The sequence below is a fragment of the Solanum dulcamara genome, chromosome 1 (assembly GCF_947179165.1).
Source record: "Solanum dulcamara chromosome 1, daSolDulc1.2, whole genome shotgun sequence".
Lineage (NCBI taxonomy): Eukaryota > Viridiplantae > Streptophyta > Magnoliopsida > Solanales > Solanaceae > Solanum > Solanum dulcamara.
Genome location: NC_077237.1, coordinates 82,205,516 through 82,277,604, shown reverse-complemented (window position 1 = coordinate 82,277,604; position 72,089 = coordinate 82,205,516). Strand labels below are relative to the sequence as shown.

At 33.1% G+C, this 72,089-nt stretch overlaps 6 protein-coding genes and 1 pseudogene across 8 annotated transcripts; 4 read left to right on the top strand and 3 right to left on the bottom strand.

Annotated features, from left to right (window-relative positions):
- The first annotated feature begins 2,378 nt into the window (after window positions 1-2,378).
- LOC129894818 (O-fucosyltransferase 7-like) lies at window positions 2,379-7,211 on the top strand (annotated as a pseudogene).
- A 39-nt stretch (window positions 7,212-7,250) lies between these two features.
- Window positions 7,251-12,219, bottom strand: LOC129880294 (cytochrome c oxidase subunit 6b-1-like). Its single transcript, XM_055954271.1, has 5 exons — window positions 12,057-12,219; window positions 9,442-9,759; window positions 9,265-9,347; window positions 9,080-9,161; window positions 7,251-7,588 (listed from the first exon to the last, which is right to left on the bottom strand). The coding sequence occupies exons 1-5, from the start codon at window positions 12,096-12,098 to the stop codon at window positions 7,535-7,537; spliced, it is 579 nt and encodes a 192-aa protein (XP_055810246.1). The 5' UTR covers window positions 12,099-12,219; the 3' UTR covers window positions 7,251-7,534.
- A 2,237-nt stretch (window positions 12,220-14,456) lies between these two features.
- Window positions 14,457-17,529, bottom strand: LOC129880287 (14-3-3 protein 2). Its single transcript, XM_055954258.1, has 4 exons — window positions 16,919-17,529; window positions 15,199-15,321; window positions 14,916-15,032; window positions 14,457-14,807 (listed from the first exon to the last, which is right to left on the bottom strand). Exons 1-4 carry the CDS (start codon window positions 17,390-17,392, stop codon window positions 14,754-14,756), a joined length of 768 nt encoding a protein of 255 aa, XP_055810233.1. The 5' UTR covers window positions 17,393-17,529; the 3' UTR covers window positions 14,457-14,753.
- A 6,583-nt stretch (window positions 17,530-24,112) lies between these two features.
- Window positions 24,113-27,954, top strand: LOC129880267 (serine/threonine-protein kinase SAPK1-like). Of its 3 annotated transcripts, XM_055954231.1 has the most exons (9): window positions 24,114-24,385; window positions 24,472-24,546; window positions 25,105-25,206; window positions 25,629-25,682; window positions 25,776-25,868; window positions 26,420-26,512; window positions 26,605-26,709; window positions 26,992-27,090; window positions 27,503-27,954. In XM_055954231.1, the coding sequence occupies exons 1-9, from the start codon at window positions 24,266-24,268 to the stop codon at window positions 27,767-27,769; spliced, it is 1,008 nt and encodes a 335-aa protein (XP_055810206.1). In that variant the 5' UTR covers window positions 24,114-24,265; the 3' UTR covers window positions 27,770-27,954. The 3 variants fall into 3 exon arrangements, with proteins under 3 accessions (XP_055810214.1, XP_055810206.1, XP_055810221.1); XM_055954239.1 differs by lacking the exon at window positions 26,605-26,709 and having other exon boundaries at window positions 24,113-24,385; XM_055954246.1 differs by lacking the exons at window positions 26,420-26,512; window positions 26,605-26,709.
- Window positions 27,955-34,043: 6,089 nt separating this feature from the next.
- Window positions 34,044-35,790, bottom strand: LOC129880260 (7-deoxyloganetin glucosyltransferase-like). The gene is made up of 2 exons (XM_055954219.1): window positions 35,181-35,790; window positions 34,044-35,050 (listed from the first exon to the last, which is right to left on the bottom strand). The coding sequence occupies exons 1-2, from the start codon at window positions 35,701-35,703 to the stop codon at window positions 34,113-34,115; spliced, it is 1,461 nt and encodes a 486-aa protein (XP_055810194.1). The 5' UTR covers window positions 35,704-35,790; the 3' UTR covers window positions 34,044-34,112.
- A 7,571-nt stretch (window positions 35,791-43,361) lies between these two features.
- On the top strand, window positions 43,362-45,583 carry LOC129880251 (7-deoxyloganetin glucosyltransferase-like). Its single transcript, XM_055954209.1, has 2 exons — window positions 43,362-43,992; window positions 44,541-45,583. The coding sequence occupies exons 1-2, from the start codon at window positions 43,467-43,469 to the stop codon at window positions 45,476-45,478; spliced, it is 1,464 nt and encodes a 487-aa protein (XP_055810184.1). The 5' UTR covers window positions 43,362-43,466; the 3' UTR covers window positions 45,479-45,583.
- Window positions 45,584-61,717: 16,134 nt separating this feature from the next.
- Window positions 61,718-63,789, top strand: LOC129880241 (7-deoxyloganetin glucosyltransferase-like). The gene is made up of 2 exons (XM_055954198.1): window positions 61,718-62,332; window positions 62,747-63,789. The coding sequence occupies exons 1-2, from the start codon at window positions 61,807-61,809 to the stop codon at window positions 63,682-63,684; spliced, it is 1,464 nt and encodes a 487-aa protein (XP_055810173.1). The 5' UTR covers window positions 61,718-61,806; the 3' UTR covers window positions 63,685-63,789.
- Window positions 63,790-72,089: the final 8,300 nt, after the last annotated feature.

Here is a 72,089-nt window from a genome sequence, read left to right as displayed (position 1 = left end):
TTATTTATTAAAAAGTATTTTTCCTAGTAATTTTTTCCACAAAAAATATAGTCCATTTACACAAAAAATGATCAAATAGGCCCAAGGACATAAGGCCTTTTTTTTCTTTTCTTTTCATTTTCATTTTTTCTTTGCAATGTTGATTTTTTTAAAAAAATAAAAAATTATTTTTCTGTGTTTTTTTCTGCGTTTTTTAAAGAAAAAATGTACTCTTTTTTTTTCAAAACTTTTTTCATGGATTTGTTTTCATCTATCTATATTTATAAATGGTGTAAAAATATGTATATATATAATATACAAACAATTATGTAGTGTATATATAATGTATCGATATTGTATAAATGATGTATAAACATGTATATGTGATATATAAATAATTATGTAATGTATAAATATTTATTTGATTATCATGCATTCCACCTTAATAAATAAAATAATAAACAAAAAAATAAGACAACATAAATACTCATTTTTTCCACAAAAGAAGTGAAACAATTATAAAAGAATAAATAAATAAAAAAGAAACAAATAAATAAATAAATTAATTGCAACGATTTTTTTTAAAAGAGCATAGCAAATTTTTAAAAAAATAAGAAAGCAAATAGCCCACTTGCTTTGCACAGCCGAGGGCCATTGGCCATTATTTTGGTAAGATAAAAAAAAAAGAAAAATTTATATAAATGTACTACATTAAGAAATATTTACTATTTATAGTAATAATATTATTTTCACTGAATACTTATAATACAATTTTAATACATATTATCGAGAATAATTTATAAAAATTATATAATATAAGTTTTATTCATGGATAATTTATTTATCACATATTTTAAAACACTTATAATACATTTATATTGCATGCATAATTCACTTTTAATACATAGTAGATATATCATAATATTGCTATAAATGATAATAAAAAAAAATATCTCTAAAATCAATAATTATTTATTAAAAAATATTTTTCCTAGTAATTTTTCCTAAAAAAAATGACTCTTTTTTTTGAAAACAAAAGGACCGAATGGCCACGGCCTGTAATTTGCCCCACTTTAAATCCCTTAAATTTGGACTATGCTTCCGTAAGCCCATTGACAAACTTCGTTCCAGGTTTTATATACTTCAACTTCAGTCAATGAACTTCAAGAAAATTGGTGGTGTGGCGTTGCAAATTCACATCAAATCAATAATTTGGATCGATAATAAAGGTTATTGGGTTAATAGTTTGAATTATTGGTTGATTTTGTAATAGTTCAATATCCTATAATTTTTGAGATATTGATTCGGGTCTCGATTTTTCATTTTCTTTAATGGATTAACCAATAATCCAATAAGAAAAATAAAGTTACATTTTCACTCTTATGTACATTTTATTCTTCTTATGAAATATATATCATGAGAATATTTTTGGTACTAGTAGTACTTACGACTGCACAAAATTGTTAATTAAATTTTTTCACTTTCTATCCATCATCTGATTTTCTGTTTTTAGTAAAAAAAAATAAAAAATTAACAAACTTATGTAGGAAATGATCGAGACGACCTTATTGGTAAACCCGATTATCAAAGCATTATTGACTGATAACCAATAACTCGATCATTAAAACCTTATTAATTTAACTATTCATTTTGCATACCATACTATAAACTCGATAATTGATCGATAATGTTTACATCCAAACTTACTGAACCAACTAATAAACATCCCTACTTGTGTCCTTGTGAATTTGATGTATGCATCTATAAGTTTTAGTATAATAATATTTCTTAGAAGGTTTCTTGTTGATCTGTTCCAAACATAGGGATGACAAATGGAGTTTTAGGTTTAATTTAGGTATGATAAAATAGTGGTGAATCATTAAACGAGTTATTGCTCAACCATGCCCAATGGTTAGTTGATTGTTTGGGTTAAGATGGGTTAAATAATGAGTCATAAGATAACTCGAAAGCCCGCCCCCGCTAGCTAACATAGAAAGAGATTCCCGGATAGCAGTAGTCTCCCGAAGACGAAGCGAGGAAGGCAGCTACTTTGATTCAAAAGAAAGGCGAAGGGTTTGGCATGAAGGCCCACATATTTTGAATCTCGGCTCCCCTCAATCGATCCTTGTTACCTTAACTCCCTTCTCCCGGGATGAAGGGTTGATGCTTTTATAAGCCTTGATCGGAGCCTGGTCTTCTCCGCCTCAGCTTGAGAGCTCCTTTCTTACCTGAGCCGCACCTTCGACATAAACTTGGCAACTAAGTCGGAAGGAGGGCTTTGGGCAAAGAGCAACTCTCGCCGTAACCACTGCTAGTACACTCGCCCACCTACTAGATCTCCTCTTTTTGGGTAAAAGTCCTCAAAACAGTGCATCTCGCCTCGGAGGTCCCGAGAGTACATGCCAGACGAAACGACGGTGGCTCCATACGGCTTTTCCATTATTTTGGATGTTCCTGCTCGTGCCCGGATAGAGAATGGGCACGACTCCCCCTCTCCCCGTTCTACCGTCCAAACAGGCCGGCCGCCTGCTACACTGGGCGGCATTCTCTTCAGTCTCCCGATGCAATTGGGCTATTTCCGCAGGAGAAAGGCCTACTGGAATCTCGTTGAGGTCTGGAAGCGCAGGTGCAGGATCCGCGCAAAAGGCTATTGAAGGGGCGGCGAATGCTGGAAGTCCATCCCTCTTGGGCATGGGGACGATGTTCGAAATCCAATCTCTTGCGCACCAATCCAGGGGCTAAGGGACCCAATTCTTAAGACTGAAGATGCAACCAATCTCTTTCTTCATATACGAGACCGTCTGGCTTCCCTCCAGTGCCTTTGACTATTGCTACGGTCATCAACCGCAGCATTGAATTGAGACTTTCCAGCTATCCTCTTGCCTAGCAGGCAAAGATTTACCTCCGTGGAAAGGATGATTCATTCGGATCGACATGAGAGTCCAACTACATTGCCAGAATCCATGTTGTATATTTGAAAGAGGTTGACCTCCTTGTAACTCTTTCAAATTTTGATTTCTTTATTTATTTTTCTTATAATTATTTAATTACCAAACAAAACTAATAAAATTCTATTTTCTCTATGATAGTTATATACAACATATCAAACAAGAAAGATCTATTTAAATATTTTGATAACGTTTTTCATAGGTAAATTTGGATGACATATTTAATCCTTATTAACACGACTTTCAAATATGTTAAATTTGAGCAGATCATGATATGCTGAGAGCTAATAAATGAGTGAATCGCTAATCAACTGAAAGGATTACATAAGTCATATTTTTATGGACTAATTTTACATTTCGCGCCCACACAAAAAGAGGGAAATTTTATTAGTTGATGTTGTGTGGAAATTACCACCATGTGTGAATGAAAAAGATACCATTAGTAATTGTGATCCATAAACTAAGTTCCATTTGGTGCTAACATGTTTGTTCTTAATTTCTTAGTGTTTTTAATAATTAGTATATAGTTTAGGTTAGTTGGATATTCTTGTGGTTTGAATTTATTCGATCTCCATATAATTAGCACTAAGAATACCAAACTTTCAAGTGCTCCTTAAATTTATTATAAGCTATGGAATTATGCATATGTTTCTGGTGAGGCTGTGAATTATTATTCTCCATCCTAAGCCTATTTGAGCGGAGAGAGAATCTTGACTCATCAACTTGCCATGCCCCATTATTTGTCGAAAGCTCCAGTTACTGCAAGCAAGGTTATATGCACTTACAAAACATATTTGAGTTTTCGCTATAGTAATTTTTCGAGTACAATTGATGTTGTCTAAGTGTTTTTGATAAAAAAAAAAAAGTAGTAGTTATATATCTTTCATGTTTTCACTACTTTTGGATTTGACAGAATTGGATTTTAGAAGATTTATGGAAACTGCCCCCATATAAAGACTATGTTCATTGTGTGGCACCAAGTTCATCATATACATGTAAGTGATTTCTTATGAATTCTTGAAATTAGGACTATTCTGTTGCTTATCTTTCATAGTGCATTTTAATCTCCAGCTCCTCCAGAGTCTCGAGGCTACTTGCTCGTTCATGCAAATGGAGGACTCAATCAGATGAGGGCAGGGGTCTGTATTTTTCGACTCCCCTTCCTCTATTAACCTGTCGATTTCTTCTTTCCAAAATTGAGAAGACTCGTCTTATGATCATAAGAACCAGTAATTATGCCTATTCTCTCTTTCCCTTCCCCTTTCTTGTCTTCTTTCCTGGTTTTACCGTGTGATATTGTTACGTTGCATATGTCCTTTTGAATGAATGGCATAATTTTGGTTAACAGAATATTTTGGTTTACGTTTCTTAATTCTTGTGGTATCGTAACATTTATTAGTTTCTATTTCAATTACTTCCCTAAGGTAACATCATGTCATAAGCCAGCTTACACATGCTTCTTCCTAATTCATATATTGTTTGGCTTGTCATTGTGTTAGCTGAAAGCAGCTATTGTTACTTTCCAGATATGTGACATGGTTGCTGTTGCTCGTATCATAAATGTTACTCTTGTAATCCCGGAGCTTGATAAGGGCTCACTTTGGAAGGATTCTAGGTGTGCCAAATGATAATTCCTTTGGCATTTCACGATATATACCGTCTTTTTCAATCTTTTTTCTCTTGAATTAATCAGCAGCATCTGCTGCAAAATTGTGTATGTTGATTGATACGCTTACGCCCTCCTCTTAAACTGCAGCAATTTCTCTGATGTGTTTGATGAAGACTATTTCATTAATTATTTGGCTAATGATGTAAGGATTGTCAAAAAGCTACCAAAGGAACTTGCATCTGCAACTAAAGTAGTTAAGCATTTCAGGTTGGTCTGGTGTAGATTACTATAAGAAGGAGATAGCTAACATGTGGGATGCATATCAGGTACAGTTAAACCTCTCTATAACGACAATGTTTGTTCCGATACTTTTTTTTGTTATACTGTAATAATGCTCTTATAGAGAATATATAATATAACATAACATGAAAAATCGGTTCACGAAAAACATAGTTGTTATAAAGCATCATTGTTATAGAGAGGTTTGACTGTATTTTGCACATATCTTCACACAAAAACAACACAAAAGGAAAAAGAAAATTATTTTTGGCTAATTTATCAAGCTTAAATTTTTAGGTGATTCGAGCAGCCAAGTCTGACTCAAGATTGGCAAATAATAACCTGCCTCCTTATATTCAGAAGTTGCGTTGTCGTGCTTGCTATCAAGCCCTCCGATTTGCTCCCCCAATTGAAGCGATGGGAAAGGTACTCTGACCATGTTGTTGACACTTATTTTTGTTTCAGTACTATGTCCGCTGGTTACTTATCAAACAGTCTCTTTTATTTGCAGTTGTTGGTTGATCGGATGCAATCCTATGGTCCATACATTGCTTTACATTTGCACTACGAAAAAGACATGCTTGCCTTTAGTGGATGCACACATAATCTATCCCCAGAAGAAGCTCAAGAATTAAGGGCAATCAGGTAGGTTATTATGGCCTGAAATTAGAACTCAAAAGCATATGCTTGTAGTAAATGCTTGCACTACTCACTATTTTTTCGTGTTGTTTAGTTCCTGAGTGACACAGTTTTCAAGTAGAATACTCAGATTTTAAGGATATGAAAACGAAGTAAGTTGAAAAGGTCCGTTAGGTGCCATTAATTATGGCAATTAACATCCCAAGTAAATTTTTACAATGTTCATCAATATAAAATGATCGAGTTCAGGATTACAATGCAGACCATCATGTTATACCAGTTTATGTTTACAGATTGATACTGAGATGACATACATAGAAATAGGTCATAAGTACCATATCTAGACTTTATATAGACCACTAAACTTCACATACTTTGTCATGTCTAAATCAATTTTTCGACAAATGAAGTGTGGACATACTTTTATTTGTACTGTACATTAGCTTTGTCAATACCTAGACTATTCGAATTTATAAGTGAGTTGCTTTTATTCATTGCATCTAACATTTGTAGGGAAAGCATTCCATGGTGGAAAGTGAAAGACATTGACCCTGTAATACAGAGAGCCAAAGGCTATTGTCCGTTAACTCCAAGGGAGGCCGGGTTGTTCCTTTCTGCTCTGGGGTTCACATCGAACACCCGGATTTATATAGCTGCAGGAGAGATATATAGGGGAGATTCTCATATGTCTGTTCTAAAGACGCGCTATCCCTTATTATTAAACAAGGTTTGCCTCAAATTTTTCCTCAATGTTTTGCCCCTTGAAGATGGAGTTTTTATTGAACAGTAATCATCTTCGTTACCTAATCTGATATTTTCCCCTCCATGTTCATGTCTACTACCTGCTTAAACGAACAATTTCGTGTCTTGTCCATCTTGCAGGAAAAGTTGGCATCTGATGAGGAACTTGAACCATTCAGAAAGCATGCATCTCAATTAGCTGCAATAGACTATATTGTGTCAGTTGAGAGTCACATATTCATTCTTCGTATTCAGGGAATATGGCAAGAGCAGTTGAGGGACATCGTCGGTTTCTTGGACACAGGAAAACAATATCTCCTGATAGGCAAGATCTTTTTCCATGAACATGCATTATGAATATTAGTATTTGGTCTGCTAGAAGTATTAGACTTACCTACTTATATTTGCCTTGTATCATCAGGAAAGCTCTTGTCCAGATTTTCAACAAACTTGAGCTTGGTATGATGAAAGAAGGACGAGAACTTTCAAGTCGTGTTATTGATATTCACAAAGGAAGGTATGTCATAGTACAATATGTTACAATAAGTTATAGTAAAACAGATTGCTGGCAACGCGATTGCTCTGTTGGTCATGTACCTTTTTCCTCTAGCAATGAACCAATATTGTGTTAATCTTGTTTCTTTGGTTTTTGTTGCTCAGGCAAGGATCGCCTAGGAAGAGAAAAGGACCTATTTCAGGAACCAAGCCAATGGAGAGGTTCCGTTCAGAGGAGGCGTTTTATGTAAATCCGTTGCCAGATTGCTTATGTCAAAGGGAGTTGTCATACACAAACGATTCTCATAATTCTCACACTTTATTGACCACTAAATCACACCCTTGGGCAAGATGTAAATTAATTTTCAGATTAATAGTGTCAGCATATATTCTCATCTGTTTGTTAAATTGCAAATGACATCAAGACTGACCCAAGGACAAAAATTCGCCGATATAACTTCCTTATGCAATGGAATAGTAGTACAAACAAACGACAAGCAGCATATTTTTGGGGGGATGAGGTGGGTGGTGTTGGTATATGAGGAGGATAAACAGTGTGATGGGAAAAAAAAGGCTTTATTGCTGGATATGTTGATCCTCCGACTGAACATATTTGAAGTGTACCAGATTGTACTGGATGATCAACAAGTATAAGAGTCGAGTAAAGAAATTTGTACTCTTTAAGTCATCATAAGGACTAAGGATCCTAAACAATTCACTCGTTACAACCTTACACTAGTTCCATTAGAAAGACAACTTTATTGATCACAATTTGTTCACAGAGAACACCCTTCTCAATTGAGAGTTCAGATGCAGTAGAGTTGGAACCAAAATATGTGGTGGTTTACAGTGGTCCTGGAAAGGTGCCATTCTCCCTCTGCTCATTCCATCTATCAATCTGCAGCCACGATTAAAGCAAAGCATGTTATCATCAAAAGGAAGGACCAAAAGAAGCTGAAACCATGAGGAGATTGTCATGAGCATGTAAAGAAACACATTATCCCATAACGTCTACGCCGCCTCTTGTGGACGGATGAGACTTGTGAAGTCAAATATCACACGGTGACTAGAATATATCAAAGTTGCCAACAATTCATTTGCCCCTTCAAAATAATAGACATACTGCTTTCACTCGTCTGTTTATTTAGGCAAGTTGGTTTCATTCGTTGCTGCCCCTTTAAGTAATACCCAACCACTTGCTCATAGAGAGATTCATATCTTTGAACTACTGTGGCATTGACTTGTTTAGTCTCAAAAATTTATGTCAGAGCAGGGATTTTAATTTGAATCACAGCTTTTATCAATGGCAACCACACAGCATGCTAAGCCAGATCTATCACAACCACAGCCCCAGCCCAAAAGTATGGATGGTACAAGAGCTTCAGAACTCATCTGCATTAACTTTGCCGTGCAATTGGAACACAACTCTGCTAAAACCCTCAATTTGTCAGCAAATTATAATCAACACCAATACAAAGCTCTAGAAGTGATCCCAAGATTGCTCTTAGACCAACTAAACCCCACACTACGAGACCACTATTAACAATATTAGACTCCACAGAAGTCAATACCCTACTGGTCTCTTTAGCTCTCCAACTTTCACCTTTGTACTTTCATCATCTGAAAATCATTCCAAATCCTTTTCGTCAATGTTATTTTATAGAGGGATTTGGTCTCGCATTTTAGGATTGATCTATTGTTGAGAAAAAAGCACAAAGAATCTTTCTGCTGACTTGCAAATACTAATAAAGCGAGTTTTGCATTCAGAATACTTATAAGAGTTAATGGTCAAAAACACACCTAAACTATCGCTTTTTTGCGAGTCTCATACCTCAACTATCCATTGTTCCATTTACCAACCTAAACTATCATTTTCTATTGTGTTAGAAAAAACTAAATGCTAAGTTGGCCTACGCGCACCTATTGTTGATTTGGAATAAATATTTGGTCAACTCAATATTGAGGCGTGTTTAGTTTAGGTAGGTAAAGGGAACAACAAATAGTTGAGGTATGAAACTCGCGCAAAAGTGTATTTTAGGGTTGTGTTTTTTACCATTAACTCTACTTTTAAACCAATTGAGACATCAACATTTCAAAATTTAGTGATTTCTGTTCTCAATTAATAACATTTATAAATCAAGACTGTTATTCCACTTTAGAACCTGAAGGCTTCTGTCCAACAAATCCTAGGAGAATTGGTATTATAAGTGGAGTGGTGACTTCTACTTTACCCCATATTTGCCCAACGTTTAGCTGAACATCGGGATTACAGCATATGTACAACCAAAAGCATATACACACATTATGTATATACATATTAAAATGTATATGGTACACACACACACACATAATCCAATCTCGCAAATGCAAAATACAAAACAAAACATACCCATTCACCAGGGCAAAGGGATCGGTAATACTTGGCAAACTTGTCACATTCAGGAGCACCTTCACCCTTTGCAGCTATGCATCTGAAAGATAAACCAACCAAATATAGTTGATACTTCTTGGATAGATTACAAAATTAGATACAACCACAAAAGAGCAACGGGCAGTATAGCTATGTCTACTGACCGATGATATTCAACATATCTTGTGAAGCAGTGCCTTGTCTGATTTGTAGTAGGGAAGCGGAAGTCAGCAGGCGCAGTCTCAAGCTAGTTGACAATCGTGATAAAAACCACAACACAATCAATGGATAAGATATAGCCAGTACATAAAAGTCAAAATTGATTGTCCAGTCAATCTAACCTTAATCTCAGGGGTCTCATCTGCTGATTCTTGATTCTCATTCCCAGAAGTATCATCTTCAGTACTTATGGTGCTTTCTTCACTGGCAGCCTCTACAGGAGGAGAGGCTTCATTGATTTCCGGTGTTGTTGAGTCAGAGGCTCCACTGCTTTCTTCAGGTGTGGCTGGCACAGCTTCACTACTCTTAACCGCTGGGGTTTCCTCAGTTTTGGAAGTCTCTTCCTCAGATGGAGCAGTTGAAGAGGTCTTAACCTCAGTTTCTTCCACTGGATTTGCCACGGTGGTGGATTTCTCTTCTTTCTCTTTCAGTAAATATTGCTGCACATTCAGGAGTTAAAGAAAAAATTGTCATTTTCTGGAAAAACAGCTATCAGGTAAAAGAGAATCTAAGAGGAATAACGAAGCAAATGGTTGTCGATGTGTCCTATAATATAGACCTATTAGAAATCCCACAGAAGTATTGTCATGAATCAAAAAAAATAATCCATGGGAGTACCCACATTATCTATAAATCCATTTAAAGGAAGACTTAAGGAGCTTACAAGCTCATAAATAGGCCAAAGAGACATGCCACGATTTGCAAAAAAATTTGTTTGTCATTTGCTGAAAAAAACCCTGTCAGGGAGAAGAAAATCTCTGTGGAAAAATAAAGCAAATGGTTTTAGATGTGTCCTGTAATAAAGATATGGGGAATCCCACAGAAGTATGGACAGCAAAATAATTTCCATAGGAGTGCCCACATTCATCTATAATATCCAAATAATGGAAGAATTGAAGAGCTTACAAGCTTGTAGATAGGCGAAGGGGATGTGCCAGGAAACCTTCTCCAAGTCAATATTAAAAAGTTCCTAAAAGAATCGTATTGAATCCATGGCTTTCTTTTGGGAAGGCCTATTGCAGCATAGAATGTTGTTACACGAGCTTTTATGTACCTTTTTAAAACAATAACTAATTTTCCAGCCAAAGATTCACAGAAGAATCTTAATGAAACATTGACATTAAAAACAGGATGAGAAACGGAAATGCAGGATTTGGAGAAAGATTTCATTACCTCTGGAATGCATTTTTTCATGTTAAACAGTTACCAGAAAAATATTGCATGTGAAGCATGGACGTGAAATTATCTTTCCTATAAGAAAACTAATTTGTGTTCCAGCTACCACCCAACATAGAAACCACTTTTCATCATCGGAAAAATCAAGATGCCTCCGACCGAGGGGACAGTAAACTTTGAACTTACATATGTTATAAGCAGTGGCGGACCCAGGAATTTTATGACGGGGGTTCAAAAAAAATTAAACACACTAATCAGAAAAAAAATGTGCTTACTCGGATTCGAACCCGCGAGCTTGAGACAAGCTAAGGCGAAATATTGAACCCCATTTGCCACTGAGCTAGTCCTTTGGCTTATGCTCAGGGGGTTCAATGTTAAATATATACACATAAATTAAAATTTTTATCTTATATATACAGTGTAATTTTTTAACGAAGGGGGTTCGGATGAACCCCCTGAACTTGCCTTGGGTCCGCCCGTGGTTATAAGCAGTTGTAAGAAAAATTTCAACATTAGTTTCAGTTACATCTTATACAACCAGCTTTTGACAAACTTACCAAGTAAATACCACTTTCTCTGGCCTTCCTTTTGAGTTACTTCAGTTTTTATAAAGAAACAGCTTTTTAACACAATTTTCCTAACAACCAACTAAAGGTATAATATGTCCTTAAACCAAACATACCCTGAAAATGATCCACTTTCCTTTTGCTTTATTTTTCTCCACTTTTGCACCTAGACACCTTAATAAGCAAATAACAGATTCCATTTTACTTTAGTTAGGGATGACAAATGAAGTGGCATGAGGCAGGTTAACCATTACACCACAAGAGTTTTAGCCTGCCCGTCCCTCTCAACATATTCTCTTTTTTTGCTCCACTGTCCTGTGCAGATCCGTTCTACCCCGCTTAAGTTCTCTTTTTTCTTTTTCTCCCACGGTTATTTAGTTACACCTAACAAGTACAAGATTTCATTATTCTCTAAAATTTCATTTAACCGTCCCAGTCCCGCCCTACCCTGTGATGCTTTTGCTTTTTTTAAAAAAAAAAAATCTTCTAACCCACCCCATGTTTCTGCATTGTCTTGCCTCACCCCCCCCCCCCCTGTTACCATCTCTAACCTCAATCACTTCATCGTGTAAACCAAAAATCCTGTACATAGATAGGAAAACAGCCAATCCAATAAACTAAAACTCTTATCAAATTAGAACTAGTAATAGCTGAAAAATCCAATGATCATCAGCTGATTATCTGCTCTTTTTTCAACAATTAAATTCTCGATCCCTCTTGCACCACTATCTATTAAAAGAAGCCTCATTTAAGATGCAAAACCGATGAATCTATATCGGATTCAACAAAAATCAAATTCGTCAGAAACCAAAAAAATTAATAAAATTCAATCAACTATGGCGTCAATTCCAATTAGTGATTTCGTCTCTATATATGTTCCTTTCAAATTAAAATATCATTGCAAAGATGTATCATCAACTATCAAATGAAGAAAAAAAACACAATTGGACGACTAAAGAGACCAAATCAATAGAAGATACTGAAAAAAGAAGTACCTCAGATAAAGATGGAGATTTTGAGTTGTCTATTTCGGCCATTGACAAGGAGATTAGCTGATGGCTTAGGCTTTTTTGGTAGAAAGTTGGAGTAAAGTGAGTGTAGAAGCTACGGGACAGTGGAGGCAAGAAACCGGGAGGCTATCAGTCGTTAAACACGTTGGAGATATCGGAGCTGTGGGCTATGGGCCTAATAGGTTCGCTGTCGTTACTGGGCTTAATTAGCTTGGTAAGTTGGGCTTTTTAGTTTGAAGTTGTTCCTTGGGAAAAACTAGATAATTATTCAAACATTCCTATCATATTTACTAATTCTTCCTAAAGTTTAAAATAAGTAGGGATTACATAAATCTCATAGTGTTAAGAGCTAATTACATCATATTTCTATTCTTTTTCAAATTACAAAAGTCTCTTAAATTTAGTGAAATCCGGATACATCCCAAAAACGCCCAATACATCGCATTTTAATTTCGGATGCATCCCTCAACGTCCCGATACATCACGTATCGATTTCAGATACATCACTCAACATTCCGATACATAAGTAAGTCCCGATACATCAAGTAAAGTGATATATCCGACCGATACATCGTGTATAGTGATGTATCCAAGAATAGGAGAGAGTAGGCATTTTTGTAATTTTTTTAAATGGTAGGGAATTTTAAAGAATATGATAAAATAAGTTGTGTATTTAGGTAATTTTTCTTAAAATAATTACATATTTTCTCACTAATTAATAATTTCATATCAGATTTCAAATCTTATACACCTAAATACATGTATTTTTACTACTAGATACAATCTTAAATACATAGAGGCAAGCAAGAGAGGAGAGAGGCTAGGGAGGTGAGGAAGAGAGTTAGCGTATCATAGATACATACAAAACACACTAGATACATGTATTTTGGATACTGAATACTTTCTGAAATAAAGATACATAGGGAAAGAGACGAGCGAGAGAAGGAGAAAGGCGAGTGATATAGGAGAGAGGCAAGCGAGAGAGTAACTATATCTTAGATACATGCAAATTCACTTGGATATAATGTATTTCGAATAGATTACACTTAATTTTGACCTCATGTATCCGATAGACATGTACCTAATGCGTTATATACATGTATCTAGGGATCGAAATCTGGCAAAAATGACAAATTTGAAAACATAATGGAAGGCATGGAATTAGACCCTAAAGTAGTGAGATTTGTGTTGTTTCTTGTTCCTTTTGGGTCGGTTTATTTACCAAAATATTCATTTTTTTGTCACCATTTAAATTTGAGGATTATTTCACAAATAACACTACTTTTTGCTAATTTATCACATAATATATAGCAATACTTTTGATAATTACAATACGTGATGACAGTTTTGAAATTCACATTGTATCTCAGAATTAATTTTTTGAGATTTGTGGTGTTTCGCTGATATTTGTATCTGTTTGTTTAGTTTCATTGTATTTGTTCACTCAATTTAGTTGAATATATAGTATTATTTGCTTAACCTTAGTTGTATTAATTGTATTAACATTTTCTCATTTTTGCTAGATCTAGTGATTTTTTTAGGGCATGTTGCTTTACATCGAATACAACATTTATTTAGAGGGATTAACAAAATACTTAATTTAGTTGGATACATTTTCTCAATTTTACTGGATATACTAATACAACCCAAAAAACATTTTCAGATACGACATTCATTTGGAGTGAGTAACACAACACTCAATTTATTGGATACACTGATACAACACAAATATCTTCCAAATACAATCAAAAGAATTTCATATACAACTTCGAAAATCAATAAATTCTTAGATACAACCAAAAAGAAATTTCAGATACACATATTTACAATGTAGCTACACTTTTAAAAATCACAAGATACAAACAACAAGCCAACATCGAAAAAATGATGTAAATCCAAAGCAATAACAAGCAACAAATCCAAGACACAACCACAAAGGTAAAATGTTGCTTTCCTTCATCCTTGCAGCATCTCTATTTGGCAGCTCTTCTTCCAAAATGAAAAATCTTGAGGCTCCCCTTCGCCCTAAGAGGAAGAGAAACGTGACGGACTTTCTTGTCCAATTTAGATAGTCGTTTGTCAAGAAAGAAATGGCAAGGGGAGGGGTCAACGGTAGAGAGCAGGAAGAGAAAGAGAGGAGATCAGTCATTCGTCAAAGACTCATCTCCAACAGTAGATATTTTTTTAAAAGACGCACAAAATTCAAATTGCACAAGTAAAAATATCAGAGGGGGTAATTTTTTTCTTTACTATGACTTCAAATTATATGCATTTCGTTAACCAGTAGACCAGACTTTTTGATGCATTCTTTCTCAGGAAATACTTTCCTCCATATATCATAACAAAAATTAAGAACGAAAAAAAAACAAGAGAAAGGAACAAATGTAACAAGAAAGGTTGATTGAAACCTGATTGATTGCTGAGTATCACTTCCATATACCATTTTATAAATCCAGTTCACAAATACAACTGAAATGCTTTCATAGAAACTAAGCACCAGAAAGAACCACATTAAAGTAAAGATGAAACAATTGAACATCAATATTCAAAGTTGTTCATTGCCACAGATGAGAGAACGCTAAAGGGACACCGAAACACTGGAGAAAGGAAATAAAAAGAAGCAGCTTCTCCCAATAAAAACAACCAGGAAGAAGTTAAATGATAATCCGAGGACCAGTTCCCTCATTGTTGTTCATTGTCAGGTTTGGTTTCCTTAATTTCATCAGCACCATCGTCCTGCAAACGAAAAAGGGTTTTCAAACACGTGAATTCGAGTAATTCAACTGATAGATTATGAGGAAACAGCATAAATCAAAAGCTATTTAGAAAAACTGAGTTATTTACCTGCATATCAGAGGTCCAGAGAGTGAGATTGTCACGAAGAAGTTGCATGATCAAAGTGCTATCCTTGTAAGATTCTTCTCCCAGTGTGTCCAACTCGGCAATTGCTTCATCAAATGCCTGGCCACACGCAAAAGATATCAAAATTAAAATGAAGATACTTTTTCACAGTTGAGATGAAAAAAAGAGATACAAAGTTATCTATGCCTAATGAAACGGCCTTGTTTGAATTGAAAAACATAATCTGCAACTAAGAAATGACTGGGCCATATGAAGAAATTCTTACTTGTTTAGCAAGATTGCAGGCACGGTCAGGAGAGTTCAAAATCTCATAATAAAACACAGAGAAGTTGAGAGCCAGTCCAAGTCGGATTGGATGTGTTGGGGCAAGTTCAGTATTTGCAATATCCTGCAGGCATTGAGACCAAATGAGGACATTTAAAGATCAACAACACTAAACATCATTTATTCTAGAAGAATATTAAGAGGGAAAGAAATGTTCATGGCTACTTTTTCGTGAAAGAATAACAGTTAATTTTTGTCAAGTAAACTAGAGTGAAACAAACAAGTCATGTGAACTTAAAAATTTCAAAGATCTTCCTCTAGATTTGTCTTTTAACACTGACCTCAATCAACGGTGCTTGAGATAGACGTGTTAAGATAATGGGATTTATAATGTATACGAAAAGTGTCCCTCTGTGTTTTCTTACTTCTTATGTAGTTTCTACAATTTATTCTAGAGTAAGTTTCATTTAATCACCTTAAACATATGATTTTTTTAAAAAAAAACCATCTACTTGCCCCACAAATTTTTTTTTAAAAAAATCCCTTTAGATTAACATTTTCATATGGTTTATAAAGTTTGAAATATCATAACATCCATAAATTTTTGTGCTCCTTTAAAATTCTAGAGTAACTTTCTGTTATCATAATAATTACCAATGAAAAGTTTTCAAATATTTAGACCTTTCTAATATACCACCAGGACAGGACTTTTTCTAAAAAAGGTCCTTTACACATGATTGACTAGTTAAAGTAAAACTTCAATACTAGCGATTATGCAACTAACAAATGAATCAAAACATATTTAAAATCTGAAGCACTATAAAAAAAGGTCACATAAAGCAAAATGACATTTTGAGAATCAAAAGGAAAAAAACAAGAAGATTCATACTACTACAAATCAACTGAGGATCATCTGTGATCTTTTGAAAATTCCATCAATGACTGTTTCATTTGGCTTTTGACTTTGAGATCAAAAGGGATTCTGTATCCAATTCACCTGGGGATATTACTTCTCTAATCCAAAAGGTTGGGGGAATTAAATTAACTTACTCTTAATTCAAAACTTAATTAACATCAGATCTCTGGAAAACATGAATACAATAATTGTGGTTTGATCTAGAAAGACATATACTCAATACTACTGCTTAAAATTCATACCACTAATAATGGAGGATCATTTGTGACCTTTTTGAAATTTCTGTATCCAATTACAAATGTTAAGAGAATTAAGTTAATTTACTCTTAATTCAAACCTAAATTAAAACATAATTAACATCAAATATCTGGAAAATATGGCCTGATCTGGACAAACATGTATTCCCTTCGTCTCAAATTGTTAGGAACTTTCTTTTGAGGGTGTACGCGCCCCTAAAGATAGTTTTGATATGTTATACATATTTAGCTTGTGTATCAAAAGACCGGAAACAACCTCTCTAATTAAGACGGAGAGACCATCATGAACGGAAAATTTGAAAAAATAGATCAAATCTGTCTGGTCAAAACAGGAAAATGTTTTCATCGTCTTCCTCTACAATCGCACCTAATTAACATTAAATATCTAGAATTTAACTTTAAAATTAAATAAATCCGATTTGGAAAATCCTATTCTGCAGACATTAATTAGTAAATTGCCTAATGAGGCTTAAATCCAAGCAAGAAGATCCATGAATCTTCATCATTTTATCTAATAGATCAAACACATAAGAATAAATATGTCATACCTGAGCGGCTTTGTATGCGGAGAGAGTGCTCTCTGCAGCTTCCTTACGTTCAGCTCCGGTCTTAAATTCAGCCAAATAACGATGATAATCACCCTTCATTTTAAGGTAAAACACCTTAGAATCACCATTAGAAGCTGAAGGAATGAGATTAGAATCAAGTAGCTTGAGAATGCCATCACAAATATTAGAGAGTTCAGACTCAATCTTAGATCTGTACTCCTTTATACATTTGACATGATCCTCATTTCCCCTCGATTCCTCCTTCTGTTCAATTGAGGAGATAATACGCCACGAGGCTCTACGAGCCCCAATAACGTTTTTGTACGCGACGGAAAGTAGATTCCGTTCCTCAACGGTGAGTTCCTCTGAGGTACCTAAGGAAGTTGAAACTTTCTCCATGAACTGCACCATTTCTTCGTATCTCTCAGCTTGCTCGGCAAGCTTCGCCATGTACACATTCTCCTCACGCGCCATAATGGGTTCTAAAATTTGGGGATCTCTTTTTTTTTTTTTTTTTCCTTGTATTGGAATGGAAATTTTTTTGAGATCTGAGAAAAAGTTTGTGTGTGTTGAGTGGATTTAAAACTTAGTGCATTTGCTGTTAGACTTTTTTTTTGGTGTTGAATTTAACGGGATGGGAGAGATTTCAGGATTATTTCTTTTAATTTTTGGAAGGATAAATATAAGCCGTTGGATTATGGAATTTTTTGGAAAAGTAAGTGATTGACAGCTGGATTTTTCGAAGATGTGATTGTACGGATATGGGCAAGAGATATTTGGGTCGAAATTGGGATGCGTGGGTTATCACGTCCAGCCCGTCTATTGACCAATTAAAAACTGTCTTTATTTGTTTCGTTTTAATTTGTTTGCTATCTAGGTTTTATAATTGAAAAATTGGAATTGGTAATGTATTAAATAGGATAAATAAATTAAAATAGTATTTTATTTTATTTTATTTTTTTTGTTGATTTTACCATTTCTCTTGTTTGGTTCCTATATGATGGAAATCGCCTGCACTCATCTGTCCTTGTGGAAGTCGCACATTTTTTTTTCTTAAAAAAAAAATTACATTCTTGTTTGTTTGGGAGGAGGCTTGTGATGTTAGACCAATTGGTATTATAAAAAAGAATTAATATAGTTAGAAATTGGATGATAAATATGTTGGGTGTTTATCCTGACTTTTTTAGTATAATTGAGTTTTTTTTTCTAAAATGAAAACACAAAATCTCCATATTTGACTAGTCATTTTTTTGGTTGAAAAAAGTTTATGATTCTATAAATAGATGTCCATTCCTTCTAACTTAGTAGTAATTTATAGTCTTAAGGGTTTTGAGAGTTTTGTGTAAAGGGAGAATTTGTGAGAGACAAGTGTTACATTATTACTTGTGTGAACTTCTTTTTATTTGGAGTGAATTATGCCAGGTTTTTCTCTCTCGATATTTTATACTTTCATATTTATAATGGATTGCTCATCTCGTCTTGTGGACGTAGGTCAGTTGACCGAACCATGTTAAATGTTTGTCTCTTTTGATACATTTCATATTTATCTTCTTATTCATTATCTTTCCAAATTTATTTTATTAGCTCCCGTAAGATACCTAATTATTTTCTGTCCTAATAAAATAAAGGACTCACGGGGGTGGCTGAAGGGTAAGACCACTATATATTTGCCGTATTGTGTTACTCGGCGAAGAAATTTCAAAAATTTTATTACTGAATTATTTTGAAATATAAAAGGATTCAAATGCTTACGACGGTGTGGAAATAAAGTTGCTTGCACTTGACAAGAGGGTTCAAAAATCTACTGAGGGGAGGAGGACTAGAATGTAAAAAAAATATCTGAATATATAGATTTTATTTTTATTTAAAAAATTATAAATTTAAAATTTAAATAAAATATTAAATTGATCTAATAGTATATTAATAAAATATTTTAAAATTTTTATATGACAATTTGTGGTGATAACTAATGATGGTGATTGTGTGTGTGTTGATTTGAGATGGTGATGATTGATGATAGTGGTTATGGGTAGTATCTTATGGTATAGTGGTTGACAACAATGATTAACCATGATTGTTGTTGTTGGCGGATAATAATTAGTGTTGGAATGCTATTTCATAGCAAATGGCGATGGAGAATGATGACGGCGGTTAGAGATATATAATATGTTGTAACGACCCATTAGGTCATTTTGAGTACTAGGGCTTTTTATTTCATAAAAGACTCACCCCATAAATTTTTAATAGGTACTTTGGACTAATTGATAACTATGGTTATTTAATTAAGGGGTGAATTTAGACAACTTAATTCAATTAGTGGACTAAATTGATAATTTAGTTAATACATTATACCACTTGTTCAATACATATAAAAATATACTAGTAGGATTTAACTTTTATTTATTGATTGATTCATGATTAATTATCCTAAATTATAAAAGAAAACAAACAGAGAGAAAAAACATACCTGGGCGCCGACGAAGGGAATTCAACTGCTGCAGGTGAAGTTTTCGTTGCATAAGTATTTTATCAAGAATGTTAATAGCTATATTAACTTGTGAAAGATTAGGAAATTGAATGTGCATATTGCTATGCACAGTGGGTTATGGATGGTAAACAAACAAACAAAAAAAAAACTATATATATAGTTACTATTGAATTGAACAGAAGGAAGAAAAGTTTTTTTTTATTTTATTTTATTGGAATACGTGAGTTGTTGATGTTGTCTTCATGGACAATTAATATACATATGTGTCCTTAGATCGTAGCCTCTGTGAAGTGTTCGTAAATTGGCTTATTTTCTTATTATTATCACATTATAATTTAAGTTGGTAGATAGGTAATTAAATGTTGGTGTATTATATTATATGAATACCATTAAAGTTATATTATTTGGAAGAATTAAGACCTAATCCTAGATTTGAGATATTAGTTGGTATCAAAATTTAAGAATTGATCATAGAGTTGGGGTGAGTTGTGGGGTCTAGGTTAAACATATATATAATATTGGTGTCTACGGGTTCATTTACTTATGAATATTATATATTTGATAGATTGAAATTGGTCAGAGGTATCAAAGAAAGAAAAGACATTGGTGAATTAACTTGCTTGGATTTGGTTCTTCAGTTGAGGTAGGTTATGGTTTTTATTCTATATCATGGATAGACTCTTAATAGTGATTGATATTCATTGAGTAAAATGTGTGAAGTTTACTACGCATTTAATTGTTGTGGTTTGGATGGTTGATATGTTGTTGTGATTGGTCTAAAATTCCGAGGCATGAAATCCATAATCTTGAACTTGCCCTATCAAAAGTGGTGCCTTGAATAAAGAAGGCTTGGTGAAATATTGTTAATGAAGTGGAATGTAATCATGAAGAATGATAAATTAATTATATTTGGATCGGGTGTCACGTTCCGACACGGTATATTTGGATCGGGTGTCACGTTCCGACATGATATATTTGGATCGGGTGTCACATTCCGACACGGTATATTTGGATCGGGTGTCACGTTCCGGCACGGTAATAATAAAGAAAAATAAATTAAAATGACTTAATAATACCCAATATCCATAACTCATTTTCCAAAAGAGTGTGATGTGGAGGCTTGAGTCCTCATGTGTGATCTTGACATTGTTGACTGGTTATGTAATTGTTCATTGGTTGCCTCTTGTTAAGTGTTGTTGTTGATTTTCCGCTATTACTTTATGTATATTGATTTCTATTTTGAGTCGGCCGATGATACCTGCTCAGTACGTGTTGTCCTGTACTGACCCCTACTTGTATCTTTTTTATTTTATTTTGTGGAGTGCAACGAGTCTTCCATCGGCTTCGATTCGACCTCAGCTCTAGTCCGTCTCAAGTTCATCGGATTTAAGGGTGAGCTATCCTTCTAGCTCGTGATGAATTCTCTTAGTCATGACATGATGTCCTTAGTGTTCGGACATGAACTATGTCACTTATTTTATTTTAGTGTTTGACATTCTAGACTTAGTATTTTAAAATTATTTGTCCTTGATGTGATGACTTTCAGATTTTGGGGAACGTTATGTAGTAAACTCTTGTGAATTGTTAATTCTTACTTTATAAGTTTGAGCTTCCGCGTTGTTGTTATACTTTATAAGTTGGGGTTCACATCGTTGGTTCTCCCACCTAGGAGGTTAAGGGTGGGTGCCACTCACGACCCATTTTGGGTCGTGACAAATATTGACTGATGGTGGTAATTATTGATAGTTATTAGTGAATCTAATAATAGTTGGTGGTGATGGTTATAAGTGATAACTAGTGGTGATGAAGATTAATATTGGTGATCGACGGTAGTGATGGTTGTGGTTGATTGAGGATGGTGGTTATGGATCATAGGTGGTGGTGATTAATGATGATAGTAGTTGGGGTGAAATTGTGGTTGTGGATGGTGGATATAAATAGATAGAGTAGTGGTAAATTATCATCTTTGTAGAAATTCTTAAATATACATATTAATCTTAATGATATCAAGACAATGTTATAGATCTCAATTATTCAGAGTTATTCAGGCTCATTAAGTGATTATATAATACTCCCTCCATTTAAAATAGAGACAAGTGTCAAGAACTCATCTGAACTATTTTTTTTTGAGTTTCATACCTAAACTATTGAGAATGTGAGTTTCATACTTAAACTATCACTTATTAGTTTGAGAAACATACCTCTCTCTTTTATTTCACTCTCATCATGATGTGTGTATTGCACTCTCTTTCATTTTAAAATATTTGTTACATCACACTCTACATAGGCAAAATATTTCACCTTAACAAAAATTAAGTAAATTATTCAAGTTATTTAAAATTAAAGATTAAAGTATTACTATCTCTCGCCCAAAAAAATTATAAAATAAAATATAAAATATTTTTTCTACCTCACTCCACCACTTTCTTTCACCATCCTCCCCCCCCCATTTTTTATTTTTATTTTTATTTTTATTTATTAAATTTCTTTTATAATTTTTTTTAAAAAAAATTCTTACTTCATCCCCCCTCCCCCTCCCCATAAAATAATAATTTAGATATTTTTATCTTTTTTTTAAAAAGAAAAATTCTACCCCACCTCACCAAATCCTCCGCTTTCAATTTTTTTTCTAGTTTTGTGTTATATATATATGATTTTAGGAAAATATTTTTTACTTGCCACAAGACTTTTCTTAAAATAAAATTTTTATTTCTGTTATATTCGGTACGCAAGTAGATAAATGTATTTTCCTAAAAATATATGTACATATATAACACAAAACGAGAAATATATATTAAAAAAAAGATATAAATTAAGAGCGGAGGGGGTGAACTATGATTTTTTAAAAAATATTTTATAAGAAAAATTTTAAAAAATAAAAGGACCGGGATTGTGGGCGAGGGGGTGGTGGTGGTGGAGTGCGTGAGCAAAATATTTTTAAGAAAATAATTTCTTTTTTAAAAAAGTAATTTCTTTTTTAAAAAATAATATTTTTTTTGAAGATAAAAATACTTTAGTCTTTAACTTTTAACTAATATTAATAATTTATTTAATTTTTGTCGAGGTGAAATATTTTATCCATGTGGAATGCTATGTGGTAAGATTTTTTCAAAGACCAGAGAGAGTATATTACACACACCACTGAGGTGTGTTTCTCAAACTAATAAGTGATAGTTTAGGTATGAAACTCATACTTTAGTTTAAGTATGAAACTAAAAAAAAAGGGATAGTTTAGATGTGTTTTTGACACTTATCTTTTTAAAATGATTGAATTATTGAGACATTTTCATATTTCAAATTAACTATTGTTCAATCTTTAAGAATAATTTTAGAATATTCTTTTATTTTTATAAGTTCAAGAAATTTTAATTGTTGCATAGTCATTCTAAAGTAATTTGACAATAATTAATAAGGGTAAAAATGGTAAGCAATGTGTAACTAATGTCTTAATATTCTTTTCTTAGAGGTTGTGAAGCACTCCAACAATTCAATTAATTTTGAAATGGAGGGAGTAAGAGAAACAAGGCACTTAATGATTAACATTCATACATTAAAAGGAAACAGACTTAATGATTGAGATCTGAATAATTAATATTAAGACCTTTATTAAGTGCAAACAAATAAGAGTTTAATCTCCAATTTCTAAATGGCCCCCCATAATGCTACTTTCTTCGTCCCAATTTGTATAATATATTTTGATTAAATCTTAAATTTGTGTTATAAAATAAATAATAAGTGTTGAAAAATAAAATAAATATTTTAAAGTTAACTGAGCGAACAATATATATCCTTATGTTTTCCTTAATTTCATTGTTTAAGTCGAATAAAGTCAAGGATCACATATATGAAATTAATGGGAACCTACATTTTACAATCAATATAGGTCCACCAGCCAATTAGTGGCTATCCATGCCCAAATACTTCGTACCTACGTACTCCTATCTTCGTGCTTGTCCCTCTCAATCTTAGTATATTTTTGAGCTTTTAAGTTTCACATATCATTCGTCCTTTTGTGTGAGGGCGGAGCCACCTCGTGGGTAGGAATTTGATTTGATTTTTTTTATTAAAAAATTATATTATTTATATATGATTAAAATATTTTTTTATATTTATATAATAGATTTTGAATTCCCTTTGACAAGTTCATATCTCTACTTTTTAAAATTTTAAAATTTTTTGATCAAAATTCTGACTCTGCCACTATTTTCATGTATATCAAATCATTCAAATGATAAGATTGATAGTCCGTTTGGATCAGCTTATAAGTTACTTACAAGCTGTTTTTAGGTTTGACTGGCCAACTTAAAGTCATTTTATGCTTAAAATAAATTTCAATAAATAATTGAGTTTGTTTGAATGAATTTATTTTAAGCAACTTATAAATTGAAAACAGCTTATAAATTTTTTAAAAAGTTGAACTACACCTAATTTTTTTTTAACAAATCCATCCAACCTGGCTATGAATCTCTATGCTCAAAATCTCGATTTAAATAATCATTTATTTTGTATCACGTAAGAAGTGGAAATTGTCATTCTAACCTTTCGCGAAAATATATGAATTTAAAATTTTTTAAAATAAGATACGCTACTTGTTATTACAAATAAAATAACCTAATAGGATAAAAAAAATTATTTATGTATTATTTAAATGGCTAATCCTCAATTTCCACGCTGACAATGAAAACTTTAGCTGCACCCAAAACACGCTTTCTTGTCTTCTTTTCAGTTTGGTGTCACTTTTTTCCAAATTATTTTTTATGAAATTGCACGTTAATCTCATTAGAACAAAAAAGTTTGCTTCTTTGTGAATTGTGAAGAATCTTGAAATCCCCCTTTTCTAATTTCTTTTTATTATTATAATGGAGGGTTATGAATTTGTGAAGGATTTGGGTTGTGGTAATTTTGGAGTAGCTAAGCTTGTAAGAGATTATAAGACTAAAGAGCTCTTTGCCGTCAAGTTCTTTGAAAGAGGACAAAAGGTCAGCAACATTTGATAATTTTAGTCATTTGGTATTTATGGAATAGTTTGTTTGTTTTTGGATTATAATTTTATGTAATATTGCAGATTGATGAACATGTACAAAGGGAAATTATGAATCATAGATCATTGAATCATCCAAATATAATCAGATTCAAAGAGGTAAACTCTGCATCTTTACTCTTGCTAATATTTTATTCTTCCTTATTAGCGAAGTTACTACTTTTTTACTCCCGTTTCAATTGGTTTGTACTACTTTTTCTTTAGTTATTTCAGTCCGTTTAAAAAACAATGCTTTTCGATTTAGCAACTCTTTGCTTTCATTGTTTCACGTTTTAAATTAGACAAATAAATTCAAACGTTGATTCCCATGGGAATTCTTGTTTAAATGAGTAGTAAGTTAGTTCTGCCTCCTTTTAAAGGACTCTGCATCCTGCAATTACCAAATGCAACATTTTTTTTTAAAACTGAAAACTTTAAAAGCAATTACCAAATGCAACATTTGCTTCTTATGAAAATGAACTTATCGATCCTTTTGATGATCTTTGCTTTATTTTTTGCTGGCACTCCTGGTGGCTGCTAACAGTAGGTTTAGAATGAATATATTGCCTTGGTTCGAACGAATTCGATTGAAAATGAAGTAAATCATGTAGTTAAGCAGCAAGAATACATTTCAATTATGTTTGTGGCTTTTTGAATGAATGGACTCACCTCGACCAGGTTTTGTTGACGCCTACTCATCTAGCAATAGTAATGGAGTATGCGGCAGGAGGAGAACTCTTTCAGAGGATTTGTAATGTTGGAAGATTTAATGAAAACGAGGTAATAAACGATAATTAGAGTGTGATTCTTCCTGTCTATGATTTGGCTAGATCAAAATTTACATTTTGCAGATTTCTATTGATTATTATTTACTTCTGACAAACAACTGTGTGTGTGTGTGCGTGCGGGGGAGTGTCGTGCTTGGTATTTACCCGTCTTCATTGCACATTTACATCCCTTTTCATATAGAAACTCCATAGTGTTCTGCGGTCTTCACGTAGTTATGGAGGCAGAATGTAAATGCTCTTCACTGAAAACATGGATTATAAACTTCCAAGTATAAATGACATTTACACCGAATGTTGAAACCAAAAAATTGTTATGGCCTGAAAGTTCTCATGTTTTGAGTTCATTATTCATGATGTTTGTGTGTGTGCGCATATGGGCGTTTTAATTTGTTTATTTATTTTATTTTTGCTCAGGCCAGATTCTTCTTTCAACAATTGATATCAGGGGTTAGCTACTGCCATTTCATGGTAAAATATCTGATATTAATTTCTCACGCTTTCAGGTTCCATTTCGTTTGTATTTTTCTTGGACCTGTTATGTTTATTACTCTTTGGCTGCAGCAAATCTGTCATAGAGACCTCAAATTGGAAAATACATTACTAGACGGAAGTACTGCACCGCGCGTCAAAATTTGTGATTTTGGTTGCTCGAAGGTCAATATAATCTTTTACCTTAATTCTAACTACAGTTTTTTGTTGAGTTCTTGTTAGAAACCAAAATAATTAGGTGTCATGCGGAAGCTAGCAACGCAAACCTCGAAAGACCATAAGTAAGAAGACAAAAACGAGAAATATATCAAAAGAGACACAAATATTTAACGTGGTTCGGTCAACCGACCTACATCCACAAGAGGAGATGAGCAATCCACTATAAATATGAGAGTACAAATAATCGAGAGAAATAACCTCACACAATTCACTCGAAATAAAAAGAGGTTCATACAAGTGCTAACGTAACACTTGTGTCTCACCGTTTCTCCCCCTATACAAAACTCTCAAAGCCCCAGGACTACATTGTGAATGCTACCAAGTTAGAAAGAATAAGCCTCAATTTATAGAGTCATAAACCTTTTCCTATAAGAAAAAGGACCAGCCAAATATGGAGACGTTGTATTTTCCTTTTAGGAAAAGGAAAACCTAATTATACTGGGAAAATCAGGGCAAACACCTAACATTCTTGTGTAACTGACTTCACTTGTTTGCAGTCATCTGTCTTTCATTCTCAACCAAAGTCCACTGTAGGGACACCAGCTTATGTTGCACCGGAGATCTTATCAAAGAAAGAGTATGACGGGAAGGTACTAGTCGTTTCATGTTCTTGTGCCAGCAGTTTCACAATGCTTATATCATTTAACCGCCTTTTCCCTCTTGTTAATTCTTGAGTCCTTAGGTTGCAGATGTTTGGTCTTGTGGAGTCACTTTATATGTAATGCTGGTTGGAGCTTATCCATTTGAAGATCCCACTGATCCGAAAAACATGAGAAAGACCATATCCGTGAGTATATGAAAACAAATTCACTTTTTTATATACATAAAGTCGAACTTGATCTAACTTATAAAAAGAGGAAAAGAAATTGGTCCGTTTTGAATGTTGTAAAGGGGCAGCCCAGTGCACTAAGCTCCCGCTATACGCAGAGTCCAAGAAAGGGCCCGACCACAATGGTCTATTGTACGCAGTCTTACCTTGCATTTCTGCCAGAGCCTATTTCCAAGCATTTTGAATGTTGTAAAATCGATTTAGTGCCCCATTCTGATTGAGTTTAATTCTCTGTAACAGAGAATAATTAGCGTCCAGTACTCAGTTCCGCAAAATGTCCCAATTTCCATGGAGTGCCAGCATCTCTTATCCAGAATTTTTGTGGCAGACCCTGAAAAGGTAATAATATACTCTTCTTGCAAAAAAGAAGGCATTATATCATCATAAATCATGTATGTGAAATGTTGTTCGGAACTGTTTGAGTGACCCGATCAGTCAATCACGAATCACTTATTACCTCATCATATCAGCATAGGCGGATCTAGGATTTGAAAATTTTGAATTTTTTTAACGACATCAAGTTAATATACAGTAATAAGTGAGTTTATAATCATATATTTATAGATAAATAGTGGGTTCTGGCAAAAGTTATTGGTTTCACCTGAACCCACCTATTACATCTTAGTATTTCCTATCGATAATCAGTCCTTGGCATTTCAAGTTTTAATTCCACTACACTATGCTTGGACATGCCTCCATGTGTATTTTTTCGAGTCTCAATCTTATTAGTGGCTTGCTGATTCTTTTGCAGAGAATAACTATTCCAGAAATTAAGAAGCATCCTTGGTTTTTGAAGAACTTACCTGTCGAATTCATGGAAGAAGGACGGAACGAGTGCATCGATGTAAATAATCCGAGACAGAGCATAGAAGAAGTATTGGCAGTAATACAGGAGGCAAGAATTGCTTTGCAGGTTCTAGCAAATTCATCTGAAGGCATTATGGAAGAACTAGATGAATTAGATGATGCTGATATTGAAGATATTGAAACAAGTGGTGATTTTGTTTGTTCATTGTGATGTGTGGACAATGGTGTTCACTTTAACAAAAGAGGTTGAGTCTAAATAATGATGTAAATACACTTCCAATGCCGGGGCGGATCTAGGATATCAGGTGTGGATTTTCGAGAATACAATAACATTTGTGCCGACTCTGTATTTATATTGAGAAATATATTGAATATATAACATTTATTTGTTAGGAACCCAATAACAAATGAAGTAGTCTCTTGGTCCAACGACAGAAATGAAACCTACTTAAGGTTTGTTGTTCTCCTTGATGAGGGTTTGATTCCTCTCAGAAACTCATAAACATCAAATCTTGAATTCACCTCTGTCCAAATGTTGTATATTCCTCAACAAGCAACTGGAGTTGTCTATGTAAAGGTGTTATTTTGGCACCCACACGACACCGACTCATAGATTAAAAAAAATCAGTCCGCACAGGATTTAACCCAACTCCAATAAAACAAAGAATCAAATACAAATTACAATTTTGTAATCTAAGAGATTAAAAAGGATAATAAATAAAAATTCATGTGTGGCAAGTTGTTTAAAATCTCACTCACCCAAGGTAGTCTCCCCACTCACCATTCAAATTTGGAACCACACTTCTAAAGAGTTAATTAGAATTTAAGCGATTATCAACCATAAAAATAAACCTTTGACATAGACATGACATTTGATTTGGTGCTCAACATGTCTGTATGGACCAATTTTTTTTCCTATGGACCAGGCTCTAAGGGGAGATTTAATTTTTGTTATTGTTCAAGAAAAAGGATGTCTATACTGTCTTGCAAGAGAGAAAAAAAAAATTGAGGATAGAATTTGTTGCTTGACAGAAAACATTTGATGACCTTAGAAAGATAGTTTCACATATATACCAAGTGATTAGTTTACCATAAACATAGTCATATAAATAATCAAAAGTCATAAAAATATAACCGACTATAGATTATGATACACTAAAAAAACTGAATATAACTTAGAAGCAGGAGGAGGAATGTAGCGACCTTCTTGAGAGGATGCTACGTACTACTTAGAAATTAAAGAGAACGTATATAATACTCACGACATTTAAAGAGCTTAACATAAGATATATTTATATAATCTAGTAGTGAAATTTGGTCCATTTAGAATAGTTAAAGGTATAAAATTTCGCCTTTTAAAAATGCATTTGACCTCAATTGGACCAAATAAAAGTTTCAATTTATGACGGGGCAGCTTTTCAAAATAATTTAAGAAAATACCTCATGAGACTTCCATGTACCATTCCATACCACTACAGTTCACGTTATAAAATATTACCAACTTACGAGTACCAAAGTTAACTGGTTCATGCTTCATACAACTATTCCAACACAAACAGTAAATTTAGTACATTACAAGATCTGAATTTACACGCCCCAAAACAACAAAACAAACAACCAAATTTAAGCTACAATGTCATGAATGGATCAACTCTCAAAAATAAATACATAAATACATATACACAAGCACCCCATACATTATATATATGTCCCAAAACTACTACAAAATATAGATATCAATATGCAAATGTAATCTTCCTTAAAACTCCCAAAAACTTTATCTCCAATGGCCAACTTAAAGCATCTCTTCGAACATTTCCTTCGATAGAAATAACTATCGCTAAGCATAAAGCTTAGTGGTGTAAAACTACAAGTTTGAAGCCTTTAGATTCTCCAATTACTCTTCTCAGGTCATGAGTAAAAGAAATGTAAACATAATAAATACATCAAGTAAGAAAATATGTCACGAGCATCAAGTTCGATAGTTAAAAGTTTAAGTGTCAAGAATTCATAGAACCACCTTTACAAGAGATTAAGTAACAAGTTTCGCCCAATATGTATGTCATGCCGTCACACCAAACATGATCAAGTATCAAGAAGGACTGGAACCCTGTATCAAGAAGGGTAAAGACCCAAAAATCAAGAGAACCAAGAATCATATTAAAAATGGCTTTCTAGTTCGTACTTAAAATGGACAACTTTCATACTTAAGACGAACCAAAAATCTAGAATCAAGATGGCAAAAGGTGCGAGTCAAGAGGCATGCCAATGATGACAAAGTCACAAACACACGAAGGATAAATTCCACAAGAATGTCAAGTAATCGAGCAATCCGTACACGTGGGTGAGTTAATGTCACGACCCGAATCCGGATGTGATGGCACTCATCTCAACCCACCGAGATAAGTCAGCCTAATACCCAACGAAAAGTATATGCGGAAGAAAAAGAAAGGAATTAAAATTTAACTTAAGCGAAAACACGTAAAATAAACTCAAAATCCCCCAAGATTGGTTGTCATGTGTACAAGCCACTAATACATTACCGAAGTACGAAAGAAAATATAGTCACAATGTCTTTGTCTCTAGAATAGGACTAAAACATAATAAAAGAGTAAGAGGTGTCCGCTAGATAGATGTAACAGCTACCTCAACACTCGAGATGATAGCCTGAGATGTGTAGAGAACCTAAGAGATCAAGAAGGTCCGGGCTCACAACCTACACAAGTGTAGAAGCAAGGGGTGAGTACCAAACAACACGGTACTCAGCAAGTGGATAACTAAAACTAAGCAAAGCTCAATAAATACAAGTACTCCTATCGTCCCAACCGAACCTCCTTAACTACAACCTACATAAAATCAGCCCAACTCTCCACTTGTATAATAATAACAGTAATACAGTCCACGAATACTCATCAATAGTCTCATCAATGAATCATATCAAGTCAAGTTCAGCATATACAGAGCAATAAAAGGGTAAACACGAATTCACAAATATCAACAAAATGCGATGAAATGCAATGAGATGATGCATGTCTGTCCTATCGGTACACATTTGCTGAATTATAGTCCAGAATCCATGGGGGACATTTCTGTCCATGTAACCTGCCACGGAACGTGTGGTCCGTCCCCTCAACAGATATATCTTGCCACGGAGCATGTGTCCCGTCCCCTTTTATTTTATAATACTTGCCACGGAGCGTGTAGCCCGACCCCTTTATTTCATAATACATGCCACGGAACGTGTGGCCCGATCTTTTTTTATTTCATATCATTTTCAATCTCAACACAATATGTCAGAACCAATGCAATCAATTCATGTTCATATAATTCACGATAATAACATGACAACAACAATAATTTTTCCTATCTCGCATCAACATAGTCATTTCACATGTCCAAAATAAATCCACAATCACAACAAATAAATTCCACCAATATATGTCATTATATCACCATTTTATACCCCTCATCTCCATCTTTAAACTCAATCATACAGTCAATAATCCAGTCCAATTCTCATTACTTTTCAGTACACATAACATGGAAATACAAGCATCTACAAGCTTAAACTGAGGTTTAAAAATTCACTTGCCTTAATTAATCAAGCAGTCACTCCGGGACTTGAGCCTTCCCTTTTCGTTGGGCCTCCAAATCAACGTAATCTAGTCAAATAAATAATCACAATAAGATTTTCAAAACTAACAACACCCTTATTACCATATGTCTAGCCTAGACCCAAAAACTCACACAAATGTATAATCACGTTCCTAATCTTGATGCCACTTAACATGTCAACTCCCATATTTTCTGAATCTCAATATATCAAAATTCGGGAACTAACTCATTCTATGTCATTGAAGTCAAATCTAAAATTTTCTTTCCAATTATGTTCACTCGTGATAAAATAAACTCACATATCAAATTTCAGCTAATACGGATCGTTATTCGACCCCCAAATCAAGATTTTATATGAAGAACCCTAGGGTCATATTTTCTTATTTCAACATTGTTTTTCCACCAATATACCTTAAAAATATGTTCATAATCACATGAAAATTTAATGGAAAGGATGAGAATAATTACCTTGACGCTTTGGAATGAAAAATCCCTATTTTTCTCTTCTCCTTTATTTTTCTTTTCCCCTTTCTTTTCTTTCTTCCTGCGTATTTTTTTCTTTCCGTTTCTATTTCTCGTTTTCTCGTCGCGTTACATCTGATGGCATTAAGCCATCAGATTATGTATCTATATATAATTATTTTTGTTCTTTTCTTTTATTATTATTATTATTTTTTCCGTTTCCGAACTGATTATGTATTAAAATTTACAAACTCTACTAACTTATTTTATTAAATATAAGAAAAGTGGTATAAGTATTAAATAAATTAACACTTTAGCCCATCAGTTAAATTAATTCTCTAAAATTATCCCTTAACTAATTAATCAAAGTTACCGAAAGGTCCAAAATTTTCAACTTAAATTTACGAAGAGGGTCTTCTATGAAAAGAGGAGGACTAATTCTCAAAATAACCTAATGAGTCATTACAGTTAAATAAGTGTCCTCCAAGTTTTAGAAGATACCAACACAACAATACAAAGTAACAAGAAATAACCAACTTACCAAGGTGGTGTGATGTTACAATTTTTTTAAATGAAAGTGGTTATATCAATTAGATCATTCAAACCACTCATATTATAATATAAAAATGTGGTTATATCAATTAGATCAGGCTTACCTCATCTCCCCAGACCCCAACAACTAGGGAGAAGCTACACGGTTCAAATTACACTATAACAAAATAAATGTTTCAAAAAAATATTTAGCGCATAATTATTTTTTCCGGCAAAATTTATTATTATAAAATATTTAACATTAATTATATTAATGTCGGTGTATCCAAAATTGTTAAATTTATATAAAGTATTAGTTATAAATTTTAATTGAATAAATAGAAAAAAAAATAATTTTAATTATAACCCTTCACTATCTGCTTTGATGGAAGTGAAATTAGAAGTAATCGGTCCTCACTCTATTTTTTAAAATAAAAAAAACATGATATTTTTCATCCTACACTATTCTTAAAAAAATAATCAATAATAAAATAATGTTGATTTTAAAAACACAAAGAAAAGACTTTCATTCAATTTAAGTCAAGATTAATGAAGAATGTTATGAATGATTTAAATGTGTTTTCTTGACTGAATTACTATAATTATAGGTTTATGTAAAATTATGTAATTTCACAATTCTGAATAATTAATAGAATTTCATGTCAAATTGTATATAGGCGCAATCTATTATTGGTATAAATCATTACATTTGTAGGTGCATTTCTTCAAATATACTTTTAAATATTTTTTTTTAACTTCTGAAAAAACAATTTTCAAAAGTATTTTATATCCTCCACCCCTTTCTATCAACATCTCCTTTAGTTCTAGTCCCCACTTCTTATTATTGGCCAATATAATTTCACCATGTTAAAATATCTTCAATACTAACAAGTCCTAATCCCCACTTCTTTAACTTATTAGACATTGCCATATTATTCCTTTTTGTATGATTGAATTCATTTTGAAGAAAAAAAAAACACATGCTATCTATTTAACCAATCATGAGTATTGACGTTTGCCGGAAATGGTGCCATATGAGATTAGATTGTGTATCATAAATGCCTATACTTCTTTATAAATAATTTAAATATTTAAAACATAATATTTTCAATCTTCATTGGTTTAATTAATTTATTTATGCAAGGGTATTTAATCAAATATGAACTTTAATAAAGAAAAAAAAAGGCTTTCAATACTGATAATCTTAAACATAACGAGACAATTTCTATGAGAATTCAATTATCTTTAAAGGTAAAGTGAGAGGTTAAGGTATATTTTTTTAGTGAATATATGTTATCGTTCTTCTTGGAACAAATGTCTAAAAAAGAAAAAGAGAAAAGTGGCGCATAAAATGAAAAAAAGGAGTATTACATATTTTAGTTTGAAGTTATTAATTAGAGGTGAGTCAGGTGACAAATTATCCAATATATGAAATCATAGTCAAATTGATGTAAGAAAAATTTTGTCAAAATATTTTAAAATATATATATTTTTTAATTTAATATATTATATATAGTTGTAATAAAGAATAATAGTAATTTTATTTGTAACTAACTAATAAAATTAAAAGAGAACAAATAAAAAAAATTAAAATTTAGTAAGAATTGAACAAATAGAGTTTTGACCTATATTTTGATCAATTTAATTCCAAATAACTTTTAAACGAATCAATAACCATTCATTTATTAATTCAGTTCATCTTGATCCGTACAAATACAACTCAATTAGCATTCGGCACCTCTATGATTAATACAAAAGGATAGTAGATAACCTCCCTCCTTTCTAATTTATGTGTCAATATTTGATTGGATAGTAAAATTATATTAAAAAATATTTAAAATCAAGAAATTACAGTAAGAAGAATGGCAAAAGGATGGAAGAAGGGGAAATAACTGCAATATGTAAAACTCCTACAAGAAGCATAAAATTACAAACATTTTATGAATTTAATGTTTGGATGAAAGGAGAATGTCATTGACCACCTTGTCAATGTTCACATAAGATGATCCTGATGATTTTTGTGCTGAAATTTCAGCCAATTTCTTCCATTTCATTACCTTTTTCTTCATTTCTTTGCCTTTTTCACCAATCATTAATTCCCTAACAAGGCTTTCCACTTCATCCCTTTTCACATTATTGTCAATTTCCATTCCAATGTCCCATTTACTAACACTAAACCAACAATTTGTCTGTTGTTCCGCGAAAAACGGCCAACAAATCATTGGCACCCCACTACAAATGCTCTCCAGAGTCGAATTCCATCCGTTGTGAGTCAAAAACCCTCCAATTGCCGGATGGTTAAGGACTTCTTCTTGTGAACACCAACTCGCAAGCATTCCCCTGTTTTTAGTTTCTTCCATGAATTCGTGTGGAAGAATCGATTCATAACCCGATACAATATCGGGTCTTATGATCCATAAAAACTCGTGTTGACTATTTGCAAGTCCCCAAGCAAACTCAATAAGTTGATTTTGAGTCATAACAGTAATGCTACCAAAATTGACATAAACAACAGAGTTTGGTTCTTTGTTTTCGAGCCATTGTAAACACTCTGGCTCTTCTTTCCACAGGCTCGATCCAAGCCCCTTCAAATTCTCGTCATCAACATGTTTGACGAGTAAATGTAAGGGGCCTATTGGGTACACTGGTGGAAGAAGAGTTCTGAGTGATTCAAGAACTTCACTCTCTAGTGTTTCGAATGTGTTGAGGATAATCGCAAAAGCTTTTTTCGCTCTCTCTGTTTCTTGCAGGACAAATTTGATCATGAAATCATCTGGATTTGTAGTTCTCAAAAAACTTGGAAGATCCCTTAAACGTACGTCTTTCATTCCTGGTATGCAATCCAAAGTTGTCTCTAGATACCCATTTGTCAAGTAACTCACATCTACAGTTTTCCCCAAAAGAGAAAAGGTCAAAAAACATGCCAAAATTTTTAAATAAACATAAATAAAATTTATTTAAATTTTAGATTTCTTATTAAAATTTCGACCTCCAATTATATTGAGCAGCCCTACCTTTAAGCGGAGTATATCCTTTTTCAATAAGAGTGGAGTAATGCATGTAACTTAAGAAACCACAAGCACTAATTGTCCAAAACTGAACTTCAGGGACTCCCAATTCTTGTGCAGCAACTAAGGTGAAGCTCATGACACCATCCGAGACGATGCACGAGACAGGTGGCACGTTGGACGTGTTATTAGTATCATTGAGCTTTGCAAGCAGATTCCTAAAGGGGCCTAAACAAGTTTTAGTTGTGGATTCACATAGAGAAGGTATGTCTTGTGTGGCATCAGCATCACAAGGTGGGAGTCCATCAGGAATAGTCTCGAATCGGAACGACGAAAGGCCGTCGACTGCATTGGGGCCACGAGACTTAAGAAGACGCCTATGATTAAATTCAGTGTTGACAAAAGTTATGTGAAAGCCTTTGTGATTGAGAATTTTGGCTAGTTTCAACATGGGATTAATATGGCCTTGGGCAGGGTATGGTATGCAAACTGCATGTGGTTTTTTAATTTCAGCATTAATTGAACCCATTTTTTCAAAAACAATTCTCAAAAGGGAAATGAAATGAAATGGAGGATTTTGTATAATTTTGGCAAGGAAGATTGAAAAAGGTAGAGATATTTATATACAGAAAGTGTCATAAAAGATGAATCCAGACTGTCATGAATGGGAAAGTTATGCCAATTTTGATTTGATATAATATTCATTATTGGTAGGATACAATATCTCCAGCAAAAAATTGTCATGCAATGCATCATTGAATAGACCACTCATCCCTTATCATCTATGTTAGATTCTTTACCCCAACATCAGGAAATAAGAAGTAGGTCTGGAACCATCCAAAGTTTTTTAAGTCATACAAAAGACCATCCATCTCACAGATATCGATGTGAGACTTTTCACAAATAATACTCATTTTACTAAAAATATTTGTCTCATATTACTTGATCATTTACTAAATCAAGATAAAATTAATTAAATGATATTTTACTTAAATTCCATAGTGAAAAAGCTCAATTACAATTTATCCCGACTTTTTTTGTAATTACCCGAATTCCCTTTTTTTTCTAGATTTCTGATACATACGAATGACGCTGATACATCGCGATTTAATACATAAGTCATTTTCATTATACATCTCTAGTTGATACAAACCATACATTGTAATATCAATAAAACTTATGAATCAGCTTATAACACCTAATATATCATGAACACAACAAAAATAGCAGTAAAACTTATGTTTTACCGATATATTTTGTATTTGGTTTGTATCAGATAGCGATGTATCATGAAAAAGACTTATGTATCAAATCGCGATGTATCAGCATCATTCCTATGTATCAGAAGAGGAATTTTGAATTTTTTATAAATGGTAGGGAATAATTGAAAATATAGGAATATAAGGTGTGCAATTTGGTAATTTTTTCTTAATCAAATTTATTCTATTTTACCCCTACAATTACTATGACCTTTTGAATGTAAGTAATTCGCATTACTAGCTATTTATATACTCTATGTATATTGCATTGATATAAACAAATGACAAAATGATAAAGTCTTTCAATGTATTAATAATTTTTTAATCACCATATAAAATTACAAGTACCCATCTAATATAAAACGGAGGTTATAATCAATAATATTAGTATAATAAATAATTGTTAAAGTCTATATAAAATCAGAAAAATTTAATTATACATAGTTACTTTCAAAAAAGTAACTCTAATCAGGAAATGAATAGATGGCTTGAACATTTTGAATAGGACTTATGGTCTTACCTTTTTCTTAGGATGCCACAACTAAGTATACTATTTTTGTCTTGCCTTTTGTTCTTTCTGGTTGGTCGACATTCACTGTATCAATTTTTTTTTTAGCATTAAGTAATTGATGGTAATAATTTAATTATCACTAAATATATATTTTTAGCAGTAATTAACATTCTCTGTAAAGTTTTTAAAGCCTACCATGATATTGGATCCAATTACAATTAATTAATGTCAGTAAAGACTTTAACACTCTTTGCTAATATTTATATTTATATTTATTGCCGCTAAAAATTATTTTTGTGGTAGTAATTGACTACTTGATCTTTCTATTTCAAACTTTTCATTTTTAGTATCTTAATTTATCTCTAAAGAGGATAGTTTAACGTTCCAAATTAATAGAAGAGACTGTTCAATTTGTATTCTACACTCTTTTCTTTCCATTCAAATTACTGTTGTTGTATTCTTAAATTGGTAATTAGATTTGGAACTCAATAGTGTTCTATGACTCACGCAGGAACCTTGATTTTGATTATATGAAAGTTTCATTATCATTCATCCGTTTCAATTTGTTTATGCCTATTACCTTCTTTTTTTTTTTTTATATATATAAGTAATTCTTTAATTTTCCCCTTATTCTTGCATCCTTTGGTATTTTTCTTACTGTAATATCTTCCATGAGTTCCAAGTTGGAAGGAACATTGGTCACCACTCAACAGACACCTTGATTTTAAGATATTGAGTGTTAATTTTTTTTAAAAATATAAATTTAGTATTCGATTAAACATTGTCACATAATTAAAAGGGGCCGGTTGATCATTATGTTAGGATCACATGTTAATTATCATTGTATCAAAAACTATAATTGATAATAAAGACACAATTTTATTTCTTACTTAAGTCGTTGCCATACAAACACCATGTTCAATCATGTCTCCGATCCGAATCATTCCAGCCTCCTTTTGAGCCTTGCCATAGGCAAGACATTGATGTTACCCAACACATTATCCTTCCATATTAATTATAAGTATTGAAAGACTTTTATTTTCTTTATTAAAGTTCATTTATGATTAAATACCGTTGCATAATAAATTAAATTGATGAAGACTGGAAACATTATGATTTAGATATTTAAATTATTTATAAAGAAGTAGCTAGACATTTTTGGCACAGAATCTGATCATGACAGATGCCATTTTCAATAGGGTAAGCCTCAACGCCCATTATTGATTAAAGAAGTGGGGACTAGAACTAAAATGTAGCCTTATATATATATATATATATATATATATATATATATAAGAAACAAAATTCTTTTTTGGAGTCTTGGCAAAAAGAAAAAATATTGGGGTGTTACAGGTTTAAATAGAAAAAAAAACAAAAATAAAGTTCCTTAAAGGTAATGTTTTTATAAGAAACAAGATTTTTTTTTGAAAAAAATATTTATTCGGAAAATGGTATTTTTGATCCATTTTGTATTAATATGATCATTTTTGATCTATTAAATAACAACAATGACATTTCTAGACCAAAGTATTAACAACAAAGATATTTTTTAAACCAAACTATAAATAAAAAATATTTTTATTCATTTCAAAATACTTTTAAAATATTTTAAATCATTTTCCCTTTTGAATTAGAGCACGTGTTTCGTGAATTTGCCAAAAGCGACAAGACTACCAGTGTCACAGGAGTAACAGGGATAGGGTCACCACCGACAACTTGACTACAATATCTACAGTAACAATTAGATCAAAAAGCATAAACATCAAATCTTGAAGAAAATCATCATAACTGACCAAACAAATCATACAAATTAAAGTAGGATACGCAGTAATCAGGGTGGATCCAGGTGTAGTTGAGGGACGAACCTCTTTCCTTAAAAAATTATATTGTAAATATAAGATAATTTTTTTAATTTATGTGTATATATTTAATATTGAACCCTTTGAACATAAGCCAAAAGACTAGCTCAGTGGCAAATGGGGTTCAATATTTTGCCTTTGCATGTCTTAGCTCGCGAGTTCAAATCCGAATAAGCACATTTTTTTTTTCTGATTAGCGTGTTTATTTTTTTTGAATTCCCTTTATAGAATTTCTGGGTCTGCCACTAATGTAACTAATACTTGATCCAACAAAAAAGTCAAACTGTTCAATACCAAAATAGTTTCTAAGTTAATTTTATGTATATAAACCTTGTACGTTAAACCGCGACTAATATTTGCATGACATTTCCCAACTTCTATCATAAAAGGATTGTCCGCAATCAAAAGAAAAATAACAAAATTGAGGTCGAAATAACAAAAAATTAGACATTTAGAACTCGACATATTTTAACTTAATCCAAAATCAACCTCACTTGCCACTTAGCCAAGTACAGCATCACAAATTAGTTTTATCAACAATTTTATCAAACATTAACATCACAAATTAGTTTCACCTGAAAAAATACAACTCAATTAGAACATAACTATATAACAATCAAATAAGGCTTTCAATTTAGAGAATTTCAACAAAAAACTACATCAGTGTAAACTAACAATTAATTAAAATGACACAAAACGTAATGAAGTACAGCAGTATAGAAAGACAGATCAAAGAAAACATTGGAATGGATTAAGATTTAGGGTAATAAGACCTAGTTAAGTTAAGGTGTGTCGCTGAAATTTTGATCATAGTTCAAAGATCTTTATGAATTTATCCCTTTTTAATCATGATTAGGACCTTATCTATAATTTTAGATAGAATTGTGGGATTGATAATTTTTTTAAGTGAATAAAGAAATAATTGGGGATATATTTTTAGCCCCCTCTCTCTTTAAAAAGCCCTAGGAGTTTCTCTCTCTCTCTCTTCTTCTTCTTCTTCTCCATTTCTAACAAGGAATTGCTTCCAAGAGTTTTAAGATTCGAGTTCTCCATTGAAGACTCAACACCAAGGTTTTTTTCAAGTCTTCACTAAGGTATGTAAGGCTATCTAAAACATGGGATGAGTCCACCCATGTGCCCTACTCTTGCTTTGAGATTAGAGGTCCATGAGAATGGAGTTTCTTGGCATGGTTTATGTTTAAATGAGTTTTGTCTCCTATTAATTTGACTTTGTTTGTGTTGATGTTGTTGAGATAAGAAGTTCCTAAAACCTTCATGTTAGTGTGAGTTGATGGAGAGGACTTGTTATTATGTTTTGTTGATCTCTTTAACCATGTGATTATGTTGCATAAGTCAATTTCCTTAAATGTGTTAATCTACTTGAATTATTGAGCTAAAGCCATAGAGTTGTGATGAGTCTTGAGGAGATGTCATAAATGCTTATCTAAATGAGGCTTGATTGAGTTGATTGGAGGATAGAATTGACGAGTGGACAAGATCCTAAATGAGACTTGCCATTATGACTTAATTGAGTTGAAATGAGGATAGAGTTGATGAGTGGGCAATGTTCCACATGAAACTAGCCATGATGGCTTGTTTGAGATGATTGGAGGGAGTTTTATGAGCATGGAGTCATGGGAGAAGTATCAAGCACCGAAGCGGGTGAGAGTACAGTCCATACTCGAACCTCAGAAACTACGCCGCCAATGTAGGGAGGGATGAAATCGTTAAAGTCGGATGCTTCTCGTGGGATCGAATCGTTAAAGTCGGATGTTTCCCATTTTTATTGTCCTAAAATGATAGGACTTGACTAATCGATAGTATCCATGATTAGGGAGGCGTTCATGCCCTGGCAAGGTATGAATGAACGTGGCAACAACATCTGATTGTTGTACTATCACTGGCTCATAGGTGATGGTTGTCGGATAAGAGAAACTCCCATTTAGGTCTTGATAGTGCTCCGAGTCAGTTGAGTTGAGTGGCTTATGAGTTAGTCCCGTCTAAACTATCCTTGTTAGACTTAGGACATTTGAGTGAGTTGTTATGTATGTATGAGTTGAGATCCTAAGTTGATATTGATGTTTTCTTGATGTTGTTTCATCTGACCATTTTACATACTCGAACATTTCACGTACTGACGCCATTTGGCCTGCATCGTTTCATGATGTAGAGGCAGGTACCAGAGATCATCAACCGGCGCACTATTGATTATCTACATACTTTCAACTACGTGGTGATTCCTACTAGTTTTCGGAGGATGTTGAGCTTTCTTGTATAGTTTTGTTGTCGTTTCCCTTATTTTGAGTATTGGTATCCATGGGCTTGTCATTGGCACCTTCTATACTTTGATAGAGGTTTCATAGACTAGAGTGTGGGGAGGTTGGACTGTTATTTTTTTTAGAAGTCTTATTATAATTGTTATTGGGTTGATAGTGTTTGGCCTCCGGCCCCTCTAATATGAAATGATACATTTATGATGGAGTCTTCTTTTGAGTGTATGCGATTGAATGATAGTGTGAATGAATCAGGTAGATCGTTTGAAGGTCAGAAATGACTTTCGAGTGCCAGTCACGTCTAGGGTACCCTCCCGGAGCATGACACCAAGGTTCTAAATCAACAATTTAAGGTAAACAACATATTTAAGAAAATTAACAAAACTTATTTAACAACTCATATCAATCAACTCATACCAATATGTAGCATATCACTTTCTTAACTCAACAACATTACCATAATAAAAATTTAGTTAATAGTTGAAAGAAAGACCCATTTGGACATAAATCTATCAATAACTCTATTCTTATGAATATTCAATCTCAAAGAAGATGCAGGGCACATGGGTGAACTCAACCCATGCTTTGAGTAGCCTTACATACCTTGGTGAAGACTTTGAAGGAACCTTGATGTTTGGTCTTCAATGGGAGGCTTGAATCCTTGAAATATTTGAAGGCAATTCTTGTTGGGGATGGATTAAGGAAGAGAGGATGAGGATTAGGGCTTTTTAGAGAGGCAATAGACTGAAAAGAAATGATCTAAAACATGACCAAGTCAGTGTATATATAATTAGGGAAAATGTCCAATTTGCCCTTCCTAAAAAATATGGAAAAATGGGCTAAAACCCTCCTAGAGCTATAGAGGCGCATCGCGCCACTGCAGCACCAAGTCAAATATAGGCTTAAAAACCATGCAACCTAATAGTGGCGCATCGCGCCAAGGACCAAACTACTGAGGCTTATTTCTGGTGCTATAGTGGCGCGTCGCGCCCTTGCAGTGCCAAGCCTAAATTTTCTAGGTTTTAGAAAATGGGCTTAAAAACCTTGCACACCTAATAGTGGTGCGTCGTACCAAGGACCAAACTAATGCGGCGCCAAGATCAGGTTTTTCTTAGTTATAGTCCAAGCCTGAAATTCGTGCAGCACTAGTCCGTCGTAAGATAGTCATAACTTTTGACTCCGAACTCTAAAAAATTCAATCTTGGTGGCGTTGGAAAGAAGACTCAAAGACCTTTAATTTAATAGGTCATGGGCCACCCAGTTCGTTAAATTCAAAAAGATAAAGTCGTTGGAAGTTGACCCTTATACAAACTCATTCGAAAACTTAGCCAAGACGAGTTCTTTGGACTTGGCTTGGTTTTAGGGATCCCTTATGACCCTAAATCACATCCAACACTCTTCAATTTATTAGGAATTGATCCTAACTCATGTATGCACTTTACAATCATCTAGTACGATCCTATACGTACACGAAGAATGGTCCGAATCTTAGTGAAAAATTTTGGGGGTGTTACAACATATTATTGATAAGAGTGTGTTGTTCAAATACTAAACATTCTCACTACCTTCAATATTAAATATTATAAATTCGAGTAAAAGATAAACAAGTATAACTTCTACGAAATAGTAAAAAAAGAAGTCACTATATTATTAACACTATTGTATCATGATCATAACTTTTACTTCTTCTGTCTCAACTAATGTGTCACTTTTTTATTTTTTGAGATTTAAACAGTTTAAGTTTAAGGCTGCGTACAATTTAAACAGTTTAAGTTTAAGGCTTCTTCCCCGGACCCTGCGCATAGAAAAAGCCTTAGTGTACCGGGCTGACCTTTTAAACAGTTTAAGTTTGATCGGTAATTTGCGCATGAAATCTTTAATTTTTTTGAAATGAAATTTATATATTTGTAAACTATGAAGAAAGTACTATAAATCACAATAACTAACAATTCAAAATATTTAAAAGATATATGAAAAATTTACGATAAAAATAATTTTGTTTGAATCTTCAATTTTGAGAAGTGTCGTATCAATTTGAACGGAAAATATACAATATACAATATTTCAAGCCGCATCAATGATGCATTGCCTGACATATTTTAGTTGGAGAAATCGCATGCTACCAATAATGAATAATACTATATAATATAGTAGTAAATCATATTTGACTTCGTAGCCTACCTTTCAGCCTATTCAAATCAAATTCGAAAGTTTTCCCATTTTATAAATATTAAGGATAAAATAAAGTATTCTGGCTTCATCTTTACTACTACTTTTTTCCATCTATAAATATACCTCCATTTTCTTCAATCTTCCTTACCAAAATCATTCAAAATCCTTCATTTCATTTCCCTTTTGAGATTATTGTTTTCTTTAGAGAATTTGAAAGAATGGGTTCAATTAGTGCTGAATTAAAAAAACCACATGCAGTTTGTATACCATACCCTGCCCAAGGCCATATTAATCCCATGTTGAAATTAGCCAAAGTTCTCCATCACAAAGGCTTTCATATAACTTTTGTTAACACTGAATTTAACCATAGGCGTCTTCTTAAGTCTCGTGGGCCCCATGCACTCGACGGCCTTTCGTCATTCCGATTCGAGACTATTCCTGATGGACTCCCACCTTGTTATGCTGATGCTACACAAGACGTAACTTCTCTATGTAAATCCACAACCGAAACTTGCTTAGGTCCTTTTAGGAATTTGCTTGCAAAGCTCAATGATACTAATAATTACACGTCGAACGTGCCACCTGTCTCGTGCGTCGTCTCCGATGGTATCATGAGCTTCACCTTAGCTGCTGCACAAGAATTGGGAGTCCCTGAAATTCTGTTTTGGACAACTAGTGCTTGTGGTTTCTTAGGTTACATGCATTATTCCACGGTTATTGAAAAAGGATATGCTCCACTTAAAGGTATTAAAATTTTGTTTTTATATCTAATGTGTTCGGGGGTACGTATTACTTTCAACCAATTCAATATAAGTACCAAATTGTTTGTCTAGAGACGTATTCATAATTTGGATTTGATCCATGCAACCTTTAAGATTTCTTACACACAAATATATAACATGTTTCACTTTTGAAATTGTTGGTTTATAGTTTAATGTTTTTTTTTGAAACGCTAGTGATTTTTACAATAAATCTATGTTACGTATCAAAAATACTAGCTACATCTGCCTTTAGAGTCTCGATTTATATATCCACCAGAAATAAGGTAAAAAAGGGCAGCTCGGTGCATTAAAGCTCCCGCTATGCACGGGGTCCGGGTAAGGGCCTGACCACAAGGGTCTATTGTACGCAACCTTACCTTGCATTTCTGCCAGAGGCTTTTCATCTACCAGAACTAACGTAGATGAAAAGAAATTAACTATCGCGTTGTAGATATTCTTGATGTATTTAGGTAAATCCCATCTAAATATGTATGTGTTTTTAACCCTTTTTCTCCTTTTGGATGATTGTAGATGCAAGTTACTTGACAAATGGATATGTTGAGACAACTTTGGATTTCATACCAGGAATGAAAGATGTACGTTTAAAAGATCTTCCAAGTTTCTTGAGAACTACAAATCCAGATGAATACATGATCAAATTTGTCGTCAAAGAAACAGAGAGAGCGAAAAAAGCTTCTGCGATTGTCCTCAATACATTCGAGACACTAGAGAGTGAAGTTCTTGAATCGCTCCAAACTCTTCTTCCACCGGTGTACCCAATAGGCCCCTTGGATTTATTCGTCAAACAAGTTGATGATGAGAATTTGAAGGGGCTTGGGTCTAGCCTGTGGAAAGAAGAGCCAGAGTGTTTGCAATGGCTTGAAAACAAAGAACCAAACTCTGTTGTTTATGTCAATTTTGGTAGCATTACTGTTATGACTTCTAATCAACTTCTTGAATTTGCTTGGGGACTTGCAAATAGTCAACAAGAATTTTTATGGATCATAAGACCCGATATTGTATCGGATTATGAATCGATTCTTCCACCCGAATTCGTGGAAGAAACTAAAAGCAGGGGAATGCTTGCAAGTTGGTGCTCACAAGAAGAGGTCCTTAACCATCCATCAATTGGAGGGTTCTTGACTCACAGTGGATGGAATTCGACTCTAGAGAGCATTACTAGTGGGGTGCCTATGATTTGTTGGCCTTTTTTCGCGGAACAACAGACGAATTGTTGGTTTAGTGTTAGTAAATGGGACATTGGAATGGAAATTGACAATAATGTGAAAAGGGATGAAGTGGAAAGCCTTGTTAGGGAATTAATGATTGGTGAAAAAGGCAAAGAAATGAAGAAAAAGGTAATGAAATGGAAGAAATTGGCTGAAATTTCAGCACAAAAATCATCAGGATCATCTTATGTGAACATTGACAAGGTTGTCAATGACATTCTTCTGTCATCTAAACATTAAGTTTATAATATGTTTGTAATTTTATTTTCTTTAATTTTCCTTATATATTGTGTTCTTGTAAGAGTTCTTTCATACTATAGTTCGTTTTCATAATACTAAACAAAATATGTGATATTCCATATATATTTATTGTACGTTTAAGATTGCAAGTATCAATTTTTTCTTTATAAAAACTTGTGTTTGATCAAATACTGCCACATAAATGAAATCGAGGAGGATTTCAGATTATTATATTGAAATTATTTATAGAGTAATTTTGATCAGAGTAGAGTTGGGTGAATATGTATTTATTTTTGAATTATGGAGCCTTTCCCAGCAAATGTGAACGCCCATGCTATTATTTAATTGGTGACATTGACAACACCTATATTAATACAATAAAATACAAAATAATTATTGAACACGTCAATATTTGAATTGATAATGATAATTTTTTGTACTTTGTAATCGCTCTTTTTCAATAAGTCCAAATATTGGTGATTTCATAAGAACCAAATAAGTCGGCATATTGAAATGACCAATAAATCTACTATCATTATGTATTATTAATTTAATATATAAGAGAAATCTCAATGTATATTTTAAAGTATATATTTCAACTTTTTCTATGTTAAAATAGAGTTGGGTGAGATGTCAAATATCGCCTCACGTGGGATGGTATTGTCATGGTGCATATCCCAAATTATATTGGAGAAGGTTATTTTTGTATTGATTTTGTGACGTTCATGATAGGATAAAATAATATAACAGAGGTAAATATATCTATAGTGAGAAGTTATTCAAATATTTGATCTCAATGATCAATAATTATATATAGTATATAGTAGGGCTGTACAGGGCAAACCGATAAACCGCACCAAATCGACAAATCGAACCAAACCGGAAAAAAAAACCGACTAGTGGTTTGGTTTGACTTGATTTGGTGTTTGGAAAAAAAAAACGACCATTATAGGGTTGGTTTGGTTTTAACTAAAAAAAGTCAAACTGAACCCAAACCAACCCGATTATAGATATACTACTTTTAAATTATGTTATACATAAAAATATTTATTAAAATATAATTTATAAATATTTTTTAAAATTTTTTCATAATTTTTGTTTTCTTTCTTACATTTAGATTTGGATTTGAGAAGCTCATCTAAATAATATACAAAAAAAGCTCATCTTATAAAGTTATATTATAAAGTTAAAATTTCAAACATTGTTCTGCCTCGATCTTATATGTTGATATTTTGTATTAGAACTCTTTTTAAGAAGTGCTGCTCTCTGCTTTTTTTTAGATACTATAAAAAACCCGAAAAATCCAAAAAAACCCGAAAAAACCGAAAAACCCGAAAAATCCGAGAAAAATTGATATCGAAAAACCTGACTTTTATTGGTTTGGTTTGGTTTGGTTTATAGATTTAATAACCCGACACAAATAATTTGGTTTGATTTGTAAAAAATCCGAATCAATCCGATCCATGTACACTCCTAGTATATAGTATAAAAGTCAAAAGATCATCCATGGGGATAACTTTACATGTCCCTCGATCACATCTTTTTCTCTTTCTTACATTATTGCCGAAAAACCTTCAATCAATTGATGTTAGTCTCTCTATGATTTAACGGTATTCGTTATTTTTTTAAAATTTTCTGTCAAGTTAAAATCAGATAAATTAATTAAAATAATTTTATTGAAATCAAAAGCAAATTATGCAAAGGCTTCTAATTCTGCAAATTTGCACTAGTTTTAATTTTAATTTACCAACTACTTGTATCATGACTTTTATTTGAGCTACGGACTCCACTTTGAAAATGGAGATACCCGCATTAATAGCAGGTCTGATTCCAGAATTGAATAGGTCGGTGAATAAGAAGATTTGTCAATGAAAATTACATTAGTAAAATTGTAGATTGAAACATCTTCGGATTTTTCTCAACTATTGATAAGGCGGTCATACTTCCTTCACCTAAACTAAAACTTAATTCAGCAGCTTTTTCCAACGAAAATAGTAATCCCCACCTTATATCATCGATTCCATTGGCCCTTTTCCCAAATTCTTTTTTGCTCGATATCCAATAATATTTGATTTGAAACTCAATTAATTCATATTTATATCAAAAAGTGCACCTTAATGACACAATATTTTTTTTATGAAAGATGATTTTATTTTCGAATTGTGGATAAAAATGGTGTTAACGTTACTTGTTTGTTACTATCAGAAACAAGTCAGCATGAATATGGAAGCTGAGATCGGCAATGGATTACTCGATATCAACTTCTTGAATCATATGTTATGGTTCTAACACTTATCGTTATTTAAAATTCGTCAACTTATTACTTATAGAATTATGTTAAGTCTTCATATAATAAATGCCTCGATAAAAGGATGTTTTTCAATGTTAAATTGATAAAATTAAAAAAAATTAAATAAATAAATATGAAATTAAATTATTTATATTTTAAAATTTTGCTTTAAGCCGCCCCAGCCAGCAGGTCAGGGGCATGCCGGTCATAGCGAAAGGGAGTAGGAAAGGGGAAATTTGTTAGGAGACAAGACCAGGATTCCCTTGGTCCTTCTAAGGACCTGCAGCATCCCTCCTCTCAACTCATTTCCTTACTTGACCCTTAAAATTTACTATCGAGTTGTAATCAAAGTAGATCAAGAAAAGGGACGATGCCCAAATGACTGAGGAACAAAGTAACTCCCCTAAAAGGAAATAAACGAAGTTTCGTATTTATTTTTCTTCAAACCTCCAGATAATATCTTTTTTTTATTCGATGGTATTTGTATTGAAATTTAAGTAAATTTAAATTTAAGTCAAAAAATTTCATATGAAGTGAAAAAGACCTCCTAACAAAAGTCATTTGAACACAAATTCAAAATTTTTAGTTATAAATAAATGAATACTTATTGATCCAACACAATCTTCCGTTAGACAAGATATATTCGATACTTTCCCAAATAAAACCAAACAAAAGTGGATGAGGAGGGGACCAAATCATAAAACAATTTAAAAAGAATATATTTTTGTCGTATTATTTTTTTATTTAAGGAAATAAATACACTATTTCATCGGAAGCTTTAATAGGATTGCATTAATATTCAATTTTGAATTTTAGAATAGTCATATTAAGTGTTAGTATTTGAATTTTGAATTTAATTTTTATATATTTGATGACTTAACTTATACAATAAAATAAGCAAAGTGACCCTGTCATTATCTATTACATTATCTCGAAGAAAGAAATAATTTTTTATTATGGTGAAAGAATTAAACTATTGTTTTATTTTCAATCACCAAGCTATGAATAAACATATTGAATTCAAGGTAATCACCATCACTAGTAAGATGGAAAGTAATTATGTACGTGTTTAGTTTGTAGCGTGTCGAATGCAAAATATGTCTCTTTATTTTCAAATATAAATTATTAGTATACTATTTGATTAGAGTGAAAGAGGTCAGAGAATTTTCGTAAATCAGTTAATTAAATATTAAAATTTTGGTGTGGATGAGGATTCAATTTCCTACTTTTTAATCAGCTATGGAAATTGCATATTTTTACAAAGTACTTTCTTTATTTTATATTAACTAAACTTTTAAGATAATGCACATATATTAAGAAAAATATTCAAGGATAAAATTTTAATCATATTTTTCTCTATTATCCTTTTGGTTAATCAACTTCATAAAGATAATTAAATGTGAAATTATAAATACAAATAGTCTTTTATTGAATTATAATTTTGTAAGTAGTGTAGTTTAGTTTCTAAAAAATTACAAAACTTTATTAATGATAAAAATAAATATGGAATTTTAAAAAAAAATATTTTTTTAAAACTTTAAATAATAATAAAAAACCTCTAAAAATTTAATTAATATAGAATAAAGAGAGTAACTGAAGTAATCGTGATGCATAAAATAAAAGCGGACATACTATTAATGATCATTATCCTAAATTAGGAGATATGCCACATAAAGCTTATGGGGTCGCCAACTCTAAAAGGCTCCCTTTTATTTTTATTTATAGAAAGTTTTTACAAGAATCTGCTCAAACATTTTTTTTTTCACAAGAAACTTTTTAGGTCTTGTGAAAACGGAAAAAACTTTTTGCTAATGGCAATTGAACAAGGAAAAACTGAAAAAGAAATTAAATCCGAATTTCCACCTGCTTTGAAACAAAACATAAAAAGTATTACCGCCTCTTTCTTTATTCAAATAACATTTTTCAAAACCTATCTAAAAGTGAGTTTTTTTATTTTAATTTTTCATTCAGTGTTTGGTGTCCAATTTTTGATATCTACATTGGAGTTCATTTAATTTAAATTTGTTTCAATTGATAGAGTCTATTCGAGAATAGTCATTTTTATCAAAGATATTTTTATATTCAAAACTCGAAACTCTGATTACGAGAGAAATAACATAATTCACTGCACCACATTCTTTAAATATCCTACAGTGAGTCTGTACCAACATAAAAAATCACATTCGTGCAAAATAAAATAAAAAACAGTATCTGAACTCAAAGACTTGATTTTAAGTTATAAAAACGTGTTCCCTTTGAATTAAAAAAGTGTCGTCAGCGCATGTATTCTAACTTCTAATTATGTGTTAGGTTCAACTCTATTTGTTTTCAAATGTGAAATTAATATGTTTAGAATATTCAATAATTGTTTTGATTTAGTCACCCTATATTTCCTCGAGTTATCATTGTTTTAATCTAGTCACATGATTTTTTTCCGTCGAGTTAAATTTGGGATGACTTTTATTGTGGAATATTGAGAAATATAACTAAGAACGGATTGATTTGAATTGTTTTATTTTAAATATTTTTACGATAAAATCTTTTAAACTATTTTTTAGTGTCTCTATAAGATTAGGAAATGTTTTTAATATAAAATAGCAAAAATAATCTAAAATTCGTAAGTTAAAAATTCTATAACTGATAAGTCACAAGTTATAAGTCCATCCAATCAAACTCTTAAATTGGTGGTAAAATTCCATTCATCCCCAATTATGTGCATAGTTTTACTGAGCTTATTATGTGCACCGATAGTAGAAATACACGACCAGATCACTTAAAAAGTATTCCTTCTTTTTAATTGACTTATATTGGCTTGATACAATTTTTAAGATTTTTTTATTAGAGGTGTATTTTATTAAATTAACTTTATTAATGATGTTTTGAAATTTTAAATTTGACTATTTTTACTTTAGGTAATTATTGATAATATGAAGAAGAAGAAAAAAAAAAGACCCTTGATTTGTTAAAATGAAAAGGTAAAATAAAAAATCTATTTTAGCTAGTGTTTGGCCACAAATTTTCAAGTATTTTTGGCAAATCATTTTTGGGTAAAGTTTTTGGTGAAATTTTCTCATGTGTTTGATCATAGATTTTGGGAGAAATATTTGGCTTTTAAAAAATATGATTTATACCCATAAGTTACAAAAATTATTAAAATTACTCATAAGTTTGTATTATCATTTTATAATGAACATGTTCCGTTAAAAAATAACCTTATACCATAATTGATGACAATCAACAATAACAAAAACAACAATATGAGCAAGAGTCACATGACAGCAACTTTACCAGTTAAACAAGTTATTCTTTTTAATGGAGTTACTTGTAGATAGATATTAATTGAGATTAATAGCTTATGGTGTTTTTATAAAATATAAAACTGTGGGGTAATTTTTAAATTTTTAAAAATTTCCAAATACTAGACCTTGGCCCAAATTCTAATTTTTTCTAGAACTTGAGAACTTGGGATGCTTGCCAAATATATTTGTCAAGTAATGACAAGTTATATGGCCAAACACTAATTCCCAAGTTTTTTTTCCAAATTTTCCCACATATATATTTATGGCCAAAAGGCACCTTAATATAGGAACCAAGTAATATAAAGGAGGGAGTAATTGAAAATAACTTTATTTAGTAAGTATTTAATATCCTTGTTTTAATTTATGTGATATGATTTGATTCTTGCATGTTCAAAAAAAATGAAATTTGTGATGTTAGACATATCATAAAGTTTTTGTGGGTACAATTCTTTTGAAATTTGTGATTTTAAACACGTCATAATATTCGCGTGATTGTAAAAACTTCTTGCTAAGGATAAAATAAAAAATTTATAGTTACTCCCTCTGTTTAAAAAAGAATGACCCCCTTTTTTTTTATAACACTTTAATTTTAGTTTTCCACGTGACATGTGTAAGACCACAAGATTAAATGACATTATAATACATTTGATACAACTTTAATTTAAATAGGACCATAAGATTGAAAAGTGTTATTTATTTTCTTAAACTCCATCTAAATCAAACTAGCCATTCCAAATATAAAACTATGTCTTATTTTTTTAAACGGACTAATAAAAAAAAAATATCTCTCCATAAAGTTAAATAGAGGGAGTAATTGATAATCTTTAACAAATGGTAAGTGACCCGTTATTAAAGGTTAAATTACATTACCTTATTTTTAATTCGAAAAAGAGCCAAAATTATCTTTCAACTATTTAAAATAGGCTAAATATACCCTTCAACTATTTTTGGACTCAAAACTACCTTTTCCGTCTAACTATTGGGTCACTTCTACCCTCTTTTTTAATGGACTAATATGTGGAATCCGATATGTAAATAAAAATGCCACGTGGACGTCCACCTAAGCACACTAATCTGACTTGCCGAACCACCTATACACTAAAAGACCCCACCTCCCCTTATAACTCTATTCCCTCATTTCTATCTCCATTTCTTCAAGAAGTTTTCTTCACTGATGATTTAGTGATGAGAAGATTATATAACCAGAGATATTCTTCGATAAATGAGCACTACGAGTCAGAACACTAGAAATTGATAAATCCTATTTACAGGGCATCATTTTTTAATTATATCAAAGCACGTTGCCAACAAAATCAGGTGCTTATTCCCATTTTATTTAATTAACGGATTGACTAGCTAGCCGATATTGTTTTTTCAGTAAATCAAATCTTCATTAGTAAACATCAAGTTGGTGTCAAAAGTATATATAAAGGTGTCCATATGACAAGTAAACAGCAAGTTGGTGTCAAAATTATTAATGAGTTGACCACCGTCGTTTATCAAATTTGCCAGTTGTCTATTTTGAGCTCGTCTTAAATCATAAGAGCCCTCGACCCATCTCTCATCGTTAAACAACCAGTGAAGAAAGTTTCTTGAAGAAATGAGGGAAGAAATGGAGATAGAAATGAGGAAATAGGATTATAAGGGGAGGTGGGTTTTTTAGTGCCTGGGTGGGTGGGCTAGTCAGATTAGTGTGCTTAGGTGGATGTCCACGTGGTGATTTTATTTATACATCGAATGCCACAAATTAGTCCGTTAAAAGGGAGGGTAGAAGTGATCCAATAGTTAGACGGGAGGGATAGTTTTGAGCCCAAAAATAGCTGAAGGTTATATTTGATCTATTTCGAATAGTTAAAGGATAGTTTTGACCCTTTTCCATTTTTAATTTGAGGTTAAGTTCTACATATTAAAGATATAAAAAAAATATTTATACAATCAGATCACTTATAAAATAATCATAAATAAATCCCTTGATAAGCCTTAATTATTTATCTAATAAAAATGATAATAACCTACATTGCCGAGTAAAATCGACTGATAGCATGAAAAAATTGGGTCCTTGAAAGCTTGAAGCTCCATTAAATCCTCTTGTTTATTAAAAAATTAACATATTTCTCTAGATTTATTTGGAGAGAAAAAAATCCTTAAATGAAATTTCTTGATATTTTGGAGAATTACAATGCTCAACTCTCATTCCTTGAACATCGCATACGTATATTGTTTTGTTATATTTTCACTTACTTATCAAACACTAGAAAATAAATAAAAACACAATTTTATTTTCCAAAAAATATTTTTTTTCATACCCACCACACCCTAAGAATGGAGATCAAAGAAATCAAACATTTAACAATACGCATAACTCAAATTATTCCCACAAGGCACTATTTATCACCTTGGATCTCAAACGTAGCCACTTAATATGGTGTTAGGCTACATCTATCCTAGACTCCCATGCAATATTTTCACTAGCCCATTTGTTAATATTGATTTAGGTCCATTCATAATGTTAATTATACAAAAAGTTGTTTCATTTAGCTAAGGGTGTTGAGTGGGCCGACTGGCCCACTTTATTTTGAATCACCGGGTATCGAGCTGAGCCGGGTAAGATCGGACCCATACTTTAAAGGCTTCATACACTATATTTTATTCTTAGTCATTTGTTTTTATTATGAGTTTGACCAAGAATCATTATTGTTCTCCTTCTAATTTTAATATTTTTATGTTGTTGCTACTTTTGTTTCATTTTATTGTTGTTACGTGAGTATGGATTGTTGTCCTATCTTATTCAATATTTTTATTACTCTTAACTTAGTTAAGTTAATTTCATACAAGTTATGTCATTACCATTTATTTAATTTCTTAACTGCCTTAATCTTTTATGGGTGCACTATTACTTCTTCTTTTGAAATGACATTGCCTAAAAAGGTAACTGAAGGCTGCCAAAATTTACACTTAGACAATTTCGCATACAACCTTTGTTTTTTCAAAAATTCTAACACAATTCAAAGATGATCTGCATGTTCCTGTTCACTCTTTGAATACACCAATATATTATTTATAAATACTATCACAAATAAATCCAGGAACGGTTTGAACACCCCATTCATTAAACTCATGAAAGTTGCAGGTGCATTGGTCAACCCAAAGGACATTACTAAAATTCATAGTGCTCATACCTGGTCCTAAAAGCTATTTTGGGCACATCCTTAGGTCTAATTTTCAACTAATGATATCCATACCTAAGATCAATATTTGAGAAGACTGAAGCACCTTGTAAATGGTCAAATAAGTCATCAGTATGAGGCAAAGGGTATTTATTTCTGATGTTGACCTTATTCAACTGTCGATAGTCAATGCATATTCTAATAATACCATCATTTTTCTTGACAAACAACACCGGAGCACCCCAAGGGGAAGCACAAGGACGAATAAATAAGAAGCTCTAATCCTTAGCTCTCTTAACTCTACCAGAGCCATACAGTAGGGAATAATATAAATTAGACGAGTACACGGCTCTAAATCAATGCAAAAGTTTATGTCTCGGTTAGGAGGTATATTTGGCAAGTCTGAAGGGAAAACCTCTGAAAATTCACACACTATTGGAATAGGCTCAATAGAAGGAGACTCTACCTCTATATTTCGGATATGGGCCAAATAGGCCAAACAACTCTTCCCCACTATTTTTTTAGCCCGAAGAAAGGATATAACCTTAGCTAAAAGCTTATACATCCCTTCCAACTCTAACCTTTTCCTCTCAGGAACTCTAGAGCCATAGTCTTTGCATTGCAATTAAGTACAACAAAGTAGGGGGGACAACCAAGTTATGTCTAAGATCACATTAAAATCTATCATGTCTATGATCACTAAGTCAACCCAAGTATGGTATTCTATAAATACAACATAAGAAGAACGATACACATAGGTGACTATGATTGACTCTCCAACAGGGGTAGAAATATGAACAAGGGCATACAATATATCACACAATACATCAAAACCCAAGGCATATCTTACTGACACATAGGAATAAGTGAAATCCGAATCAAATAAAATAGTAGCCATCTGGTCATAGACAAGAATAATACCTATGACAACTGCATCAAATGCATATGACTCAGTCTTGCATGGCAATGCATAAAACTGAGCTCGGTCTTTCTGACAGTCCACTTCCCTGCCTGGCTGGACTGCTCACTGACCTGCACTACTACTGCCCCAGCCTCCACAGCCTCTCAGATTTCCTTCTTGCCCATTTTGTGGACGTCTTCTGCCACCGTTCCCTCTAACTGCTATGACAAATACTTTGGTCTGCCGAGGTGCTGAAATTGTCCTGCGGGGGTGAGAGCACTCCCTCCGTATATAGATCGACTCTCCACAGTTAAAATACGGGCGGCTACCTCGAAATGATGCTTCATGGCCCTTATGGGCCTGATGCTACTACGGAGTGCCTAAAAACTGCCAGTGGAAGCGGGCAGTGCTGACTGAAATGAGCCGGGAAGCAATCACTTGCCTACCGACCCTCTGGAATAAAACCCCTTGAAGTTACCTGCACTTTTGGGCATTTTAACCAATGCCTTGGCTAGCCCATCCTTCCTCACACTTTCAACCTTCTTACCAAAATCTGTGACCTCGTTGAAGCTCTTACTGGACAAAGTCATATGAACAGAAAGTACCTGCAACTCAAGGTCCAACCCCTTCACAAATAATCTGTTCCTCTCCTCCTCAGTACTGACCAGCTGAGTAGCGTGCCTGGACAGTGCATGAAATTTGGCCTCATAAGCATCCATTGATAATCCTCTCTGCTCAAGGGTCATAAATTCATTCTTCTTCTTGTCCCTAAGGATGTGGGGCACATACTTCTCTAAAAATATAGCATGAAACTAAGCCCAAGTGCGTGGGGGAAACACAGGCAAACGCCACTCTATATAGGTCCTTCACCATTGCTTGGCCTCTCTCTGCAGCTGGAAAGTCACATACATCTCCATACTATTCTGTAATCTACTAAACTCATTTTGGTAAGACGAGATCAATGTACCTAGGCTTAGATACCAATATTGTCACGACACCGACCCACCGTGACTGACACCCACAATACTTACTCTAGTGGGAGAACCATTTCTACCACCCAACTTATCAGCTTAAGAAATAAGTATAAAAAAAATTCTTGCAGAAGTAGGAATATAACTAAAAAATAATATTGAGTCCTCATAAATTCAGCCAACAATTCTAATAACTACGAAAATGCGAAAGTCAATACTTTTTAGGAACTTAAAGTCATCTGTACCAAAACTTTAATCAGTGTCAATGTAAGAAAGGGGGAAACACCTCCCCAAACAGGAATCAAAGTACTAAAATAATATCTAAACATCTGAGTCCCGAAAGAAAGACTGAGATTAATGAAAAGTGCACGATAGCGTGATAGAATAACTCACCCTTGGACTTTGAAAAACTTCTAATCCTCTAATCGAGGTTTCTCCGTAGTCGACTGAATATATCGTGTAATTAACAAAAAAGCAGTGCAAGAGTAGTATGAGTACACAGAATAATGGTGTACTAGTAAAATCAAGCGGTTAGTCAGTAAGTGGGTCATAGACAAGTAAATTCAATGCAATAGGCATATACATATACAGAATAAGTCAACAACATTTCAATATCATATTTCAATGTCTTCAACATGCTATAATTTTACACAAAAATCCTCTCAAGAGACCTACAAATAATCAACTTTGTGTCAAAATATGACAACCGTTCCAAATACGCGTAGGAACGTGACACCCGATCTAAATTATATGTCAGAATGTGGCATCTGATCCCAAGATATCACAATCACAAGAATAATCAATGTTTAGAACATTTATACCACCAAGAATAAGTTCATCACAATAATAGCCAGCAAGTGATCATTTCACACATAATCTAGCATGTTTCCCTTTTTCTATATACACATGCATATCATGAAGCTATTTAACGAGTATATAAAATGCATATGAAAAACTAAACTATCACCTACCTCAAATTCAAGCTTTCACAACCTTACAATGCAAGAGTCTTTCCTTTTCGAGTTTGTTCTTCTCGTTCTTGGTCTAGAAAACATTGATTACATATCAATGATCAACACAATGGCCTACCTATCAAGAAATATAACACAATTTCACTCCCTAGGCCAAACCCATAATCCTAACCTTACCCTAGGGTTATTTTCTACCATAGATTTTTAATTCAAACCCTCCTTCAATGATTATCACCTATATTTCTAGTTTCTAAGAATCAAAGTATGCATCTAGGGGATAAAAATCTTACCTTAAGCGTGAAAATCCGTAAAAAATCAATGAAAATCGCCCTAGGTTGTCTCTTGGGGTTTAGAAACTGATTGTTGTAGAAAAAACCATTTCTAGTTTTTTTCACGACTTAAGTTGCAACTATCCCACTCTGGCAGGACAAATCCCAATCTGGTAGGATATGCGGAAATAGTGAACTCAGATTTTATGCTCCAAGCCCCCATTTCACAATACACCCATTTTCAAAGAAGTATTAAAATATATTCTTCATGCCAACTTTGATTTCGGGAGTTTTACTCACCCGAATGCGATTCTGCGAAGTCTTAAATGCTCCGTATCATCTTGGCTATCAGCATATTCAATCAATTATAAATTTAACCTTCCATCATTCACGTGATCACCCTAGAATTCAACTGACTCAGAATACATCCAAGTCTAGACTACGCTCCAATTTTCTGAAGTTACTACCCAAAGTTTTCTGGCCCAAAATCCTTCCCCATTGGCATGTCCCTAACAATGAAAATAGGTCGTTACAATTATGCTACATAGCTATAGTTTGCTAATTGAAATTTGTAGCTATAATTATAGTATCTTTTGTATAATTCGCACATCATTTGTGTACGTTTATATAATTCCCTATACAATTCGCAGTTTTTGTCTAACATTTGTATATTTCACTGTACAATTCATGCACAATATTTGTATAATTCGCAATATAATTTGTAGTGTTTGTATATTTCCTTATACAATTCAATTCGTGCACAACGTTTGTATAAATAGCGCGAATTATACAAAACTCAACTATATAATCGCACGAATTATACAAACTCAACTATATAATCGCGCGAATTATACAAAACTCAAACTGTAATTACAGCTTGATATTTATCGCGAGCCATAATTAATTCAAACTATAGCTATATTAGCTAATTAACTAGTATATGTTTGCTTATCCACGTAATTTTTCCTATTATTAAAGGCTCAAGAGTGAATCTTATTGTACTTTGACGTGTTATGCTATTATTTGAAGATAAATGGTGGATTCAAGTTGTATGAATCAAAAAAGTAAGACATCGAGTTCAAGTTCCGATGTATGCACTGTGGTGACAATATGTTGGATCTGAGTCCTAGTGCATTCTGACCTAACACGCCTTTATATGAATAATTGGGCTGTAGTCCCAATACACTATAGTGATGATATATTGTTCACTAAGGAAAGATAATGTATTTTTATATGAAAAAAATGTTTCTCGTATAGCTCAGTTCAATGAACAATATATCAGAGAAGACATAATTATAACATCCCCTAAAAACGTTGTATATGATGTTTCAATTTTTGCCTAAACATGATACAGTCTCTGTATTTTGGGCATCACTTTTCATAGGAATATCCAAATTGAGTGATTCAAATTTCTGCGTAACCACAAGATCATTACCTACAATTTTTATGAAGACCATATTTTAAGATTCGGAGGTTAAGTAGGTCAAACAAATTAATGTTTGTAAGGTAGGATGTTGTGATGGAAATGAGTATTTATAGAAGAAAAATTATATCTCACTGTAGGTTTATCCAAATTGGTTGATTATTGAACAATATAAAACTAGAATTCCATATCTACAATTCTTATGAAGACACCAAATCCTAATAAGGAATTTATCTTATTCAAACGCAGCTCCCAAAAAGAGTATTCTGTCAAAGATAACTCATTTCACCTACCATAGAAAGATCTAGATACATTTGACATCATTCATGACATAAATTGTCCTCCATTTAACATCATCCATGACATCAATATATTCCATTAAATTTTTAGATTTTTCTTTATAATTATTTTATTTATTGTTAGGTCCCTCTTTCCCACCTATAAATACCCACCTTATTTCCTCATTTTATTCATCAAGCTTTCTCAAGCAAATTTTCTCTCTATACATTTTTTTACACATTCTCAAATATAGTTTTAGTTCTTAGTAGTGAAGAAATACTATTCCGGTGATTCATATACTCCGGATAGTACACAAAACATTCCGGCGAGGAGAGAAGCTAGGACTCAAGAGTGTTCATTAAGTCTTTCGGTACCAACTAAAGCTTCGATTTCCAGGTATGTAAGGTTTCAATGAGAGTATTTCTTCCACTCTCATGCCTAAATTATTTTGATTATATATTAAATTATGTTTATTTTCTTTAAGTTTTACTCTAAGTCATGTGAGTGTTAATCCATGGGTTCTTCCACCCATATAGTACAAAAACTCTTGATTTTAAGTAATATTTTTGTGATGGGAATTTTATGTTTACTTAATAGTATGAATCATGGTTAAACTAATGATTATTGGTCTATTTTGATACAACATAATTTTATATGTATGAATTGATGAATTGCAAGTAATTTATTTATTTATATCTTTAAATGTTCTTGAAATTCATGGTGGGTTGTCTAAAGCATGACTTTTAATTAATGAATTTCAAAGTATTTATGTATATTTATTTACATACATGTTTTCAAGTTGAAGTGATTTGAATCCACCTAGTTTTACTATGTTTTCAATAAAGTTTGACTTGAAAGCTTTGACTCCAAATAAATATTTATGAAAGCAATATCTATGATCAAAAGGGAGTCTTATGAAATGAAAGAATGATGAAATGATATGAATGATGTATTCTTTATGCAATAAGGACAATTCTTGCATATTTGAATTACCAAATGTTTTAATGAGTTATTCTACCGAATATGATGTTTTAATTCTCAAGTTATATGCTATGAATATTTTAAAGTATTAAACTATTCCGTGGGATTGACTTAGCACCGAATGAGGCATTGAGGTGGGATTCGGTAAGGGAATCCTAGTAGCAACCCCTTGTCTCATTAACTATGTGCCAACATAGGAGCCCTTGTAGGCTTAGGCTAATGGATCCATAAATAGCCCTTAAAGTTAAAGTTAAAGAAATGAATGAAGTTGACGGAGTTCTACCTGGCAAGTAGTCTCCCCGGCCAACGTAGGAGGTTATGTTGGATTCCATATAATAGCTCGCATGGTCTTAAATGTCGGTTATGGTTATTTTCCACAAAATGAATGTTTTAAAGGATATCTATATGATTTATTATGCATACATTAAATTATGTTTCATATTACATAAATGTTTTAATGTTTCTTCAATGTTCATGCATCCTTACATACTTAGTACATTCAAAGTACTAACGCATACTCTTTTGCCTACATGATATCACCATGTAGGGAACAGTGCTCCTCCTCGTTCTCCTCCACGTGGCTAGTTGATATTCCATTGAAGACTACTTTTGGTGAGTTCCCATGTTCCAGAAACAATACTCCTTTATCTTTCTAGTTTCTGATATGTTAAGATATTTTACTATGGCATTTCTTCTATTATGATTGAGGGTGAACTAGGGACTTGTCTTAGCCCCGTTAAATCTAATAGTTAGAGGTATTGTTGGACATATGTAAGTTGAAGATTTACTATTATGATTTCCGCTTGTTTATTTATCATCATTACCTATGAAGGGCTAAAAGAATGCTAGGAGGCTTGATTGAGGTACTTTAGGGTTCCTCATTCGCCATGTCACGTCTAGGCCCTAGGCTTGGGTCGTGACAATAATATAGTACATTTTGCCAGAGTTCTTTTTCAAATACGAGCTTCAGCAGAATATATACAAAATTGGAATGTGTCATCTCCAATAAATAATGTGATGTTTTCATCAAGAGGAGTAAAATACACATTGCACTCTTTTTCATTATATAACTTAGTTACTATACATATTATTGATAAGAGTGTGTTGTTCAAATATTAAACATTCTCTCTACCTTCAATATTAAATGTTATAAATTCGAGTCACTAAAGAAGAAAAACAGGTATAGCTCCTACGAAGTAGTAAAAAAAGAAGTTACTATAGTATTAACACTATTGTCTCATCATCATAACTTTTATTTCTTTTGTCCCAATTGATGTGACACTTTTTATTTTTCGAGATTTAAACAGTTTAAGTTTGATCGGGAATTTGTGCATGAAATCTTCAATTTTTTTAAAATGAAATTTATATATTTATAAACTACGTAAAAAATACTATAAATCACAATAACTAACAATTCAAAATATTTAAAAGATATATGAAATAATTTTGTTTGAATCTTCAATTTTGAAAAGTGTCATATCAATTTGAACGGAAGGTATACAATATAAAATATTTCAAGCCGCGTCAATGATGAGTAATACTATATAATATAGTAGTACATCATATTTGACTTCGTAGCCGACCTTCCAGCCTATTCAAATCAAATTGGGAAAGTTTTCCCATTTTATAAATAGTATTCTGGCTTCATCTTCAATTCTTCTTTTTTCCATCTATATATATACCTCCATTTTCTTCAATCTTCCTTACCAAAATCATTCAACATCCTTCATTTCATTTCCCTTTTGAGATTATTGTTTTCTTTAGAGAATTTGAAAGAATGGGTTCAATTAGTGCTGAATTAAAAAAACCACATGCAGTTTGTATACCATACCCTGCCCAAGGCCATATTAATCCCATGTTGAAATTAGCCAAAATTCTCCATCACAAAGGCTTTCATATAACTTTTGTTAACACTGAATTTAACCATAGGCGTCTTCTTAAATCTCGTGGGCTCCATGCACTCGACGGCCTTTCGTCATTCCGATTCGAGACTATTCCTGATGGACTCCCACCTTGTGATGCTGATGCTACACAAGACATACCTTCTCTATGTAAATCCACAACCGAAACTTGCTTAGGTCCTTTTAGGAATCTGCTTGCAAAGCTCAATGATACTAATAATTACACGTCGAACGTGCCACCTGTCTCATGCGTCGTCTCCGATGGAGTCATGAGCTTTACCTTAGATGCTGCACAAGAATTGGGAGTCCCTGAAATTCTGTTTTGGACAACTAGTGCTTGTGGTTTCTTAGGTTACATGCATTATTCCACGGTTATTGAAAAAGGATATTCTCCACTTAAAGGTATTAAAATTTTGTTTTTATATCTAATGTGTTCGGGGGTACGTATTACTTTCAACCAATTCAATATAAGTACCAAATTGTTTGTCTAGAGACGTATTCATAATTTGGATTTGATCCATACAACCTTTAAGATTTCTTACACACAAATATATAACACGTTTCACTTTTGAAATTGTTGGTTTATAGTTAAATATTTTTTTTTGAAACTCTAGTGATTTTTACAATAAATCTATGTTACGTATCAAAAATACTAGCTACATCTGCCTCTGGAGTCTAGATTAATATATCTCCCAAAACTAAGGTAGATGAAAAGACATTAACTATCGCGTTGTAGATATTCTTGATGTATTTAGGTAAATCCCATCTACATATGTATGTGTTTTTAACCCTTTTTCTCTTTTTGGATGATTGTAGATGCAAGTTACTTGACAAATGGATATGTTGAGACAACTTTGGATTTCATACCAGGAATGAAAGATGTACGTTTAAAAGATCTTCCAAGTTTCTTGAGAACTACAAATCCAGATGAATACATGGTCAAATTTGTCATCAAAGAAACAGAGAGAACCAGAAAAGCTTCTGCGATTGTCCTCAATACATTCGAGACACTAGAGAGTGAAGTTCTTGAATCGCTCCAAACTCTTCTTCCACCGGTGTACCCAATAGGCCCCTTGCATTTACTCGTCAAACAAGTTGATGATGAGAATTTGAAGGGGCTTGGGTCTAGCCTATGGAAAGAAGAGCCAGAGTGTTTGCAATGGCTTGACAACAAAGTACCAAACTCTGTTGTTTATGTCAATTTTGGTAGCATTACTGTTATGACTTCTAATCAACTTCTTGAATTTGCTTGGGGACTTGCAAATAGTCAACAAGAATTTTTATGGATCATAAGACCCGATATTGTATCGGATTATGAATCGATTCTCCCACCCGAATTCGTGGAAGAAACTAAAAGCAGGGGAATGCTTGCAAGTTGGTGCTCACAAGAAGAGGTCCTTAACCATCCGGCAATTGGAGGATTCTTGACTCACAGTGGATGGAATTCGACTATGGAGAGCATTACTAGTGGGGTGCCTATCATTTGTTGGCCTTTTTTCGCGGAACAACAGACGAATTGTTGGTTTAGTGTTAGTAAATGGGACATTGGAATGGAAATTGACAATAATGTGAAAAGGGATGAAGTGGAAAGCCTTGTTAGGGAATTAATGATTGGTGAAAAAGGAAAAGAAATGAAGAAAAAGGTAATGAAATGGAAGAAATTGGCTGAAATTTCAGCACAAAAATCATCAGGATCATCTTATGTGAACATTGACAAGGTTGTCAATGACATTCTTCTGTCATCTAAACATTAAGTTTATAATATGTTTGTAATTTTATTTTCTTTAATTTTCCTTATATATTGTGTTCTTGTAAGAGTTCTTTCATACTATAGTTCGTTTTCATAATACTAAACAAAATATGTGATATTCCATATATATTTATTGTACGTTTAAGATCACAAGTATCAATTTTTTTTCTTTATAAAAATTTGTGTTTGATCAAATACTGCCACATAAATGAAACCGAGGAGGATTTCAGATTATTATATTGAAATTATTTATAGAGTAATTTTGATCAGAGTAGCTGGATCATGGAGCCATTCCCATCAAATGTGAACGCCCATGCTATTATTTAATTGGTGACATTTACAACACCTATATTAATACAATAAAATACAAAATAATTATTGAACACATCAATATTTGAATTGATAATGATAAATTTTTGTACTTTGTAATCGCTCTTTTTCAATAAGTCCAAATATTGGTGATTTCATAAGAACCAAATAAGTCGGCATATTGAATTGACCAATAAATCTACTATCATTATGTATTATTAATTTAATATATAAGAGAAATCTCAATGTATATTTTAAAGTATATATTTGAACTTTTTCTATGTTAAAATAGAGTTGGGTGAGATGCCAAATATCACATCACGTGGGATGGTATTGTCAGGATGCATATCCCAAATTATATTGGAGAGGGTTATTTTTGTATTGATTTTGTGACGTTCTTCATCCGATAAAATATTTATATTCTCATCAAACACCAACAATGATTGTAATAATTTATTGGCGATAAAAAAAATTAAAGTAAAATCATATTCATCTTAATTAAAGAAATAAAATATAGTGAGAAGTTATTCAAATATTTGATTTCATGATCAATAATTATATATAGTATATAGTATAAAAGTCGAAAGATCATCCATGGGGATAACTTTACATGTCCCTCGATCACATCTTTTTCTCTTTCTTACATTATTGCAGAAAAACCTTCAATCAATTGATGTTAGTCCATGTATGATTTAACGGTCTTCGTTATTTTTTTAAAATTTTCTATCAAGTTAAAATCAGACAAATTAATTAAAATAGTTTTATTGAAATCAAAAGCAAATTATGTAAAGGCTTAAATTTGCACTAGTCCTAATTTTAATTTACCAACTACTTGTATCATGACTTTTATTTGAGCTACGGACTCCACTCTGAAAACGGAGATGCCAACACTAATAGCAGGTCTGATTTCAGAATTGAATAGATCGGCGGATAAGAAGATTTGTTAATGAAAATTATATTAGTAGAATTATAAGTTGAAACATCTTCGGATTGATTTTCAACTATTGATAAGGCGGTCGTACTTCCTTCACCTAAACTAAAACTTAATTTACCAGCTTTTTCCAACTAAAATAGTAATCCCCACCTTATATCATCGATTCTATTGGCCCTTTTTCCAAATTCTTTTTTGCTCTATATCCAATAATATTTGATTTGAAACTCAATTAATTCATATTTATACCAAAAAGTGCACCTTAATGACACAATATTTATTTTATCAATGATGATTTTATTTTCGAATTGTGGATAAAAATGGTGTTAACGTTACTTGTTTGTTACTATCAGAAACAAGTCAGCATGCATATGGAAGCTGAGATCGGCAATGGATTGTTCGTATAGACCAAAGTGATGTGCCGTCCTCTACGCAATATCTTTTTTTTTATTCAGTGATATTTATATTGAAGTTTAACTAAATTTATATTTATGTCAAAAAATTTCATATTGAGTGAAAAAGACTTTCTAACAAAAGCGACTCTATACTTAAACACAAATTCAAAACTTTTGATTATAAATAAACGAATACTTATTGATCCAACACAATCTTCCGTTAGACACGATATATTCAATACTTTCCCAAATAAAACCAAACAAAAGTGGATGAGGAGGGGACCAAATCATTAAAACAATTTAAAAAGAATATATTTTTGTGGTATTAATTTTTATTTAAGGAAATAAATACACTATTTCATCGGAAGCTTTAATAGGATTGCACTAATATTCAATTTTGAATTTTAGAATAGTCATATTAAGTGTTAGACTGTTAGTATTTGAATTTTGAATTTAATTTTTATATATTTGATGACTTAACTTATACAATAAAATAAGCAAAGTGGCCCTGTCATTATCTATTACATTATCTCGAAGAAAGAAAGAATTTTTTATTATGGTGAAAGAATTAAACTATTGTTTTATTTTCAACGACCAAGCTATGAATAAACATATTGAAATCAAGATAATCACCATCACTAGTAAGATGGAAAGTAATTATGTACGAGTTTAGTTTGTAGCGTGTCGAATGCAAAATATGTCTCTTTATTTTCAAATATAAATTATTAGTATACTATTTGATTAGAGAGAAAGAGGTCAGAGAATTTTCGTAAATCAGTTAATTAAATATTAAAATTTTGGTGTGGATGAGGATTCAATTCTCTACTTTTTAATCAGCTATGGAAATTGCATATTTTTACAAAGTACTTCCTTTATTTTATATTAACTAAATTTTTAAGATAATACACATATATTAAGAAAAGCATTTAAGGACAAAATTTGAATCATATTTTTCTCTATTATCTTTTTGGTTAATCAACCTCATAAAGATGATTAAATGTGAAATTATAAATACAAATAGTCTTTTATTGAATTATAATTTTGTAAGTAGTGTAGTTTAGCTCCTAAAAAATTACAAAACTTTATTAATGATAAGAATAAACATGGAAATTTTTAAAAAATATTTTTCTTAAACTTTAAATAATGAAAAAACCTCTAAAAATTCAGTTAATATGGAATAAAGGGAGTAACTTAAGTAATCGTGATGCATAAAATAAAAGCGGACATACTATTAATGATCATTATCCTAAATTAGGAGATATGCCACATAAAGCTTATGGGATCGCCAACTGTTGAAATGTAAAGAAAATAGTTAAAGAAGTTAGAGGAGTTGGTTAGATGTGAGGGCAGTATAGTCATTTACTACATATCCAGTTAGAACTAACTAACCACTATTTGTTAGTTAGTTAGCTCTCTAACTAGCTGTATATATATGTATAGCTAATCATGTAATGTAGAGGATTAGGGCATTTTAGCCCAAATGTTGAAAGTAAGACTTCTCTTCATTCTCTCTGCATCTTCATCTTCTTCCTCTGTTTCTTCTTAACTGTAAACGAGAGGCTCAGTCCTCAAACAAGGTCATGGTATCAGAGCTTCTGTCACAGTAATCACTATGAAGATCGAGTAGAGTTGAGTCAAAGACTCAAGAGTAGAGTCAAAGATTCATCAAATTTGTCAAGTTCATTTTGCAGATCTGAGCTTCCTTGAAGCTAAAACTGCAATCATCACTGACTTCCGCAACAAAAAGTTCAAAAAAGGTTAAAGAAATGACAGGAGAGGCTACCACAGATCCAGTCCAACAGCTCAATCAAACGCATGTCAATGTCCAAAGAGCTGGCATACCTTTGTCTACAAGCTCTGTAAGTAACAATGGACAAGGTATTGACTATAACCATCCCCTATTTCTTAGTCCTACAGATGTGAGTGGTATTAACATCATATCGTTTCAGCTACAAGGTGTTGAAAATTACACCGTATGGAATCGCTCAATTAAACTTGCTCTGTTAGGAAGAAACAAATTAGGGCTAGTGGATGGAACATGTAGGAAAGAAATATTTAGTGAAGAACTATGGGGCTAATGGGAAAGGGTAAATGTGATTGTGTTGTCGTGGCTAATGAACTCAGTCTCAAGGAGTTTACTTAGCGGAATTGCATTTGCTTCAAGTGCTTCAAGTGTGTGGACAGACCTGCAAAAGAGGTTTGATAGAATTGATGGTTCGAGAACTTACAGCTTGCACAAAGAAATAGCCACTCTATAACAAGGAACAATTTCTGTATCAGCTTATTATACAAAACTGAAATCATTATGGGATGAGTTTGAAGTATTGGTGCCATCACCTTGTTGCAATTGTGAAAAATCTAGAGGTTTTGTAGCTTATATGAATAGACAAAAGCTATACCAATTTCTGATGGGATTAAATGACTCCTATCATCAAGCTAGGAGTCAAATTCTCATGATAGATCCTCTATCAACCATCAATCAAGCATATGCTATGATAGTAGGGGATGAGAGTCAAAAGGCTGTGGTCACAAGTATCAACAATTTGGGACTACACACATCTAGTCAGGATTCAATTGGTATGTACTCTAGAGTTGGAAGCAGCTCAGGCAGCAGTAATAAATTCAAGAAGAATACATTTCTTATCTGTGAGTTTTGTAAATGTAGAGGTCATACCAAAGAGTCCTGCTACAAGGTTATTGGGTATCCCCCAGATTTCAAGTCCAAAAGGAAAGTACAAAGTGCAAACATGGCATTTGCTGATATTATTGGTCTTACTAGTCAACCTCATCAAGCAGTTCAGGCTAATTTCACTTATGGCGTGAATACAAATGTGGAGGATGAATTAGTATGGGGCAGAAATATCAAAACACCAGCTGAAGAGTCTACTTCTAACAAGACTGTAAGTCAAGCAGAGAAAGATGTCAAGCAACTACTTCAGGGGTGTACCTTCAGAAAAGATCAGTATGAATAAATTCTAAAGATGATGAGCCAACAGTCAGATTCAAAAGTCACTGCACCTAACTGCAATAAGGCAAACAATGCAGGTAAAGCATTACTTGTAACTGAAAATAGTGATGTGTGGATTGTAGATACAGGTGCAACAAACCATATGGTTTCCAAGTTGGAGATGTTACTAAAGGAGTCTGTGATAAAGCTTGACACTCCTAAGGATGTGTGTCTACCAAATGGTGGTAAAACTCATGTAACTCACCTGGGGTCTTGTAGACTACCATCTAGAAGTGTGATAACTAATGTGTTCCATATACCAGAGTTCAAGTATAACTTAATGTCCGTCAGTAAAATAACCAAGGAATTAGGTTGCTCAGTCTCCTTCTTCCCTGATTTCTGTGTTTTCCAGGAGCTCTACACTGAGAAGGTGAAGGAAGTTGGTAGAGAAGAGGGAGGCTTATATCTGTTGTGGAGACAACTAACCCAAGGTAATGCACATAACACTACAGAAGACTCTGCTTATACTGTTGATGCTGATCATTCAACAAGCAAGGAGGCAGACATGGAACTATGGCATCAAAGACTTGGGCATATATCTTCAGCTGTACTTGCCAAGCTGTTTACTATAAATAAAGTCAGTATGTGTAAGGTGTCTAATTGCTTAGTATGTCCATTTGCAAAACAAACCAGACCAGTTTTTCCTTCTAGCATCATCAAAAGTACTAGCTGTTTTGACTTGATACATATTGACATTTGGGGACCTTATAATACAGCTAGTTTTGATGGCAACAAGTATTTTCTTATAATAGTTGATGATTTCTCCAGAATGACTTGGCTGTTCTTACTTAAACAAAAATCAGATGTATGTGTATCTCTGAAACTTTTTCTGCAGTATACTAAGAATCAGTTTGGAAAAGTGGTCAAAGTTCTAAGGTATGATAATGGTACTGAGTTTGTTAACTCAGTATGTGAGAGTATGTTCAAATCACTCGGAATTATACATCAAAGATCCTGTCCTTACACTTCTCAACAAAATGGTGTTGCTGAGAGAAAACATAGACATTTACTAGAGGTCACAAGAGCCCTCAGATTTCAAGCTAAAATACCTATCAGATTTTGGGGTCATTATGTCCTAGCTGCTGCTTATCTGATCAACAGACTTCCCAGTAGTGTACTTGAGTTCAAAACTCCTTATGAAAGACTTTATGGTAAGAAACCAGTGCTATCTCATCTGAGGACACTTGACTGTCTAGCCCTAGCTAAAAATCTCACTGAACATGATAAACTCATGCCCAGATCAAAGGCAGCTGCTCACATGGGATACTCTGAAGTGCATAAAAGATATATTCTATTTGACTTGCACACTAACTCCTTTGTCAGCAGAGATGTTACCTTTAGAGAAAACATATTTCCATTTTCCAAAGATGATAAGTCTGCCCAACATCACATATTTGTACAGAACCTGCAAAGACTAGGTGAGACAGATCAACAACTTTATCAACCGGCTCCATTATCAGTTCCAGGTGATGTTTCATCAGTGCTATCAGAAGGGGATGCATGTGTTGATGCAGGTGGATGTGAGCAAGAATGTGTGCAGCAACTTGAGCCACACAATGCTACTAATGACACTGAGGTACCCCATACAAGAAGTACAACTATCACTAGAAGATCCACAAGATCTAAACAGCCTCCCTTATGGCTAAAAGACTTTGTTTCTCTGAATGTCCAATATCCCTTGTCCAATTATGTAAGCTATTCCCATCTCTCACCCTCTCACTAGTGTTTTATTGCTGCTACCTCATTTGTGATAGAACCAACCAGCTATGAAGAAGCAGTCAAGGATCCAAGATGGGTAGAAGCTATGCAAGCAGAGATTCAGGCCTTAAAAACCAACAATACTTGGGAGATCACTTCATTACCTACAGGTAAAAGACCTATTGGTTGCAGATGGATATACAAAGTCAAATACAAATCCACAGGTGAAATAGAAAGATTCAAAGCCAGGTTAGTTGCAAAGGGATACAGTCAACAAGAAGGCATTGACTACAAAGAAACTTTTTCTCCTGTTGTGAAGATGGTGACTGTCAGAACTATCCTCTCCATTGCAGCTTCCAGCAGATGGCACCAAATGGATGTTTTTAATGCCTTCTTACATGGAGACCTGGAGGATGAAATCTATATGCAGCTACCTCAGGGCTTTGTCAGTCAAGGGGGGAAGGTGTGTAGACTAACAAAGTCCCTCTATGGACTCAATCAAGCTTCAAGGCAATGGAACCATAAACTTACTGAAGCTCTATTGTCTCTCAGGTTTAAACAAAGTCAATATGATTACTCCTTATTCATCAACAAGTCAACAGAAGGTATTGTACTTGTACTTGTATATGTAGATGATATGTTAATAACTGGGAGTAGCCTAAAGCTGATAGAAGAAACAAACAAGACTCTACAAGGAGCCTTCAAGATGAAAGACCTAGGAGAGCTCAAATACTTCCTGGGGATTGAATTCACAAGATCCACAGAGGGGATACTTATGCATCAGAGGAAGTATACTATTGAACTCATAGCAGAAGTAGGGATGACTGCAGCCAAGCCAGCAGGAACACCTATAGATGCCAACATCAAGCTTACATCAAAGCAGTATGATGAACATGTAAATAAGGAGCAAGCAGAATCACATGATCCCCTGATAGACCAGGCAGCATATCAAAAACTTATAGGTAAGCTTTTGTACCTAAATATGACAAGGCCAGATATAGCTTTCAGTACCCAAACATTAAGCCAGTTCCTGAATCAGCCAAAGAAATCCCACATGGATGCAGCACTAAGAGTAGTCAGATATTTGAAAAGGCAACCTGGACAAGGTATACTATTATCCAGTAAATCAAACAACCAAATTATAGCATTCTGTGATGCAGATTGAGCAGCTTGTGCACTCACCAGAAAATCAGTCACAGGCTACTTGATCAAGATGGGAAATTCATTAATATCATGGAAAGCCAAGAAACAGACCACAGTATCAAGGAGCTCAGCTGAAGCTGAATATAGAAGCATGGCTTCTACTGTGTCAGAACTTGTTTGGCTGTTGGGAATGTTAAAAGAAGTTGAGACTGAAATGGAGGTACCGGTGCAGATGTATAGTGATAGCAAAGCTGCAATTCAAATTGCAGCCAATCCAGTGTATCACGAAAGAACAAAACATATAGAGATAGACTGTCATTTCATCAGGGAAAGACTGCAACAGGGTATGATCAAAGTCGACTTTCTACCATCCCAAGAACAACCAACTGACATATTGACTAAAGGGCTGCCTAGAGCTCAACATGAGCATCTCCTATCCAAGCTAGGGGTTTTGAACATTTTTGCACCTCCTAGCTTGAAGGGGAGTGTTGAAATGTAAAGAAAATAGTTAAAGAAGTTAGATGAGTTGGTTAGATGTGAGGGCAGTATAGTCATTTATTACATATCTAGTTAGAACTAACTAACCACCATTTGTTAGTTAGTTAGCTCTCTAACTAGCTGTATATATATGTATAGCTAATCATGTAATGTAGAGGATTAGGGCATTTCAGCCCAAATGTTGAAAGTAAGACTTCTCTTCATTCTCTCTGCATCTTAATCTTCTTCCTCTGTTTCTTCTTAACTGTAAACGAGAGGCTCAGTCCTCAAACAAGATCACCAACTCTAAAAGGCTCCCTTTTATTTTTATTTATAGAAAGTTTTTACAAGAATCTGCTCAAACATTTTTTTTTTCACAAGAAACTTTTTAGGTCTTGTGAAAACGGAAAAAACTTTTTGCTAATGGCAATTGAATAAGAAAAAACTGA

What these genes read in the sequence shown, in the direction of transcription:
- LOC129880251 (XM_055954209.1), top strand. Translation starts at nt 43,467, where the DNA reads ATGGGTTCAATTAGTGCTGAATTAAAAAAACCACATGCAGTTTGTATA. An exon ending in AGGATATGCTCCACTTAAAG is followed by an intron (nt 43,993 to 44,540) that starts GTATTAAAATTT and finishes GGATGATTGTAG; the next exon opens with ATGCAAGTTACTTGACAAAT.
- LOC129880267 (XM_055954231.1), top strand. Translation starts at nt 24,266, where the DNA reads ATGGAGGGTTATGAATTTGTGAAGGATTTGGGTTGTGGTAATTTTGGA. An exon ending in TCTTTGAAAGAGGACAAAAG is followed by an intron (nt 24,386 to 24,471) that starts GTCAGCAACATT and finishes GTAATATTGCAG; the next exon opens with ATTGATGAACATGTACAAAG. An exon ending in GTGATTTTGGTTGCTCGAAG is followed by an intron (nt 25,869 to 26,419) that starts GTCAATATAATC and finishes ACTTGTTTGCAG; the next exon opens with TCATCTGTCTTTCATTCTCA.
- LOC129880287 (XM_055954258.1), bottom strand. Translation starts at nt 17,392, where the DNA reads ATGGCGCGTGAGGAGAATGTGTACATGGCGAAGCTTGCCGAGCAAGCT. An exon ending in CCTGCAATCTTGCTAAACAA is followed by an intron (nt 15,033 to 15,198) that starts GTAAGAATTTCT and finishes GCGTGTGGCCAG; the next exon opens with GCATTTGATGAAGCAATTGC. An exon ending in TCTGGACCTCTGATATGCAG is followed by an intron (nt 14,808 to 14,915) that starts GTAAATAACTCA and finishes TTTCGTTTGCAG; the next exon opens with GACGATGGTGCTGATGAAAT.
- LOC129880241 (XM_055954198.1), top strand. Translation starts at nt 61,807, where the DNA reads ATGGGTTCAATTAGTGCTGAATTAAAAAAACCACATGCAGTTTGTATA. An exon ending in AGGATATTCTCCACTTAAAG is followed by an intron (nt 62,333 to 62,746) that starts GTATTAAAATTT and finishes GGATGATTGTAG; the next exon opens with ATGCAAGTTACTTGACAAAT.
- LOC129880294 (XM_055954271.1), bottom strand. Translation starts at nt 12,098, where the DNA reads ATGGCCGAAATAGACAACTCAAAATCTCCATCTTTATCTGAG. An exon ending in ATGAGACCCCTGAGATTAAG is followed by an intron (nt 9,348 to 9,441) that starts GTTAGATTGACT and finishes ATTGTCAACTAG; the next exon opens with CTTGAGACTGCGCCTGCTGA. An exon ending in AGATATGTTGAATATCATCG is followed by an intron (nt 9,162 to 9,264) that starts GTCAGTAGACAT and finishes TTTATCTTTCAG; the next exon opens with ATGCATAGCTGCAAAGGGTG.
- LOC129880260 (XM_055954219.1), bottom strand. Translation starts at nt 35,703, where the DNA reads ATGGGTTCAATTAATGCTGAAATTAAAAAACCACATGCAGTTTGCATA. An exon ending in AGGATATACTCCGCTTAAAG is followed by an intron (nt 35,051 to 35,180) that starts GTAGGGCTGCTC and finishes GGAAAACTGTAG; the next exon opens with ATGTGAGTTACTTGACAAAT.